General features: G+C 44.8%; 1 protein-coding gene across 1 annotated transcript; it reads right to left on the bottom strand.

Moving 5' to 3' along the window:
- Positions 1-32756: 32756 nt before the first annotated feature.
- Positions 32757-61502, bottom strand: LMOD1 (leiomodin 1). The gene is made up of 3 exons (XM_063444389.1): positions 60900-61502; positions 36694-38100; positions 32757-33883 (listed from the first exon to the last, which is right to left on the bottom strand). The coding sequence occupies exons 1-3, from the start codon at positions 61122-61124 to the stop codon at positions 33857-33859; spliced, it is 1659 nt and encodes a 552-aa protein (XP_063300459.1). The 5' UTR covers positions 61125-61502; the 3' UTR covers positions 32757-33856.
- Positions 61503-72089: the final 10587 nt, after the last annotated feature.

The raw sequence follows: 72089 nt of genomic DNA, 5'->3' as shown, positions 1-72089 counted from the left end.
GCTTGTGTATGCGTGCGGAACGGGGGAAAGGGGAGGGTGGAGAGATTGAAGTGGGTAGGTAGAAAGAGGAGGTTGTAGTGAAAATACAACCTACGAAGAAGCAAATGAATAATTAATTAAAACAGTACAATATGCAGTGTGAACCAACCAAGTTCACAATGAGCGTAATATAGTGAAACAATAAATTAAATGTAACTTATCCGGGTCTTACCAGTCGCCAGGAGCTATAGGGGGTGGGCATCCACCGCGCTGAGGGTATCTCCTCTAACGGGGGGGAAACTCAGCCGATAAGCACCCTGCCGAGGCTCGGCCAAAGAATAAACAACCTGTGTCTGCTGAGTATCTCGGGGGGGGGGGGGGGGATGGGTCGTCCACTCGTATATTCCTTGCCTGAGCAAGCCCTTTGCGCTCTGCGTTACCACGCCTTATTTCGGTTTTCTGGTCTGGGGGGGGGGGATACCTCAGTCGAAGCTTGGAGTAAACCGCTTATGTATTATGGTGGAGGGGTGGCGTCAGGGAGTGTGCTGCCTTGTGTGGGTTCAGAAGTCCCCCGGGTTCTGGCTATGTACACCACCCATGTTTTGTCTGCTAAGTTGCGGCTAACAGGGATCCTGATTTCTGCCCTCCGGGAGAGTGCGGTTATGCAGTATGGGGGTGGGGAAGAGGCACCCTTGTAGTGTTTGGTAACGTCTATTCCTTTCTCTTATCCTTACGTTCCGGTCTCCGATTTAGGCGGGAGCACCAGGTCACCTGACCCGAAATTCCCGCTCTTCGGACAGCGGTCTATTGTAGTTACTGGACACTGTCCTGCCTTCCCGCCCCATTCTTCCCTGTAAGCTTGCATTTCCCTCCATCCCATAAATGCAGTTTATTTTTATTTCAGTTATTATTATTGTTTTTCAATTTTTTGTCTTTTTATGCTTTTTTCATTATTATCATTGGTTTTTTTTTTTTTTTTTTTTTTTTTCTCCTGTTGCTTCTTACCCCCCTTTCTTGTCCCAGTTATGGCCTATCACAATGTGTGGTAACGTATTGCCTGGGGCCCCGTTGGTCGCCCCCTCCCACCCATGTTTCTTTAGTTAGTGGACCCCACTTGTCACCCTCCCATACACCCCCTGCCTCAGCCTCAACCCCCGAGGCCGAAATGTGACCTCAAAACCCCTTTAACTTGCTCTAACCGTGAGCGATTAAATTGCATTTAATAAAATGGTTGCTATGATGCGTGTGCAAGTCCAGAGTCAGTTAATACATTACTGGTTTGCTACAGTCCGATCACTCAGTCCACTTGGGAGTCGCGATCTTCCCAGCTAGCTGGCAATGATGGCAGGTCCGTGGTGCCCGTCACCGGGAGTTGCAGATCCTCTGGGAGCAGTATATCCAGATCTTTTAGAAAGTCTCGGACATTTGTTGAAGGTAGCAGTATGGATGGTGAGGGCCCATGAAAGACGATGATCTTGAAGGGGTACCCCCAGGCGAATCTGATTCCCTTCTGGCGCAGCAGATCTGTAACTGGTTTCCATGCCCGCCTTCTGAGGAGGGTTGCAGGCGCGATGTCTTGGTACAGTTGCAGTTCGGCGTCTTCATGCTGGAACGGTTTTGTTCTGCTCTGTTAAAGTATGGCTTCCTTTGTCTGGAAATAGTGCCATCTTACAATGACGTCCCTTGGCGGACTGGACTTCGGGCCTTTGGCCCTGAGGGCTCTATGTGCTCTGTCAATCAGCCAGAGATAATCCGGTATGTTAGGCAGGTGCTGTTGGAAAGTTTGTAGTAGTACCTGTTCCAGGTCTTCGTCCCTCACAGCTTCTGGTAGGCCTCTAACACGTAAATTATTGCGTCTTGACCGGTTAGATATATCCTCCAGTTCGATCTCTAGGTCAGTAATTTTTTGTTTGAGGGTGTTGGTGGCCTTAGCGGTGTCGTTCTGCGCAGTGACCATCTGGGCTACTCTGCGCTCCGTTTCGGTTGTTCGGGCCCCAATGGCGGCAATCTCTGCCTTCACTTCCGCCGCTGTGCGGCTGATTTCAGCTGCGAGATATCCTTTTACCTCCGCCAGCGATTTAAGGATGGCGCGGGAAGAGGCCTCTGGGGCTGTTAGTGCGGCAGTGGAGGCTGCTTCAGGCTGGTGTGTTTCACTGGGGCCCGTGTCGGTAGCAGTGCCACGAGGCGACGGTCTCTGGGCCGTGAACATCTCCGCCACTGATGGCGCTTCCTTTTGGCCCTTTTTGGCGGGTTTGCGGCTGGACATCCGCGATCGGTGCGGGCTGGCAGCTTAGGGTTCGCTGGGGCTGAGTCTGGGCGAGTTTGGATCAGGTTGGTGCTGATTATAGTGCTAGTTTACGAGCCTCTGGTGCGGAGCTCCGGCTTTAGGCGGCCATCTCTGTCGGCAGTCAGACCACGCCTTTCCATTTCAGCCTTTTTATACTATATTTTTAACTTTCAATAGGAGAAAATAATAGGAATTAGTTCATACTGCTAATTAAAGGTCTATGCACCATAAACACTACAACATGCTATAGTGGTTATGGTTCAAGGAGTGCCCTGGTGCTCCCCCAGTGCAATTAATAAACCCATATGCTAACCATTTGCTTGTCTAAATATAGTCCATGTTTTTCCTTTTGTAGTTTTGTATTAATAAAAAGTGGGCAGTAATACGAGTAATTTCAAGATGAAAAAAGGGTATTTAAAAAAAATAAAATAAGGAAAAAGTCAGCAGGCAATTGACAGCCCACTCACCCCTTAAAGAACAAAGGTTTCCCACACATCCAGTCTGCAGCATGAGTAAGTGTACTTCAGATTTAAAAAACAAAACAAAAACAGTGCCCTATCAGCCCATATAAATTGGTTTGCATGACTCAACCAAGCAGGATAGAACTGCCACAATGAAAAGGGGAGCATCAGAAGCAGGAGTCATTTAATTAGATTTTTTTAAGTTCCGCGCAGGATTTTGGAATACTATTAAAAATGTAGAATCAACTTTGAAGGGAGACTTGAGTGACTGGTTAGATCTCAGCTGGCAGATGAAGACACCTCAAACAACATTTGTGATCACTAGGTATTCAGAATGTTCCCTGTAGCAGAAAACAGTTGCTCACTTTGGCAGTGGTCACTAGACATGACAATATCTGTTGCTCACAGGTCACCTATAATGGAGTGGTGGGATGAAAGACTATAGATTGCCGTGTTCAGTCTAATGCAGATTTTCTGTCAAAGGTGGTTTATGGGAAGCCCTTTCTCTTTCTTGAGCCTCATGACTTGGCTAGCACTTCACACTACGGTGGAAATTCCTGGCAATCCTCCTGCAGCAATCATGTATGGTTTGCACCTTTGTGCTGCATTTTGGAATTGAACCCTTCACTACAAAGTTTAGTATGTGTGCAAACACAAACACGTACAAAGGAACCATTTCAAAGAGCTATGGCCATGTTAGCAGCTCCACTAGTTACCACTAAGCCAATGTGCACATTGGTGCCTGTCAGCTCCCAACCGATTTGTTGTTATTTATCAGATTGCCTGTGAAATGTTTGCTGAACTGTACTTTTCATTCATTACTTCAGCATGTAGTAGCAGACTTTGATAGCCATGATGCCCTACAAATCCTTACTTGCTGGTAAGGTTGGAACTCCTCCTCTACTACCAATATTCCCAGGCACCCTGGTAAATCTGTGGTGAAGTACCGGACTGACTTACAGCCTTAGTCAGTTGCTTGTTCAATACTACCACACAGGAACAGTACAGTGATGGAACTATAAAAGTGAATGGTAACATATGTGGGTCAACGGCCTGTATTAGTTGATTAAAGAGCTCCTCTTTTGTCATGCAAATGGAAGCCCCCCTACAGCGATCAGCTGAGCAATCAGGCAGATGATTTTCAAAGGCCTCATGAATAAAATCCAACTAAATGATCCAGAGAGGGCTGGTGGGCATGTCCCTGGAATGTTGATGAATTGGAATCTGACTTTCTATGTCGCCTAAAGACCCTAAAAGCTCAATCTTCCCCCTCTGCTGCCTAAGGGTGGTAGAGGTGTCTCTAGTGATAGGTGGTTGTGGAGAAGTAAATACTGTACCAGTGGACTTGCTGGCTACCCTACTACTTTCTTTTTCTGTTTTTTCACTCAGTAGTACAGACTTGAGGTGACTTTGCATATGTTGTTTCCTACTGGCACTAGTGAAATTACTCATCACTCTCCCACTACTCACTTCGTTGTCGCACAAGTTTAATTTTGCAAATCGGCCTTTTTAAATTGACTCAAAGTGATTCCAAACTTTGTTTCTGCGTAATACATTAGCCTCAACACTTCACCTTGTTGCTGCTCAGGATGCAGGTGCTTTATCATCAAAAGCAGTGGAAGTCACTAGCCTGTACATTAGCACTTGGTAGACAAATGCTTATGGAAGGGGAGGTGTTGATGGTGCTGGTGATGTTAATAATAACGCTGTGTGAGTTACTTGTGTCACTGGTAGCAGATGATGCTTCAACTGTTTCCATTAATAGCAGATAGAGATAGACTTGAAAAAAATGTAGGAGGTGACTGTGTGCTTTCCACTCTGGACTCTCATTTTGCAATTCCTCTGACTCATAGTCAGGTTCCTCTGATGCTTAAATCCTCTCAGACTTAAGCAAATACCTGCAGATTCATCACAACCACCAAGAAGAGATACAGGGGATATAACTTTGGTACTCTGCTCTACCTCTTCTATAAAGGTTGTCTCTGATGGCACCGACAAAGTATCTGCTGAGCTCTCTCTCGATTGCACTTGGTGAGGTGGGGCTAGAAGAATCAATAGGCAACACATTTCACCAATACCTTGCTTCAACCACAATAAAACACATAAGCAATGATTGAACTAGCTGTGGTAGAAGGAGCTGTCATGCAGGTGGCAGCAGAAGTTATTGTGGAACTGGTGGTCTACAGCATGGGTCCAGCTGACTGTTCAACTACAGATTCTACTGCTACTTTAGACTTTGAGTCACCAATGGCAGCATTAAAGCATGGAAGTTCCAGAGAGGATTGATTGTCAGCTGTGGACCCAAAGTAACTGGACAGGTTACTTTGGGCCCACAGGAAATGGGGTTGCAAGACAACAAAGTTACAGACAGAAAGGAATTTCAAGGCAACTCAATAATTGAGCAATGTGGCAATATAGGGGCAATGGGTAAATAGGCAATATTTGATTACAAGAACATTGCTCAGTGATGACATGGAATCAAGTCATCACTGAGCAAGACTCATAGGTCTGTCACCGAGACTAGACTGGTGAGATCTTTAGGTTACTGCTGTGCAAAGCCATTGCCAGGGCCGCTTACACCAACTTTAAGTGGGAGATAAAATGGGTCATTGATCCTAGTGTGAGACTGGTTAGGTTACTGCTGTGTCTAATCATTGCAAGTGACAATTAGCCATACTTGGATTCACCAACTGAGTGTGATAGGTTATTTTTTAACTGTTTGTAAAAATAAAAAATAAAAATTTTTAGTGTGTTCAGTAAAAAATAATTAAACAAAAGTTGCCTAGCCACTACCAGCAGGGCCGGATTAAGAGCCCAGTGGGCCTGGTGCTGACATTTATGATGGGGCCTAATTACAGAATCTTATTGATGAAAAAAACTAAAACAGTCATACCTCCCAAGCGTCATGTATCTGATGGAGTTGGTGTTGGGGGAAACTCAAAGGATGCAGCAATAAGAAAACACATACTCTATGCTAATCTCTTTATCTAATTTATGCTTTCATCTTTCAAGTAAATCCATACCAACAGCAGTGTCCAGTGAAGCAGGAAGCCAATGGGCGGGGTAAAAGAGTAGACCACTGATGCAAATCACATGACCAGAACTGCCAGAAGGGGCGAACATGCCCAAAAAGGGGGTATGTCTGTCCAAAGATTGGAAGGCCAGCCTGGCATCAGTGTCCCTATGCATCACTGTGTCAGTGTCCCCATGTCGCCCAGTCCCCTAGTCTCCCAGTATCTGTGTCCCCATTTCTCCAAGTGTCCCCATGTCTCAGTGTGTCCCGTGTCACTAGGATTCATGGGGACACAGAGAAACCGGGACACTGAGACACTTGGAGACATGGGGGCTCTGAGACACTTGGGTACACTAGGAGACATGGGGGCACTTGTGGATACAGACATGGGGACACTGAGAGACATGGAGACATGGGGACACTGAGAGACATGGAGACATGGGGACACAGACATTTGGGGACACTGGGAGAAATGGGGTCACAGACACTAGGAACACAGAGACATGGGGATGCAGACACTGGGATACATGGGACACAGACACTGGGAGACATGGGGACACTGAGACACTAGGGACACTGGCTGGAAGACATAGGGACACTGGGAGACATGGGGACACAGACACTGGCTGGGAGACATGTGGACACTGGGAGACATGGGGACACAGACTTATGGGGACACTGGCTGGGAGGCATGGGGATACTGGGAGCCATGGGGACACTGAGATAATAGGGACACTGGCTGGGAGGCATGGGGACACTGGGAGACATGTGTCCCAATGTGTCTACCTATGTCTCACAGCGTCCCCATGTGTCTGTGTCCCCATGTCTCACAGTGTCCCCTAGTGTCTCAGTGTCCCCATGTGTCTCAGTGTCCCCATGTGTCTCAGTGTCCCCAGGTCTCCCAGTGTCCCCTAGTGTCTCAGTGCCCCCGTGTCTCCCTGATGCCTTCCCCCTCATTCCTCACTTCCCTGAGCTGTAGTCTGTCTCTGCAGGCTGGGAGCTGCTGTCTGAACTCTCTGTACTGTGTAGCTGCTCCCCTGTGTATCAGTGAGTAGAGAAAGGCAGGGAGGGATATGCTGTAACTTCCTATCACTGCCTCTCTCCATACACAGTGACCCCTACTGGCCGGTGCTGGTATTGCAGAGTAATCTCCGTTTATACTGAGAAAAATATTTGCATTTGTATTGCCGGTAATACTGCAATACCAGCACGGCCAGGCAGCCTCAAATACAGGCTGTGCCTTAAAATACCAGTCAGGAGGAAAACCTAAGACTAGTGTGTAAAATAAAAAAAATAAAAAAATAAAAAAATATTTTTTTTATTTTTTTGAATGGGCCTATTCCATGGGCCTGGGCCTGGAGCTGCAGCTCCATCAGCCCCTATGTTAATCCGGCCCTGACTACCAGCATCACTTCCACCAACTTTTATTCACTGATTTAGAATTATTTTACTAATCGTGTTTTAGTTTTTATTTCTTGTGAGAGATAGAAACATTGAGTGAGACGGCAGATAAGAAACATTTGGCCCATCTAATCTGCCCAATTTTCTAAATACTCTCATTAGTCCCTGGCCTTATCTTATAGCTAGGATAGACTTATTTTTTGATTAATTTAAATATTATTTGATAAGCAGTGTGCTTCAATACTACTTCTGCTTTACAAGCTCCTATAGAGTTTGTGGTAATTTACCACCCCAGTGAACACTACACTGAGTGTGTCATGGCAGATATTCCTTTTCCCTTTTTAAAAAGTATTTGAAGAACATAAAAAAATCTCCTAATTGCGTTCAGTCCAGTATGTGCTATGCAAGTGTGTGGGTACTGTGCATTGCATTGTGCGGTATGTGCAGTCTAATATACCTTAACAGAACTATATAGGCACCCAGACCACTTAATCTTATTGAAATGGTCTGGCTGAAGCGCCCCTGTACTCTTAACCCTGCTATGTAAAACATTCAGAGAAACGGCATTATATACAATGCGTGGTTAAGGCAGCACCTAGATGCCCTGCCTGGATTTAAACAGAGTTTCTCTCTGTGAAACCATGTTGGAAGTCCTCACGATTTGCATGAGGACATCCAGCATCTTCAAAAATGCCGCAAATCAAGTTACCTGCACTGCCCAAAGGGGCAGACATGCCTGGGAAGGGATGGGTCTTCCCGAAGAATTGGAAGGTCAGCCTGGAGTGAACAAATGTCCGGCTGCCTACCAATCATATAGAAAACAGAATATTGAGTGAAAAATACTTCAATAAAGCATCTACACATTCACCTCAGACTTTTTATTCTGTAAAAGTCCATATAATACACACATAAAAAATAATCAATCAGTGGTTGGATAGAAGAAATATAGCTGAGGTAGATATGTTGATATATGTAATAACTACAAACACATACTTTTGTGGAGCACAGAATCTCCCAAAAGTAGGAGTAACTTGGATGTACAATAATCTTCGTAAACTGTAATAAGCTATAAAAGAAAAAAAAAACATCTAAAAAGATATAGAGTATGTAAAATAATTTAAGATCTACAGCTGTTAATCTCAGAAATATTTCCTCAACCTGCCATACTACAATACTAGCATTTAAACAGCCACCTAACCTGAGACAAAGATTGGTCCGCAGCAAACTGATCCCAGAGCTCACACAGAATGGCAATGATCGATGCAACAAATAACTTTGCAAACTGTGCCAAGCAGAGCCGGCCTTTGGGGTGTGCGAGCTGTGCGGCCGCACAGGGTGCCATGACAACAGGAGTGCCGGCTGGCTGACACGGCTCGCAGTCGGTAACTCACAGACCGGCCCGTGTTCACTGTTAAAAGTGCAGAACAAGTCGGGAGGTGGGGCCTGACTGCCGAGACAAGCAGACGCACAATCCTCAAGCTCCAAGCGACTTACGAAAAATCGAGCCTAACTACAACATATATCACCCCCAAAGACAACGATTCAAACGTGGGAATACCCCTAGCATCATGGGTCGGAAGAATAAAAAAACAACGACGGACAAACCAGCTCCGGGGCTGACAATTGGAGACATGTGGCGGCAAGCACGCGGCACCTGCGAATCCAACATGGCGGCGCTCCACGGAGGCTGCTCTGACTTCTATTCGGATGACTGCTCTGGGGATGCAGAGGATGATTACCCCCCAGCTCCAGCACCTAAGCAGAAGGTGAACCCTACCAAACCAAGGGCTGACATGGATACCGACCTGGTAACCACCGGGGTATTAAAAACACTACTAGCGGACCTGCAGAAAAACATCCTCGCGGACGTCACCGCTTTGAGAGGTGAGCTGCAGGGCCTGACAGGCCGCATATCGACACTGGAGGTCTCCTCCCAGGATAACCAACAGCACATATCCTCACTACAGACGGCTGTACAGGATCTGCAACGGCAGAACCTACTACATGAACGGCGCTTTGCTGCCCAAGAGGACTCCAGAAGGAGACATAACTTGAAGGTCAGAGGAATCCGGAGATGGAGTTGCCGCAGACACTAAAACGTATGCTGACGGCCATACTACCCTCTAGCCAAGTCCATCACACCAACTGACTTTTTCCGGGTCCCCAAACCTCCCAGGGCCCCAGCCGCGGCCACAAGGGACACCATAATCACCTTCAGGAATGGGAGGGACAAATCGGCGATCCTCGCTGCCCTCCGCGATAAAACCCCACTGCTGTTTGAGAACATGCAAATAGGACAAAATATAAGTGGAGCTCTGGTTTACCTGTAAAAACAGTAGTATAGTATAAGTGGACACAATGCTTTTACAATATTCTGTAAAATAATGGACAAACAAATCTAAGTGCAGATGGTTTGTTACAAACTGTGAATAAGTGAAAACAAGTTGTAGATGGGTAACTCACAAGAGTAGAGCCAATAACGCACTTGGCTCTAGTTTTAAGCGCCTCAGGATCTTCTAGGGGAGATCCACCACCCTCTTTGTCTCCTCCTGATCTCCTCCACCTTGCACCAATTGGGTAGAAATAGGAAACTCCAATGAAGGTTAAAACAAAATTTATTCAATTAAAAATGATCAATTTGAAATAAAATATTAAAAATCAATTATGAAATGACGTCCAATAAATCCAAAACGCGTTTCGCCAGTAGCTGGCTTCCTCAGTTGGTACCACAAGGGACACCATAATCACCTTCAGGAATGGGAGGGACAAATCGGCGATCCTCGCTGCCCTCCACGATAAAACCCCACTGCTGTTTGAGAACATGCAAATAGGACAAAATATAAGTGGAGCTCTAGTTTACCTGTAAAAACAGTAGTATAGTATAAGTGGACACAATGCTTTTACAATATTCTGTAAAATAATGGACAAACAAATCTAAGTGCAGATGGTTTGTTACAAACTGTGAATAAGTGAAAACAAGTTGTAGATGGGTAACTCACAAGAGTAGAGCCAATAACGCACTTGGCTCTAGTGTTAAGCGCCTCAGGATCTTCTAGGGGAGATCCACCACCCTCTTTGTCTCCTCCTGATCTCCTCCACCTTGCACCAATTGGGTAGAAATAGGAAACTCCAATGAAGGTTAAAACAAAATTTATTCAATTAAAAATGATCAATTTGAAATAAAATATTAAAAATCAATTATGAAATGACGTCCAATAAATCCAAAACGCGTTTCGCCAGTAGCTGGCTTCCTCAGTTGGTACCAACGGGTACATACTGTTGAGGCAGGGCATACACATAAGCTTTTGTTTATAGATACCCAGGAAGACTTACCTGGCAGAAGACAGACGGTAAAGCACACCTTAACGAGTTATGTTTCAGAACACGAACGGAGCACTAATAGCCCTGAGCGTGCCCTCTGTTATCACAAGTTTGTTCCAGTCTCGGCTGTTATTAAGTAGTATTATTATTTGTTTTTAAAAAAAAAAGTGCAGAACAAGTCAAGTGCATAGTGCTGCTGTGCACTTGACTTGCAAATTATAAGGAGAGAGTTGTGGCCGGTCATCCGGAATCCACTTAGGGAAAAAGAGGTGTGAAGCATGGAGGAGGCACGTGGGTGCGCAACATCTCGTACGTGCGTGAAGTCGACGTGCTCCGCCTTAACAGTAAGCTGCGGAAGGAGTGTGAGGACAGCAGCTGGTGCTCTTCAGTTGGCGGTGTGGTAAACTGACAGCTGGTTCAGGGAGCAGCAGCCTTTAATGTAAGTGCTTGTTATTCTTTTTTTTTTTTTTTTTATGAAATTTGTTTGTGAGATTGCATTTGTTGAAGGGGTGCAGGGGTGTTGGTGAGAGGGTGCAGTGGTTTGATGGAGGGGAGCAGGGGGCTGATGGAGGGGAGCACAGGATTAATGGAGGGGAGTAGGGGATTGATGGAGGGGAGCAGGGGATTGATGGAAGGTAGCAGGGGGATGATGGAAGGGAGCAGGGGATTGATGGAGGGGAGCAGGGGGATAATGGAGGGGAGCACGGGATTGATGGAGGGGAGCAGAAGGCTGATGAAGGGGAGAAGGGGGCTATGGAAGGGTGCAGGGGGGCTGATGGTAGGGAGCAGGGACTGATGGAGGGAGCAGGCGGCTGATGAAAAGGAGCAGGGGGCTGATGGAAGGGAGAAGGGGGCATACATAGAAAATTATAATGAAAATAAAGGATAGAACGTAAACCGGTCCTTAGAATGGCCGGACTAATACGTTAAAGACAGAGAATGGACAAAGGGAAAGCTGAGGTCAAGGAAGCCAGAAATACACAAATACCGTTTAAACAAGCCAAGTCAGGGAAACCAGAAATCGGAATAACAAGGAATAGCCAAGGTCAAAATACCAGAATATCAGAATCACAAGGAAAAACGCACTCTCGGGAACCAGGAACAGGAAACCATGACAGGGCAAGGTACTGGGGCAAATCAGGGATTTAAATATCCCTCTCTGGGCTCTGATCGGTCAGAGGGTGACCTCACGCGCACGTCCGTTTAACTTTTTGGGGCGGAGCCTTTGATGGACGCGACCGCATGGTCGGCCCATCTTTGGTTTGGGCACACTGCCCAGAAGACACAGAGGAGCGGTTCCTGACTTGCCGACGAGCAGGTAAGCTCGCTTTATTGGCGCAGTCGTGCCGGTCGGGCACAGACGCGCCGTGCGGCGGGCTGGGAGCCGAAACAAGGGGGTTGATGGAGGAGAGCAGTGGGCTGATGGAGGAGAGCAGTGGGCTGATGGAGAAGAGCAGTGGGCTGATGGAAGGGAGCAGGAAGCTGATAATAGGGAGCAGGGGGATGATGTAAGGGAGCAGGGGATTGATGAAGGGGAGCAGGGGGCTGATGGAAGGGAGCAGGGGCTGATGGACGGGGAGAAGGGGGCTGAAGGAGGGGAGAAGGGGGCTGATGGAGGGGAGCAGGAGGCTGATAGAAGGGAGCAAGAGGCTGATGAAGGGGAGCAGGGGGCTAAAGGAAGGGGAGCAGAAGGCTGATGAAGGGGAGCAGGGGGCTAAAGGAAGGGGAGCAGGGGGCTGATGGAGAGGAGCAGGGTTCTGATGCAGGGGGCTGATGAAGGGGAGCAGGGGGCTGATGGAAGGGAGCTGGGGGCTGATGGAGGGGAGCAGGGGGCTGTTGGAAGGGAGCAGGGGGCTGATGAAGGGGAGCATAGGGATGATGGAGAGGAGCAGGGGGCTGATGGAGCAGAGCAGGGGGCTAATGAAGGGGAGCAGGGGGCTGATGGATGGGAGCAGGGGGCTCTCTCCCTCTGATACTGCTAGCCCTGCATCACTATCCTTTGGTGGTCTTCACTTTACCCACAAGCCAAGACAGACTGAGAGTAAAAGTGGCGGTGTAGGATTTTTGCTTTCACCCAACTGCTCCTTTAAAACTCTGCCCACCCCCTTCCCTCTCTTTCCCATCATTTGAAATGTATTTGATTTGCCTTTTCAAACCCTTCTCTGCTAACATTGTCATTATTTATCGCTCCCCCTGGTTCCCCTCTCCTCTTCCTTGACCACTTTGCTGCCTGGCTACCTTACTTCCTCTCTTCTAATATTCCATCCCTAACTCGGGCTAATTCTTCCACCCATGTAGCTCGCAATACCCTCGACCTCATTTTCTCTTATGCATGTACAGTATCTAATATCTGCAACACTTCATTTCCTCTCTCTGATCACCACCTCTTATAGTTTGCTCCCGAGTACACCCAATAAACTCAGCCTAATCCCTCCTCAACTCAGGAGAAACCTTAATTTTATTGACCTTCAGCAGCTGTCAGCTGATATTGATTCACAACTGCTATCCATCCCTTCCCTCTCCTGTCCTTCACTGGCCATCTCCACATATAACACTACCCTCTCCTCTGCCTTAAACGCTGCAGCCCCGCTCCAAACATGCACTTCGTGGAGGACACGTCCCCCAACCGTGGCATACTAAATCAAGACACTACCTGCAAAGTTGCTCCCGTTGTGCTGAACACTCCTGGAGGAAGTCTTGCACCCAGTCAGACTTTCTCCATTATAGATTCATATTGTGTTCATACAGCGCAGCCCTTGACCTCACCAAACAGTCATACTTTTCCTCTCTTATTAGTTCATGCTCTCGCATCCCAGGTGTCTTTTTGACACCTTTAACTCTCTTCTTCACCCTGCTGTGGCCACCCCCGAAACTAACCTTACAGCCGATAGCTTTGCATGCTACTTTACTGACAAGATTGAACAGCTTAGGAAAGAATTCTCCTCACCTTGGCTGTGCTTCTTCTTTCCTCTCGCCCCACCACTTGCCCGCTCAATCTTGTCCCATCTCACCTTATCAGATCTCTCACCCTTGTCTTGTGCCTTCCTTAACACACATCTTCAGTTGTCTCTGCTGACCTTAAACATGCCACTGTAGTACCTATCCTGAAAAAAACATCTCTTGAGCCATCCTATCACTCTAACTACTGTCCTATATCCCTGCTCTGTTTTTCCTCAAAGCTTCTGGAAAGACTTGTCTTACTTCCTCAATTCCAGCTCTATCCCTGACCCTCTTCAATCTGACTTCCGCCCTTTCCACTCTACTGAGACTTATCTTATCAAAGTTACTAAAGACCTAATCACAGCTAAATCCAAAGGCCACTACGCCATACTAATTCTTCTTGACCTCTCTGCTGTCATTGACACTGTTGATCATGCTCTTCTTCTTCAAACTCTTCAAACACTTGGTCTCTGTGACCCTGTCCACTGGTGGTTTTTCTCTTATCTTTCCCATTGCTCATTTAGTGTCTCCTTTTCTAATGATACCTCCTCCCCTCGTCCTGTCTCGGTTGGAGTTCCCAAGGCTCTGTCCTTGGTCCCCTTCTATTATCTCTTTATACTGCCTCTCTTGGCAAACTTATTACCTCTTTTGGATTCCACTACTACCTGTACGCTGATGACACCCAGATATATCTCTCCTCCCCGGACCTCTCCCCTGCAGTCCTGCAACGTGTCACTGGATATCCTCCCGCTTTCTGAAACTCAATCTCTCTAAAACTGAGTTCCTTGTCTTTCCTCCTCCTGATACTGATCCTCCTCTTTCGCTCTCCTTTCAAGTTAGTGGTATCCACATAAGTCCATCCTTGCAAGCGCGCTGTCATCATTCTTGACCCTGACCTCACCTTTGAGCCTCACATCCAGTATGTTGCCAAATCCTGTAGATTCCATCTTGAAAACATAGCCCGCATCTGCCAAGGAGCTTGTCCATGCTCTAGTAATTTCCTGCATGGATTATTGTAACCCTCTCCTAATTGGTCTTCCCAAAAGCTGTATTGCCCCTCTACAGTCTGTAATGAATGCTGCCACAAGACTGATTTTGCTCTCTAATCGGTCCTCTCACACCTCACCCCTCTGTCAGTCCTTACATTGGCTCCCTGTATCCTATAGGAGTCAATTCAAAGTGCTAACCCATACCTATGAAGCACTGAACAATTCTAGCCACTCTTATATCTCTTCACAGATCCATATGTTTGCCCCTTCTTGGTCTCGCCGCTCTACCCGTGACCTTCTCCTGTCCGTTGCTCGCACCCGTACGGCCAACTCACACTTGCATGACTTCTCGCGGGTGGCTCACTATGGCATAGCCTGCCTACCGCCATCAGACTCTCCCCTAGTCTTCAATTGTTTAAGTAGTGCTTTAAAACCCATCTCTTTAAGAAAGCTTATGGCCTCCCAGAGTAACCTCTACTTTACATACCTGTCTCTATCCTCTCATCCAGCTCTGCTTCACTCCCACCTTAATTGATTGCTATTTCCTGTTGTGTTTTTTACCCTACCTCCTATAGATTGTAAGCTTGTTTGAGCAGAGTCCTCTTCAATCTATCGTTCCTGTAAGTTTTCTTGTCCTATTTTTAGTTAAATCCCCCCTCTCATAATATTGTAAAGCGCTACAGAATCTGTTGGTGCTATATAAATGCCAATAATAATAATAATGATAATAATAATATATATTGCACTTACAAACAAAAAGCACTAGAGGGCAGTGCTAGTCATGCACAATAGTCACTAGCACTCTCCTCCAGTCAGCCAGCAGATGGAGATCTTCCCGAATCGTTAAAGGAACACTATAGTCACCTAAATTACTTTAGCTAAATAAAGCAGTTTTAGTGTATAGATCATTCCCCTGCAATTTCACTGCTAAATTCACTGTCATTTAGGAGTTAAATCACTTTGTTTCTGTTTATGCAGCCCTAGCCACACCTCCCCTGGCTATGATTGACAGAGCCTGCATGAAAAAAAAAACTGGTTTCACTTTCAAACAGATGTAATTTACCTTAAACAATTGTATCTCAATCTCTAAATTGAACTTTATTCCCATACAGGAGGCTCTTGCAGGGTCTAGCAAGCTATTAACATAGCAGGGGATAAGAACATCTTAATTAAACAGAACTTGCAATAAAGAAAGCCTAAATAGGGCTCTCTTTACAGGAAGTGTTTATGGAAGGCTGTGCAAGTCACATGCAGGGAGCTGTGACTAGGGTTCATAAACAAAGGGATTTAACTCCTAAATGGGCATGTTCTATACACCAAAACTGCTTCATTAAGCTAAAGTTGTTCAGGTGACTATAGTGTCCCTTTAATTTGGTCTGATTAGATAATGGATTTGCAAAGGGATGTTGTGAGGCTCAAATGTTCAATTCCTCATGTTGAAAAACAGTCAGAGCAGAAATTGTTCTCTCTTGCAAACCATCATATGATATTTGGCCTGAGGAACTGAACATTCAATTCCCACTTCCCAACATCAGCCTTTCACCCTTGTGCAAGTCAACTATTTATTCAAACCAAACTCAGCATTGGGGAAGTTCACCATCTACTGACTGACTGGGAAGGAGTACTAGTGGCTATTGTGCCTGACTAGTGCTGCCATCTAGCGCTTTTTGTTTGTAAGTGCAATGAATGAATATATGGTCAATTTTGAATATCCAATCTACACTATATGTTTTCATCTGTTTTTTATAGCTTACCAAATTTTACGATGATTATTGAACATCCAAGATACTCCTAATTTTGGGTTATTGTGTACTCCACAACATATGTGTTTTAGTTATTATATCAACATATCTACCTAAGCTATTTCTATCCTACCCCACCCTTGATTTAAAAAAAAAAAAAAATGAAATGTGTGCCAGCTAATCATGAGGGCTGAATACAAAACAAAGGAAACAGTACTGGAAAAACCAATACTATAAAATAGTATTGTATGAGGCAGCAAACCTATAGTAGGGTTCCCTTTAAGCCCTACTAGCAAGAGTAATGCAGAAGGTAAAAAGGGGAAGGTTGCGCCCAAAAAAAAAATGCTAAATACTAAAATTATATATTTATAAAGAGTCCAATAACAATGTCAAATTCACACCACAAAAATGCCAAAAAGAGAGAAAGGTCCTAATATAAATCTTGCTGGAGGCATAATCAACAATCTTTTTGGAGGAATGTTCTCTGTGGGAGCTGGATGGGAACAACTTGTCTGATCCGTATGTGGAAACAAAGAAAGGCGTGAATGAATCAGGCGTGAGTGGTATTAAGTCCACCTAGAATTTGTTGGAGTAATACTCAACTGGAATCATAAAATCTGGATACCTACCAGCGACAGTAAAATATAAAAATAGTAGCAAAAGGCGATAAAAAAAAGTAAAATGGCACAATCAATGTAGCTAAAAGTAGCCAAAGTACCTTTATTAAACACAATATTAAAAAGGTGGGGATTATACCACTCACGCCTGAGTCATTGAGCAGTCTGCCTGCTCAACCAAATGTTAGTACACACTTTTATATTTATACTTCTATCTGAAAATTTTACACAGTAAGCACTATTAGTTGTCTCCCTTTTTTTTACCCTTTTATGGTCTACAAACTACTGCCATATTAACATCTGATCACGTATCCTATAAGTAGGGATTGTACCGCTGTATGCCATTCACACTAGAGCTGGTTTATAGCTCTACCAAACGTGAGTAGGATTGCATTAGGTCCTGTTGCCTCTATAATTAAATTTTTATTGGATGTATTGCACCATCATCCTTTCTTTGTTTCCACATACGGATCCCACAAGTTGTTCCCATCTGGCTCCCACAGAGAACATTCCTCCCAAAGACTGCTGATTATCCCTCCGGCAAGATTTGTATTAGGACCTTTCTCTCTTTTTGGCATTTTTGTGGTGTGAATTTGACATTGTTATTCGACTCTTTTTAAATATATAATTTTAGTATTTAGCTTTTTTCTTTGGCGCAATCTTCCTCTTTTTACCATCAATCGTGAGGGCTGGCCAACCAAGGGTGTACTATGCAGACAGTGCATATGCATATAATAATGCACTTGTTCCATGCTTTCTGGGGACTGTCCCCTAGCACTCATTTGCCCATTCCTCTCCTTACCTTCTTACTAGCAGGCAGAAGCTGCTAGTCTCGGACAGAGAAGAGATGAATGTATTGAGTAGAAGAAAGGAGAAATGCCACAGTATTAGAGAGACTGAAGTAGCAAGAGCATTTGCATAGTGCGCAAAGTCAGCTTTACCTTAACTAATTTAATTGTCAGCCAGTCCATAAAGGTTTTGTTCCCCTACAGCCCTCTTAGGTTTGCATACTTAATTCCTCTGCACAAAGCAAGAGCATGTAAAGAGTAGTAAATAATATATATATATATATATATTTTTTTTTTTGTTTTTTTTTTAGCAGTGGGCCTATTTCATGGGCATGGGCTTGAAGCCACACCTCCACGAGCCTCTGTGTTTATCTGGCCAGAGAACTGGGAATTTTAATACCAATTAACCCATTTTTTGATCACAGCAAAGTTTGTTCTGTGGGGATTAGTGTTAATTTTATCGGCAGATTTCAATTTAGTTTTAGTCAAAGTCTTTTGACTAAAAGCCATTTTAGTTTTTGTTGTATTTTAGCCATCTGAATTATTTTAGTTTTAGTCAACTATATCTCCAGTAGGTTTTAGTCGACTAAATCTCCAGTAGATTTTAGTTGACACGACTAAAATCTAATGGATTTAGTTAAAGCCTTTATCTGTCTTTTTTGCCCCTTCCCCAGTTCCTCTCTGTCTCTTTGTGTCCTCCCAGCCCTTCTATGTGTCTCTCTCCAAAGCCCTGGTCTGTTTGCCCCTCCGACAGCCCCTCTGTGCAGCGGAAATTTTGGCGGTAAATTTCATTTTAGTTTTAAACATAGTCTTTTGACTAAAAAGCCATTTTAGTTTTAGTCGTATTTTAGTCATCTGAACTGTTTTAGTTTTAGTTTAGTTTTAGTCGGCTAAATCTTAAAAATCTGACTAAAATTGTTAGTCAACAAAATTAACACTGGTGGGGATAAAAGGACAATAACATTAACTGGCTTGTAGGATCTGTGGGACCCCTACATTAACCCTGAGGCAACCAATGATTTTATGTATGCTCCTCTGGATTCTAATTACTGGGGGAAAATGAATAATTTTTCCAGCACTGAGCCGGTTAAAACAGCTCCTATTAGCTTGATGGACAACCATCATTAGCATAATGATCACCTGATGTTCGGGAGTCGGAATGCGCATGACAGCAACCTTCTGATTGGACAGAGTCAGAGACACTGGGACCTAAATCCTTGTAAAAGGAGACTGAGACGCAGTCTCCAGTCAGCCCCTGACGAAGGTGCATCCCAGCACCGAAACGCGCGTCGGGCTTATTTGGGCTCATTTTTTTCACTGTGTGCTTTCTTCACTAGGTTATCTATCACTATGTGCAGGCAACCAACATTCTAAGTATGGTTCTGCACATAGAGGCACCCTAATCTTTATCTTTCACCTCTATCTCTCCCCTGACGGTCACAACGTGTATGCCGATTTTGAATAACTATGTATGTCTATTAGCTGTCGATTTGCGGTTTTAATCTCTACATATTAGAGTTACAACTATCTGGCTTTAGCTTTGAGAGGTATCTAACAGCCCTCCACAGCGGTCAAGATAGTTTCACTACGGATACTATTCATATGCTGTCCCCCACCTATTAGTCAGGGGGAATCCAGTATAATACAGTCTGTATGCATATCTATTAGCTTTTGATTGACGTTTGTAACCTCTACATATTAGAGTTACTACTATCTGGCTTTAGCTTTGAGAGGTATATAACAGTCCTCCACAGCGGTTAAGATAGTTTCACTTCAGCTATTATGCATATGCTGTCCCCCACTTAGTTGTCAGGGGGAATCCAGTATGACACAGTCTGCATATCTACAAGTTACTTAACACGCAAAGACTAGCAGTAGCCACAGGTTATTCCCCAAGGGACCGACTGTGACCACGTCTTGGACACCCACGTCAGTTGCATGACGATTGACCTACAGAACAGATTCATAAGCCACTGGTCTTGACCCTGCACATAGCCCTAATAAAGTCACTAGACAGTCGCCTGTGTTGTATATAGTAGGATAAGGGTATCCTTTAGAGAGACATATATAGAGGTGAGCCATTAAGGCAAGATTGCACTTAGAATTAGATGTGATTCTATTTATTCTATCTATCTACGACTACTACTATTTCTTCAGTTTGCACAGCTATTATAGTATATGTATAATGATTTCCAGCAATATATTCAACTAGTCTGGTTCCTTCCAGCTCTTTGTATATTTCATTGGGAAAATTAATATCCCTTCCTGTGTGTGGGGAGGTGGAGGTAATAATAAACTTTTTTAAGGCATTGAGGTTCCATCAAATATTAAGCCCAAAGCCACCAACACGCAGAAGAGAGTCAACTTAAGTGACACAAGCCTTTGTATATTTTTTGTACATTTGGTGTCCTGTTCATTATACTGCGCATGTGTCAAGGTTTAGTGCACTTTCGTGGTTCCTGAGAAGTATGCTATTTTGTATGCTTTTGTGTATTTTATTATTATTTTTTTCCCCCAATTTGCTAATGATCCTGTTTTGTGTTTTGTGTTTTCTGTTATCCTTGGCTGGTCTAGTCCTGACTCTGATATTGCTATTTTACTGGTATTTTGGGCCAGCTTGTCCTGACTTTGATGTTTGTAGATCTTTCCTTCTGAATTTGGTTACTCTGGATATTCAGGCCTAGTTATAGTTAACCTACTTCTTCTCAGGGGAATACCTAGAGCTTTTGGCAGCCACGGCAGATCCTATATTTGCCCCCCCCCCCCAGTGTGGGGGAGTGGGTAGTGTGTTGGGGGGCAGGGTGTACATAGGTGACAGTGTGAGTTTGGGGGTGACAGTGTGGGGAGGCAGTGTGTGTGTGGGGCAGGGTGTAGGTAGGGGTCTGTTTTGGGGTGACATTATGGGGGCAGTGTGCGGGGTGGCAGGGTGTAGGTAGGTGACAGTGTGGAGGGCAGGGTTTGGGGTGACAGTGTGTGGGGGCCGGGTGTAGATAGGGGACTGTTTTGGGGGGGACATTATGGGGGCAGTGTGTGGGGTGCCAGGGTGTAGGTAGGTGACAGTGCGGGGAGCAGGGTTTGGGGTGACAGTGTGGGGGGCAGGGTGTGGAGGGAGCTGGGTGTAGGAAGGTGACAGGGGGGTGTGGGGTGTGAGGGATTAATGGGGCTTATACCACCCACCCTGCCTCTTACCTAAGGGTCAGGACATTTCCCTGGTGGCACAGCAGCCTGGGTTTTTAAGAAGGGCCCATGAGTCTCCATGGGGAACGTAAATCAGCAGCAGCTCCTCTCGTGACCTCTTGTGACCCAGCGTGGAGCATTACCATAGCAACCTGCTGCAACGCTCTTGCGGGTCGCGAGAGGAGAGATGCTGCTGCTGATTTACGTTCCTTATGGAGACTCATGGATCCCGCAAACTACTGAATGGCACCCAGGGCGGATAGACCCCACCCTTAGTATGCACCTGGTTCTTCTACTTCAAATTTCCATTCTAATCATTAAAGGAACATTATAGTGTTAGCAATACAAACCTGGTCATGCTAATACAGCTTTTAATAACGTAATACAGCTTTTCTATACCTCCGACTGTGGTTGGCCTATATCTTGCTGAGGATCCAGTCCATTCCTGACAGCTCAAAATTTCCATGCAGATCCTGAAAAGACAGTGTTTACAGCAAAAAGCCTGCAGGGACTGACTTTACCCACCAAAACATTAACCTGTAGTTGTTCTTGTGACTATAGTGTTTAAACCTGGTCACGCTAATGTCCGGTAATACATCTTTTCTATTCCTCCTACTGTACCTTTGTTAGGAGTTGGCTCAAATCTTGCTGAGAACCCAATCTGTTCCTGACAGCTCAAGATGTGTTCATTAATCTTTTTTTTTTTTTTTTCAAATACCACGAACAGCTTTGTAAAAATAACAAAACAAAAGCTCTGACTCCCATTAGCATTAAGCAGCCACTGGACCCCTGGGTGACAAAAAAAGTTTGTGTGTGTGTGAATGTCTGTATCTGAGTATGTGTGGGTCTGTGTGTGTGTGTGAATGTCTGTATCTGTGTGTCTGTATGTGTGTGTATGTGTGTGAATGTCTGTATGTGTATCTCTTTGTCTGTATGTATATCTCTTTGTCTGTATGTGTATCTGTTTGTCTGCATGTGGGTCTGTATGTGTATCTGTTTGTCTGTATGGATATCTGTATGTTTGTATGTGTATCTGTTTGCATGTGTTTCAGTGCGTGCCCCTATGTGTCTGTATGTGTGTCACAGTTTATTTCTGTATGCGTGTCATTCTGTGTATCTGAATGTTTGCCATTAAGTGTGTCTGTGTATCTGTATGAGTGTCTATATGTTTATCTGTCTGTGTGTGTATGTGTATCCACATGTGCATATGTGTGTCTGCATATGTGTCTATATGTGTATCTGCATATGTGTCTGTATTTGTATCTGTTAAAATGCAAAGTGTATTGTCTGTTTGTGGAATTTGAAAGAAAGTTTCTTGTGAATAGATGCTTTTTCTACATACATTTATACATTAGTATTTGCTTTATCTTATATTAGGGATTTCACTTGCGCTCTCATGTTTTGATATCTATGTGTATCTGTATGTCTGTATGTGTATCTGTGTTTGCATGTGTATCTGTTTGTCTGTATGTGTATCTGTCTGCATGTGTGTCAGTGTGTGCCCCTATGTATCAGTATGTGTGTCACTGTTTGTATCTGTATGCGTGTCATTCTGTGTATGTGTATCTGCATGTGTCTATATGTGTGTCTGTTTGAATATGTCTCTGTGTATCTGTATGTTTGTTAGTGTGTGTCTGTGTATCTGTATGTGTGTCAGTGTTTGTTTCTGTAGAAGTGTCATTCTGTGTATTATTATTATTATTATTGCCATTTATATAGCGCCAACAGATTCCGTAGTGCTTTACAATATTATGAGAGGGGATTTAACTATAAATAGGACAATTACAAATAAACTTACAGGAACAATAGGTTGAAGAGGAACCTGCTCAAACGAGCTCACATTCTATAGGAGGTGGGGTGTAAAACACATTAGGACAGGAATTTGCAATCAAATAAGGTGGGCTGCCCTTTAGGAGAGGGCAAGAGACAGGTATGTGAGGTAGGGGTTAGTCTTGGAGGCCATAAGCTTTCCTAAAGAGATGGGTTTTAAGGCACTTCTTAAAAGATGCAAGACTAGGGGAGAGTCTGATGGCGGTAGGCAGGCTATTCCATAGGAAGGGAGCCGCCCCCGCGAGAAGTCCTGCAAGCGCGAGTTGGCCGTACGAGTGCGGACAACGGACAGGAGGTGGTCACGGGCAGAGCGGAGAGACCGAGAAGGGACATACCTATGGATCTGTGAGGAGATATAAGATGGGCTAGAGTTGTTCAGTGCTTTATAGGTGTGAGTTAGTACCTTGAATTGACTCCTATAGCATACAGGAAGCCAATGTAAGGACTGGCAGAGGGGTGAGGTGTGAGAGAAACGACTAGAGAGGAAAATCAATCTAGCAGCAGCATTCATTACGGACTGTAGGGGTGCAGTACGGCTATTGGGAAGACCAATCAGGAGAGGGTTACAATAATCCATGCGGGAAATTACTAGAGCATGGACAAGCTCCTTGGTAGTATCTGGTGCAAGAAAGGGGCGGATGCGGGCTATGTTTTTAAGATGGAATCTACAGGATTTGGCAACATGCTGGATGTGAGGCTCAAAGGTGAGACCAGAGTCAAGTATGACGCCAAGACAGCGCGCTTGCAAGGATGGACTGATGTTGGTACCACAAACTTGGAGGGAGAGCGAAAGAGGAGGATCAGTATTAGGAGGAGGAAAGACAAGGAGCTCAGTTTTTGAGAGATTGAGTTTCAGAAAGCGGGAGGACATCCAGTCAGAGATGGAAGAAAGGCAAGCAGTGACACGTTGCAGGACGGCAGGGGAGAGGTCCGGGGAGGAGAGATATAGCTGGGTGTCATCAGCGTACAGGTGGTAGTGGAATCCATAGAGGAAATAAGTTTGCCAAGAGAGGCAGTATAAAGAGAAAATAGAAGGGGACCAAGGACGGAGCCTTGGGGAACTCCAACTGAGACAGGGCAAGGGGAGGAGGTATCATTAGAAAAGGAGACACTGAATGAGCGTTGGGAGAGATAAGAGGAAAACCATGAGAGGACAGAGTCACGGAGACCAAGCGATTGAAGAGTTTGAAGAAGGAGAGCATGATCAACGGTGTCAAAGGCCGCTGAGAGGTCAAGAAGAATTAGTATGGAGTAGTGGCCTTTGGATTTAGCTGCGATTAGGTCGTTAGTAACTTTGATAAGGGCAGTCTCTGTAGAGTGGAGAGGGCGGAAGCCAGATTGAAGGGGGTCAAGGAGAGAGTTGGAATTGAGGAAATGAGACACACGGGTAAAGACAAGTCTTTCCAGAAGCTTTGAGGAAAAAGGGAGCAAGGATATGGGACGGTAGTTAGAGAGGGTGGATGGGTCGATGGATGTTTTTTTTAGTATAGGTACTACAGTGGCATGTTTAAGGTCAGCAGGGACGATGCCAGAAGAGAGCGAGCAGTTGAAGATGTGTGTTAGAGAAGGCACGAGACAAGTGGAGAGAGATCTGATAAGGTGAGATGGGACAGGATCGAGCGGGCAAGTGGTGGGGTGAGAGGAGCAAAGAAGAGCAGCCACCTCTTGGTCAGTAGCTGGGGAGAATGTCTGAAGGGTAGGAAAGGCATGATCTATGTGTGATTGAGAAACAGAAAGGCAAGGAGGGGAGAATTCTTTCCTTAGCTGTTCAATCTTGTCAGTGAAGTAACATGCAAAGTTATCAGCAGTAAGGTTAGTTTTGGGGGTGGCCACAGCAGGGCGAAGAAGAGAATTAAAGGTGTCAAAGAGACGCCTGGGGTTGCGGGAACATGAACTAATGAGAGAGGAAAAATAGGACTGTTTGAACACAATATGAATTTATAATGGAGAAAGTCTGATTGGGTACGAGACTTCCTCCAGGAGCGTTCAGCACAACGGGAGCATCTTTGCAGGTAGCGCGTTGATTTAGTATGCCATGGTTGGGGGCGGGTCCTCCTTGAGGTGCTTGTTTGGAGTGGCGCTGCAGTGTTCAAGGCAGATGTAAGAGTAGAGTTATATATGGAGATGGCCTGTGAAGGACAGGAGAGGGAAGGGATGGACAGCAGTTGTGAATCAATGTCAGCTGACAACTGTTGGAGATCAAGAGAATTAAGGTCCCTCCTGAGTTGAGGGGGGTTAGGCTGAGGTTTTTGGGTGAGGGGGTATGTGAGAGCAAATGATAAGAGGTGGTGATCAGAGAATGGATATGGAGTGTTGCAGATATTCGATACTGTACATGCATAAGTGAAGATTAGGTCAAGGGTATTGCCAGCTACATGGGTGGGAGAATTTGCCCACTGCGATAGCCCGAGGGAGGAAGTAATTGAATCTGAATGTGTATTATTCTGTGTGTTTGTGTATTAGCATGTGTGTCCATGTATGCGTCTGTATGTGATATAGTATACAAATGAGGGGGAGGGAAGATGTATGGGGGTGGGAGTGGGGGCGCAGGGCAATTTTCGCACCAGGACCATGTGGTTTTTAGTTACGCCTCTGAATGGAGGGGTGTGTTTGTATGTAATGTTTGTGTTAGATTGCAGTAGTGTGTTTGCATGTTGTGTTGGTGTCTGATTGCTTGGATGTATGCACATACATATATACACTGTCACATACATACATTTTTACACAGATATACATACACATTAACACACAGATACACACATTTAAACACACTGACAAATACACACAAATTCCTATACATACTGACACATGCACACAACTTGACACATACACACACCTTGACACATGCACAGACACATAGATACACACTGACATATACACACACACCCAGACACACAGATGCACATCCTCACACGCAGATGCACACACACATGCACAGATGCCCACCTTGACACACACTGACATACAAACACACCTAGACACACAGATACACACACACTGACATGTATACACACGCATGGATGCACAACCAGACACACAGACAGACTCACACTGAAACACACATGCACACTGACACACAGATGCACATCCTCACACACAGATGCACACACATACACAGATGCCCACCATTACACACATACGCTGACCTACATACTTACTCAGATATACATATAAACATACAGACACACATACACTGTGACACAGATACACACACACACTCAGACACACACACATACTGTGACACCAATACACACGCAGACTCACACACACACACACAGAGATACACACACTCAGACACTCACACACACTCTTACACACACACTGTGGCACAGATACACACACACTCAGACAGACATGCTGTGAAAGAGGTACAAACACACTCAGGCACACATACTGTGACACGATGCACACGCTCAGACACACACACATTCAGATACACACATTGTGACACAGATAAACACAGACACTCAGACACACACACACACACACACACACACTGTGACACAGATACACACAGACACTCAGACACACACACTGTGACACAGATAGATACACACATACACACACACACACACACACACAATCTTATATAAACACATACATATTCATTTTTAAATTTGCAGTCACCCTCCTGTTAATATGCCTTTTTGTTTTCAGGAGGGTGGCTTGCTTGGAATTCTGCTGCAGCTGCTGGCTGAGGGGAGCGGGTGTAGTTGTTTGCTGCAGCTCTTGTCTCTCTCCCCATTCTGCCTATGCCTCCTTCACTGCCCCCTCCTCCTGTAGCTGGGAGGAAGTGATCTGCAGTCCTTCCCTCCCAGCCAGCAGATTTCACAGGGACCAGGTCACGGTCTTAAAGGGTAGTGGCACCCGACTGGGCCCCTGTTTTGCAATAAAGGAAGAATACCCATCGTACCAAGTGAGCCCCTTGCACACAAAAGGTATGTTAACATGGGGGGGGCTTAATTATAAACATTATGACATATACGGGTGCATGTATCTATATATCAGTGTGCATATATGTCAGTGTGTGTATCTATGTGTGCATCAGGGTGTGCGTATCTGTCAGTATGTGTATCTGAGTGTGTGTCAGTGTGTGTATGTGTCAGTATGTACCTCAATTTGTGTGTATGTGTCAGTGAGCTTATATGTGTGTATCTGTATGAGTTCTAATGTGTATGTAAATCTGTATATGTATGGATTTGCGATCTTTGTGTGTCTCTTTCTTCTCCCAGCCCTTTTGTGTGTCTTCTTCCCCAGCAGCCTAGTGGGTGTCTTTTTCCCCCTCAACCCCTCTTTGTGTTTCTTCCCCCAGTCCCTTTGTGTTTCTCTTTTTCTTTCCAGCCCCTCTGTGTGTCTCTTTGTCCTCCCTAGCCCCTCTGTGTAACTTTGTCCCGTCCTGCCTCTCTTTTTTCCCTCTCTTTGTCCTTCCCAGCCCTTTTGTGTGTCTCTTTGTCCCCCAGACCTCTGTGTCTCTTTTCCCCAACCCATCTGTGTCTCTTTGTCCTCCTCAGCCCTCTCTGTGTCTCTTTGTCCTCACAGAGACCCTTTCTGTGTCTCTTTGTCCCCCTAGCACCTCTGTGTGACTCTTTGTCCCTTAACCCCTTTGTGTGTCTCTTTTTTGCCTTCCTCAGACCCTCTATCTGTGTTTTCACCCCAGCCCTTTGTGTATCTTGCTGTCCTCCCAGCTCTTCTGTGCACCTATTCCCTTACCTGTCTGTGTGCCTCCCCTTAAGCCCTTTCTGTGTTTACCCCCCTGCCCTCTGTGTGCCTCTATCCCCCAGCCCTCTGTGTGCCTCTCACCCCCCCCCCACACACACACACCCTTTGTGTGCCTCTCCATTAGACATGTGCAATTAGATTTGTTCTGAATGTCAATTCGGATGACTTTCAGACAATTCGGACAATCAGAAAACTTCCAAATGTCCGAATTGCTAAATTGCAGAATTGCCGAAGTTCCGAATTGCAGAAGTTCTGAAGTTCCGAAATTGCTGAATTTCCGAAGTGTCGAAGTTCCTAAGTGTTGAAGTGCCGAAGTTCTGAAGCACAGTATTGCTGAAGTACTAATATATCTACCCAGTGGAAGAATGAAGAATGTTACACTGTATACAAGTTAAAATAAAAAGTAGCCAGAATTCAGCTGTAAGCATTTGCAACATTTACAACAATCAAGTAACACACATTCATATAAAATGTAAGTTACTTTGCCAGTCAATGGAATGACAGGAATGAATAAGTAGATAACTTGACTCATAACTCTAATAATAATTTGACTCATAACTATGATTGGTTACTTTCAAACCACCAATCAGAGTGTTGTTATGAGTCAAATTACACAGCGTGGGAAAATTCCAAAGAACTTTCCCACGCTGTGTAAAATAACAGAGAGCTCTCATTGGCTGGATTTCAAGCTAACCAATCAGAGTGCTGTGACAGGTAAATGTCCCCACCTTATACTAAATTAGGGCCCCCACCTACCGGGGACCGGGGGGGAGGACAATAGGTCCCCCCCCTATTATGTTACTTTAGGGCCCCCACCCGCCACTCAGGGGTGAGGGTCAGGGAGGAGGACAATATGTCCCCCCCTTATTCTGCTTTAGGGCCCTCACCCGCCACTCGGGGTGGGGGCCGGGGGGAGGATAATAGGTCCCCCCCTTGAAGTAATTTAGGGCCCCCATCCACCGCTCAGGGGTGGGGCCCGGGGGGAGGACAATAAGTCCCCCCGCTCATTTTTCTGATATAGGGCCCCCACCCGCCACTCAGGGGTGGGGGCTGGAAGGGGGCAATAGGCCACTTTTTTTTAGTTTTTTTAACGCGGTATAGCAAATAGGGGCAGATTATCTACTAATATTAAGTAATTTTTACTTAGTATTAGTAAATTTGGCTGAAAGGCCAATTTAGGTATTTCCGCCTTTGGTAGATAACTCCCTAATACCGTGGGAATTAGGGAGTTATCTACTAAGCGGCTGCAAGAGAAGTCCTGAAGTCGCGAAGTTCCGAAATTCCGAAGTGCCAAAGTTCCAAAGTTGCCAAAGTTCCTAAGTGTCAAAGTGCCGAAGTCCCGAAGTTCCGAATGCCGAACCAAATATTTTCACCATGCACATCCCTACTCTCCATGTGTCTCCTTAACACCCCATGTGTCTCATTAAGTCCCCCAATCCCTCCATATGTCTACTTAACCCGCAGCCCCCCATGTGTCTTATTAAACCCCCGAGTCCCTCCATAGGTCTCCTTAACATCCTCAGCCCCTTCTAGCTGTGCTATGCGCTCCCCTCCTGCCGGTCACCCAGGAATTACGCCCCCCGGGCCAGTGCCCCCTAGGCAGCTGACTAATCTGCCTAGTGGTCGTGTCGGCCCTGTATGTATGTGGCAGTGTATGTGTTTATATGCATACATCCCAGCAATCAAATGCCAACACTAAATGTAAACACACCCCTGCAATCAAACGCAAATATTACACACAAAGACACCCCCATATTAAAACAACAAAATTGTATGCAAACAAACCTTCTTTCAGATACCAACACTACACACGAATATACATCTGCATTTAAACAACACTACATACAAACACACCTCTGCTTTCAAACGAAAACACTAAACACAAGCACACCACTGCTTTCCAATGGCAACAGTACGTACAAATACACCCCTACATGCACACACATACTCCAGACAAAACCGTGCTTACATTCAAACGTATTAACACTGCTCACAAATACAACCCTGCAAATATGGGCAAATGGTAGATCCCAAGCAGGCATAGCATTGTGGAAGTTGGGCAACAGATAGGGATCTAACTTTTGATGACTCTTGCGCTGTAGGGGGGACAAGGGCTCTCTCAACATTAGTTCCGCCACTGCTCATGTGCATAGAGAGGTCCATGAAGACATGGTTTGATGAGTTTAGTGTGTGTAGTGTAGCTGGAATAGTGGAACTGTGTGTGTTATTATAATATTGCATTTGAAATGTTTTAAAATTTTATGTCAACATTGAGGATAAAAGTGAATTTAGAGTCAGAATGAGGCATACAGTTAGTGTTAGTGGAGTATTTGTGGCTTCTTTACAATGTGTTAAAGGTTAGGGTAGCATATAGCAATAGGGTTTGGAATGTGGAGATATCGGCTGGCTTATTCACTAAAGTGAGAATTGTCAGGAATTCTAAATTAATTTCAAATCGAAGGCCATAATAGACAAAGTAAAGAAAAGGTTTAGGACTGTTCACCAGCTCTGCTTTGAAACAGTCTTATTTCTCTACATCCTGCCTGCACATGGGGTGATGGAAGAGGTAGTCCATTTTCAGGTTCATATTGGGGTCTGGGGAACCCTACGTCATTTTTTAAAAACAACATGCCTGCCATGAGTGGTGTTGAGAGAGAGATTATTGTCTCTCTCATATTTAATATTGTGTCTCATGACTTCACACAGGTTGAGAGGTCATTTATTGAATTGCTATTGTTTTTGTCCACTTCAATATTTGACTACTTTCAGCTGCAATTTGCCACTTCAGCATGCTTTTTTTTAGTGCCATCAGGCTAAGCCTCCACTTATCCAGGAAAACCCATACACTGGGCAAGGAGAGATACCTTCAGACACTATACTTTTTTCACTTCTTAGTAGATTGGCTCTTTACAGAATAGGATATTGTATCAGGCTCAGGTTTACAGAATTTTCTCATTATACTCGTTCTTTATTCCTTGGACTTTGCAATATTGTGAAATTAAGTATTTTTTGTATTGTTAGGTTAGTTATCGTCACCTTAAATTATGAATGCAACAGTTTATTTACTTAATTAGCTGCAATTGTGTACAACACCACTAGATGTCACTGCTTCCATAGTTTTAGTCTTTTCTGTGGATCTACATCAGGCATCTGCTCCCCGTAATATTTTGGATGAACGACTCGCCTGATTCTCTCTATTGCATTCAAAGATTTCTAGAAGTTTTAGTCCATCAACATGTAGTAGAAACTGAGTTTGCGATTCCTGATCCTGCAGCGGAGCACCCACCATTGCTAAACAGTCATACTTCTCCTCTATCATTAGTTTATACTTCCACAAGCCCAGACATCTCTTTGATACATTCAACTCTCTTCTTCCTGCGCTGTGGACACACCCCAAACTAACCTTTCAGCTGATAGCTTTGCATGCTATTTTATGACAAGATGAACCAGTTAGGAAAATAACTCCCCCACCACCCCCTCCTTTGCTCCTCTCTCTCTCAACAGCATTTGGACCGTACCTTTCCTACTCTTCAGGCCTTCTACTCGGCTACAAAACAGCAAGTGGCTGCACTTCTCCTTTCCTCCCTCCTTTTATAATATTGTAAAGTGCTGTGGAACCATTTTGTGCTACATAAATGCCAATAATAATTCATGTGATCATGCATCCCTCAAGTACATTCAAGCTGAACAAATATTTAGCATTATATATTACACACTTGAGATAAAAGCACGCAGTATTATTAAAGTCAATAGTGTTACACTTTATTGCAAATTATTTCATTTTACATTACAATTTTACGTATGTTCTATAGAACTTCTAGATAGAGACTATCTTTAAAAGTGAACCTATTAAACTAATTCTACTTAAGAAAAATTAGCATTTGTTATTCTTGGGTTAATGACTAGCGTAAATCCTGTTGATCTGTTAAACATTTATTAATTTAGTTTTATATTGTGGATTTTAAGTGCGTATCCCTTAAAGGAACACTGGTTACCATAACAACTTCACCGAAATGACATTGTCATGATGCCAGGAACATGAAGTTGTTATGATGCCAGCTTCTTGAACAACTCAACCACAAAGTCTGCCTCCAGCGCCAGGTATCCAGGTCCTCCAGGAGCATTCGGCATATAAAACTGAGTTATAGGAAGCGATGAGTGCAACCAATGGGAGCAACGTTTCAGCCTGCACAGAGGCCTGTGTGCAGGCTGAAATGTTGCTCTTTTGTTCCAACAAATATGCTTTTTGTAATATCCTGAGTTCCTGACTTTCTTCATATCTGCTAAATTGGGTTTGCCAACCTTGGGCCTGGAGCACGTGGATTGTATGCGAGAGTGCAGGATATTTTTGTGTATACTACTATAGCTGTGGGGCAGGGAGAGAAGTGATATCAGCTGGGGGAATGTAGTGAAGTAGTAAATGAAAAGGGGGGCAACTAAAGTTGAATGTCCATAGTGGTGTTATGGACATGGACAGATAGAGGTTTTCCATTTGTTGTATAGGGCATGGGAGGTGTTTTTTTATGACCATGGTTTCAGGCGCTAAGGTTTTAGTGGTCAGGTTGGACGCAGCATTCTTTCCTTGAATTGTGGCAGCACTATATCCTGGGTCAGCCCTGGCTTTAGTCTGTTTTCACTGACATGTCGTTGGTTATCTATTTACCAACATTCACTGTTTTATAAATAGACCCCTTAATGAGTGACTGAATCAGTGGACCACGGGTTAAATATCACTGGCAAGTAGCACCATGCTTACTAAGTATGGAACATCTGAAAAAATCTAAATCAATATTTGTTTTCTTCTTAATATTTCTCCTCTTATGTACATTTATTTTCCCTTTAACGTTCTGTTTCTCTCTTTGCTCCAAAAAGCTGTCCCGACAACCAACCAGCCACAGCCCCTCTCTCCTCCTGTGATTAAGGAACAAGCAGATGAAATAACCTTATATGGAAAGCTGGTTAAATTTCAGCATATCTTTCCAGTGTGGAACATCCAGTGCCAGAAAAACACCTCAAATACTCCTGCAAACATTGCAACATCCACACATTATGTTTAAGAATATATATATCCAAACATTATGTTTATTAAATATATATATGGTGTGCGTATGTGTTTTAAATGTTTTTATACCTAAAAATATTACCAAATGGGTCCCTGCTATTATTTAGATTAATTTAATTTGTTGGAAAATTGTTCAGTTAAATTACAAATTAAATGTATTTGAACAGCAGATGAATTACCCTGCTCTAAGGAACAAATTGCGGCTACAATAATGGTTTAATGTGAAAGGGAAGGTAATGATTTAGGTATTATTATATGGTAAGGTGGGTTGGTGGTATCATTAGTGTAGTTGCCATTTAGGGAAAGTGGATTAAACAAATGAAGGCAAATTGCTTGCAAGTCAACTGCAAATAGTCAATAAAATCGTATACAGAGATTCAGCTTTTTAAACCAAACAACAACCTGAGAATAAAATGAACAGATTTTCCGTGTGAACTGCTGAAAAGTTAACAGCCAATTTTTGATAACCAAATGGAATATAAGTGCCTGTAACTATTATTATTCCAGTGATGCAGGTTTTAAATAATACAATATTGCAGTATATGTAATACTTTCTTTATTGCACTTAAACATATTTTAAAACAAACTTTTGAAAGTTGCTCCTCTAAGAAGTCTAAGGTAGCCACATGCATGTATAAAAATATGTACATATATATTGCTTAAAAGTTCAAGTCCAAAGCTACTAGCCAAACCTTAAAAGTTACTCACCACTGGAGTTTATGGTAAACTCGCAAGGGCTACATTTTCACTTGCCAAAGGCTAGTGACGAGTGTAATTTTGAGTCCTACATATATAGATATATATATACACATGTGTGTGCAAATATAGCTTTCTTTTTTTTTCCATTTAAAAACAGTGATACAAGTATGTACCTCAATGAACCTAAACATAAGTTTAGTGATGAGCGAGTTTAACCAAGCAATGCGCTTTATACAATAAAAAATTTTCTTACATATTGCACTCTTAAATGGCTTAGAATTTTTTAAATTGAAAAACAGAATTATGCTGTCTTGTGTCCCACGCTATTCAGATAAGATATAATTTGTAGATATTTTTTTGTCTCTGAAGAATAATGGATTACCTGGAATATAAATTCACAGAAAATGGAACCTATATTCCCTGCTTGACCCCCGTCATTTCCCATGTTCATTTCCCATGAGTCAAGAAGCCGTAATCCCTTTAAATTCTCAATAAGCGAAAGACAAGTTTGTTTTATTGTCTGCTATCCAGCAAAATACATCATCTTATGCATCACAATCAATTATCACTGTCATAAAACATTTGGGCCGACATGGCATGATGTGTAAACAGTTGAATACCAGTCACGTTATAAAACACAGCTAATTTGGGAAATATTGCCTAATTAGGGCAGCAGTTGGAGTGAAGCTACATGATTAAATGCTAACACAATAACTGCAAGAATCGCTGTTAAATAAATATTGCATGGTGTGGATAAATGGACCCAAGTGGATTATTTATGATGTCAATTACTTGCTGAGTCAGAACTGAAGAGACCTCCTGAAAGACAATTTACTTCAGCCACTTAGGTACCTCTACCTAGAAAAGAAAACAAATACAGAAATATATTAAGGTTCTGTGTCATATTCCAAAGCTGGGACAAATGCCATAGGCCAGATTCCTTCTGAATATATATGACAATGGGCTTTAACTCTTGGGTCGGTGTACATAACTAGATTATATCAGGCACATCATAAGTCTAACTGGCTTCCCTGGTGCAACAAAGACCCCTTTTACACTGAATGTTTCTTAAAAAAAAAAAATTTTTTGTTGAATATATTTTCAGCTTGTACTCCCAGAACTATGTGTCGTCTTAATACTGGGAGGGGAAAGGGCTATTCTTTAATCACTGTTCCAGTGTGGAGGATTCAACTGGGAAAGTCCTTGTAAGGACTAGAGCAACCAGGCCCGAGTGTCGTCCAGTGCCTGGGGGTGCTAAAGTGAATTCCCCATTCGGTTCCAGGGCCCCAGTCAAGCCACGGCGGCTGAGGGCAGAGGTTCTGCGGTTTGTCCCCTGTTCCAGCTAGGAAGCGGTCTTTTGGCGGAGGTACTCAGTCGGGGTACAGGGAGCTCCGCTACAAGTCTATTGCATTTTAACAACCTTTGTCTTTAAAGGACAATACTCCAAAATGTAATGTCCAACCCATGTAACTTCAGTCATCTTATTGATGACTAATAAGCAGGAAATTCAATAGGGCCATTTGGTCATCAGAGACAAGACTATATATGTGGTTCCTGCTTGATCAGAAGTGAGAGACAGAGGGAGAGTAAAGCTGAAGGGAGCAGAGAAGGAAGCGTGGGTAGGTGCTTTAATTAATAAACCAGGAGGACCTGTTTCCCTCACACCCCAACCATGGGCTGCAGATGAGGGCGTTAATATAAAAGACCAGGGGTAACCTAGTATCCCCCCCCAGGCCCCACCTAAAATATTGAGCAGACTAGATGGTCCGAATGGTTCTTATCTGCTGTCACATTCTATGTTTCTATGGGCGATGATTCGGTAGTGAATTATATATATAGGGAGTGGGCATGGCATTGTTCACTACACTAAAAATTATGTCCGATCCAATGGATGGCACAGAGTCTTTAAGCCCCTAGCCCTCCCCAATAGAATAGAATTTTCCTAATAATGGTGAGGAGGGGGGGGGGGGGGCGGGCAAATAATCTGATAATAATAATAGGGCTTTTCCCATACTATACAAACACAGTCTCCATGGAGCTCTTGATAAGACAACAGGAATTAATTTTTTGGGCATTTTTTTTTCCAGTGTGGTTTTTTCGCAACATGATTTTTCTATATTTATTTTAATAGGAGCCATTGGAACATTATGGATTCTTATAGGCCCTTTTTGTTGCCTGAAGAAAAGAAGATTGGAGATTTGATAAATATAATAACATTTATTATTTTACTTACTTTTTCCAACACCAAGCCTCCTTTGACACTGCTTACCTCCAGGTCTTTTTGCAACATCATGGAGGATGCATGGCCTCCTCAACGATGGTCCAATCCAATGGGACCATATATACATCCATGCTGCGTGCACATCCAAACTTCCCCATAAATTGAAATCAAATCAGTTCTTTCCTATGGGCACTTGCCCTTCATGTGACCGCCACAAGAGGTGGATTTAAGCCTGAAATGTAAACATTGCAGTTTCTAAAGAAAAGCAATGTTTACATTGCATAGTTAAACCTATGGGACCACTGCACACATGCCACTTCATTGAGATGAAGTGGCCTGGCTGACCTTAGTTGTCCTTTAAAAAAGACCCATTTAGAACCACTACTTCCATTTTTAACTCCTCACTGAGTCAATGAGTGAGAGGTTAGAATCAAAACCAGTTTGGGCAAATTTAGTTTGAAACGCAATTATGCAATCAAAGTTTTGGAAAACTGGAACAGAGCATGGCTGTATTTGGTGACTTAATTAGAGCATGGCTGTACTTTGACTCGCCTAAAAGGTTTTTTCATTTCATAAAAAAAAAAATGATTAGGCATAAACAAATTTTTCCGCCATGTAAAGTCTAACTTTTACTAAATGTAACATATAAGCACTGATGTCCTTAAATGTCCTCATGGAAATCAGTTTCTTGTCCTGAGCAAAAGATAAAATACACATATGGGCACCAACATGTATTCTGTTTATATATCTATTCTGGGACATGCAAAGCTGTTCAGTTCTCATCAGGTTTTTCCTTCTACAACCAACAATAAGCATCCAATGTATGCACTTTTTAAAGTGCTAGTAGATTTGATACCAAAACTTTATATTGAAAGAAAAACCCTATTTAAAAATAGGTCTTTCTCCCACCTGCCAGTCAGTTCTTCAGCATAAACTCTATGCTGATGAAAGGCTTGGCTGACAAGGGAGAGCAAAAGAGACCTCCCACAGGTGAATGTTCTGCTCTTCACACAATAGCAACATAACTGAGCCAGCATGTCAAGGTCAAACAGAAGGTCTGTTTGGGCGAACTGAAGGTGGGCATTTCAGAAGAGTAACAACCACGAAACTTAGGAAAAGGGGGCCGTGGATTGGAGGTAAGATGTGTATATCTCAGCTTTTTACAGTGACTACATCATGTATCTCTGTGATATATGATGTATTTAATGTATTTGGGGAGATTTAGGATATCCTTAAAATTAAGTGACAGGTTCAACCTTAACTTCCAAGAAAAAAAAAAATTAGCTCTGATACATCTTGACTTAAAGAATCGGTTATAGACTCTTCCTTGTAACCTATTATGTCTATCCATCCATCTATTCATCCATCCACACATTTGAGATGCTTGTCCAATATTAAACTCCAATCGACCCACTGTAATTTACACATTTTTAATTTGATTGCTCACCTTTTTCAGTTTTTTGATGTTACTAGTTCTGATGGATTCCAGGAGTTGATCCCTGCTGTTCTTTTCTGAAGGTCCTGTCTTTTCCACTATTCTCCTTTGTGATGCAGGAGAGAGGGAATTCCTGATGTTTTCATTAATAAGGGGTGGTGCAAGAGGGGCAAATGGTGGAGGAGGTGGAGGAGGGGCAGGAACATCTCCTTTTTTTAAAGTATTTCTCTGTGAGATTTTAGGAGATGGCAGAGGTGATGACTTGGGAGTAACTTTCTTAGGAGGAACAATCTTGGGAACTTCCAAGGTGTCTTTTTTATTGTTGTCTGAACCTTGTAACAATTTCTGCTCTGCTAACCTGCGCTGCCGTTGTTTGTCCATGTTACGGCTGAGCAAGTTTGTTACTGTCATGCGTGGCCCTGCTAATTCAAAGTGGTAGCCAAGTTTTAGTAAAGTGGTGTTCTCTTTAAGCATTTTAGCTATCTCCATCTCCGTTTTGCCTCCACAGATATGGCGCTGGTTGTGGAAGCGTAACTCAGTCAGTGTATTGTTGTGCTGAAGAGCTCTGAAGATAGCCAAGATTCCCTTTCCTGTGACATGGTTGGAATCCAGGTTGATACTGGTGATAGTTTTGTTCGATTTCAGCATTGCAGCAATGACCAAAGCGATGTGGTCATCTGCACGAGTGTTGGCCAAAGAGAAAATCTTGACTACTGTATTGAATTCAAGTGCCTCAGTAAAACTCATTAGAGTTTCTATTGTGATGCAGTCTGAGTTGTTAAGGTTGAGTTCTATTATTTCACTATCATTGTTTTTCACTTTCTCCAAGAGTTCATCAAACATACTGGATGACTCATCATCTTTGCCACCTTCTGCCTGATTCTGAGTTCCATTTTCTGGAGCTCCAGACTCTGGCTCAACAGTTTTTGGCAACATCTTTTTTCCCTCCTCCACTGATGTATTCTTTTTAGATGGTGGTATTTCTTTTTTTACTTCTGTCTCAGACTTTTTATTGGATATAGGCTTTTTTTCTGGCTGTTTTTCATTTTTCACCTCTTTCTTTTCTGGCGTTTCTTTTGCATTTGCCTTTTCTTTGACCTCTTTAGTGCTTTCTTTCTCATTTTCTGCTTGTTTTGTACTTACTTCTCCAACTGTTTTTTTAGACTCAGTTCTTTCTATCTTTTCCTTAACCATACTCTTGCTGGTCCTATCTTCTCCCTGTTTCTCCTTTGTCTTGGTAACTTGGGGAACCTGAATATCCTTTTTTTTTTCCTCCTCTTTTTTATTAACACTTCCCAATGATTTTGATTCCTTTACATCTTTAGACACTTTGTTACTACGGTTATTCTGTTGGAGAGGTTCGGTGCTCTTTTCTTCACTTTTTTGTTTCTCCTTTAACTTCTCTTGAGCTTTTGCAGCCTGTCAAAATAATAAAATAATCAAAGATATTAGTTTAGTGAACAACTACTCTTAAATGGCATTTATATTTATAATGCAGACAATTTGTACTATATTAATAATGCAGATGCAAAAAAATAATTAGTCTTTATCAGTAGAACTGGTATTGTCTTTTGTTAAAATTTAAAACCAGTCCTAAAGGCTCGCTTACCAGACCAGGATTTAGGGATTATCCAGTTGTGTCTAAGGTCTAGAAAGAAAATAAATAAATAAATAAAACACACCTTGACACAACTGGGAAATCCTTAAATCCTGGACGGGTTTGCGTGCCTTGAGGACAGTTTGGAAACCACTGCCTTAGAGTATACAGAACACTCTGGTACCTCCACCATCCCTACATGACATCTGTCTGGTCGTAAGGTAAATTTAGCCGAACAGATCCAGTCAAGTACCATTGAAATGTGTACGAGGTGGGCTTCCCCTGTGTGACTGAAAATGGCAATATCATCCAGGTACACAAATGCATAGTCCTGAAATCCCTCCAGAAGCTGGTCAGTCATCCTTTGAAAAATATTTGCCAATAACCTTTGCACAGGTTGATGGTAGTCAGGTAATTTCCTCCGGTCATTCGGTCCAGTAATTCATCTACCCGGGGAATGGGGTAGGTGTCGGTTACTGTTCAGTCGTTAATTTGTGGTAGTCAATACAGAAGTGGTTCATACCATCCTGCTTCGGTACTAGGACTACCAGAGAGGTAGGGCAGGTTCTATCACTCCTAACTCTAGCATGTTCTGAATCTTACTTTCTCTGACTGCCTGGGGGATCTGATATGGTTGCTGCCATGAGGGCGCATGTCCTTGGGTCTCAACCTGATGAACTGCCAGGGTAGTGTATCCCGGCACTGCTGAAAACATATCTTGGTGTCCCCACTGCAGTCGGGAAGCATGCTCTCTCTTAGTAGGGCTAAGTTTGGTCTCCAGACTGACTTGTTCTATGGTCCCTGGAGACCTGGTTAGTAAGTCGGGTAAGGGGAGGTAGCCACTGTCCTTGAAAGCTGGGGCACATACCGCCGCCAATTCCGCCAGTCTTTCTAGGTAAAACTTGAAAGGGCTTCTGTACCCTTACATCCTGACAGTAGGCACTATATATGTAGTGTTGCTGATGCACTCCACTATTTGATACAGTCCCTGCCATTCGGCCTGCAATATGTCTTGCTTAATGGGTCTAAGGGCTAGGACTTTTTTATCTATTTCTATCCCTGGCACCTTGTTCATACCCGTATTTCTGGTGCTGTTGGGTCAATCGCAAGTTCTTCCGAATGGATTCAATTAGTGATTGCAATCGGTCCCTCATATCTGGGATGATGGCGGTCCTTCCTTTTACCATGTCCCCATCCCAGAGCTCCCATATAAGGTCTAGTGGCCTCCTCAACCTCAATCCATGCAGTAGTTCGAAGGGTGAGAAGCCTGTGGACTTTTGAGGTACTTCCCTGTAGGCAAATAGGAGGTGGGGTAGAAATTTTCCCCAGTTTTTACACAAGGCTGTGAAAGTCCGAAGCATTTGTTTAAAGGTGCCTTTAAAATGTTCACATAGCCCATTCGTTTGGGGGTGGTAAAGGGAATTTAGGATGGGTTTAACCCTGCAGCGCTAACAGAGTTGGGTTATTGCAGCTGTGAATTGGGTTCCCTGATTGGACATGATCTCTCTGGGAAACCCAATCGGGTGAATACTATAACTAGTGCCTCTACGGTTTCTGTAAGGGCTATGGCCTCAGGGTACCGGTTGGCATAGTTTACCACGGTTAGGATGTATCTCTTCACTGAGGGGCTGGGATTACTCAGGGCCCCACTATGTCCACCGCTACCCAGTAGAATGGTTCCTCGACTATAGGTAGGGGATTCAACTTTCCCATAGGGTGGTCCCCTCTTTTTCCCACCCTCTGTCAAGTGTTGCAGGTCCTGCAATATTCCTGAAAAATGCCTACCTCATGTAGTACCGTCCGGTACTCTTCGGAGGAGCCGGGATGTGTTCAGGGTATGCAAGTGGGGTTCCCCCATAGTGGCTTGCCATGGATACAATGTGCAGCGGCTCGTGTATAATGAGTTTGGGGGTGATCCCATCCTCCTCGGTTCCAGAGCGGGCAGTTTATTTTGATGTGCCCCAGTTGATTGCACCTGTGGCATAGCGGTCTCATTTTTCAGAGGGGGGCTGCTTCCGGTGTCTGGGTAGTCGGGTAGGTGCAGGCCGGTAGTCAAGTCATCAGTGCATGCTGGCGGGGGCCAGAACGGTTGGCACTCGGGCTTTCAGTACCTCAATCGCTTGAACCATCACTTGCAAGATCATGTCCTTCAAGGGGTTTGAGCCCAAGTTGCTAGCCACCATCGTACATCCCTCTGGAATTCATATTCTTCTGTGATCCTTGTGAGGAGGTACTAGATCTGTCACTCTCCATAAGTTCGGCGATGAGTGAGGTTTTTTACTTATTGCTCGCTCTCGAACTTCCAGTAGATTCTTCAACATGGTTCACTTTAGTAGTTGGTACTGCTGGTCCATTTGTTTTCTTGCTCGGGACATTCATTCAGTCGGGAGAGAATCCTGCCACTGCCACCAGATGTAACAGAGCTCCTGTAGCTAGAGTGGTACCTCTGTTGTAAGTCTCTCTGTCAATGTCAATATACCTACCATGCAAACTAAGGGGTTCTTAACAATACACAAATAAAGACGTATTACCAGGCCTTAAATGGCCGGACTTAACATGAATATAAGTACAGCAAGAAGTGTAGAATAGTCAGACAGACCAAGATCAGGATTGAAGGCAGAAGGATGAATGTAGAAGAATGCCAAGGGCCAAGGATACCAGAAGAATGGATAAACGAGAAACAAGCCAAAGTCAAATATCAGAAAAGTCTACACTAAATAAAGGCACTCTTGGGCTACAAAGACCAGGGCAGGGCAAGGAAGTGATGTCAAAGGGAGGTATACATAGGGCTAAGTGTGAGCTGATAGGCTAGGGAACAGATATAAATTGAGTGTTAGTCCAGATGTGAAATAGGTTACTTCCCCTTTAAGGGGCCAAAGACAACGAAGGCGCATGCCCCCAATAACACTCTCCCAGATCCCGCAAGACGAATATTGAATATAGCACCTGCTTACCCAAACATCAGTACACAGTAAACTCACCCAGGCGCCTCTGTCTGGGAAATAATTGTGTCTGCTATCACAAAGATCGCAAAAAGATAAATAATGATGGCAAAAATATAAATAAAAAAACATTGTATTATATATTCCTAAAAGGTCTGATCCAAGCACCTATTCAGTGAAAATAGCTCTCGGATCTCTTGGGTATTGCCCAAACGACACGGGGTTAAAGTTCTGGCCTGTTGCTAAGAGAGTTCAGGCTGAAAATAGTTCTATGCGGAGGGCACATGGTCTTAACAAGAGCTCTGGCTGTTGGAGACAGGGGGGGCTCCCTCCCACTCATAGGGAGCAATTGGTCTCCCGGACAAGATGTATATCTCCTCCAAAAAGCACCTTCCTAGCCAATTGGTAAGGGGGTGAAAACCAGGGGACAATATGACCGGGACAAGGCACTGAACGTGGCCGAGATTCCATAATGCTTTTCTTTGTCATTCAAAAGGCATATAAAGCATCATGGTTGAGTTGTAGTTCTACAAGATCTGGGGATCTACCTTTTGGGCACTCCTGCTGTAGAGTGCTGTTGTGATAGTGCTGCAATTATAAGAGTCATTACAGCTGTTTTAAATGTCACCTCCATTGTTAGGGGCAAATAGGGGCAAGATAACCCAACATGTTGTAAATTATGACTCCTTTTTCAGGCTTATTGTTGTTATTGGTAGTCTAAAAGATGTATGCACAGATTACTTGTTTTATTGTTCTTAGCAGTTTTTACAATGGGGTAGAAGCCTGTGAAGATGTAAAGTTATTACCCCTTTTTCTGACCATGGGTGTACTAAGCAGTAAGGCATTTCAGGATGCAACATTTTCTCACACAGCAGACCTAAACAGAAATGAACTAAAGGACAGATGATTGTAAGGAAAAATATGCATTTGAATGAATCTAAGCAATGTAGCCACATCTGTTTGCATATCAAAAAGAATAACAAATCCATTGATGTTGATTCAGTCTATGGGCTATATAAACATCACATGAATTGTAGTTTATAAACATCTGCAGTTCCTGTTAGCAAAAAAGTAATTCTGATGTTTGTGAACTACAATTACCATGATGTGATGCTAAACTAATTCTTATCCTCAGAAATGTGTTCTCTATGTTCAGAAGCATCTGTGTTCACATTAGTAGGTTGTGAATTTTGCTAATGTCTGTGAGCTTCCCATAATGAAAATGAGAAATTTGCATATTGTCTAGGTTAGACAATAGCTATTCTTGGCCTCGTCACTGTCTCTCCATCACCCAGACTCCTTTATTCTAAAGCAAAAATTCTGCCAACTGGGATGTCTGCTGAGGTGCCAGCATGCCACAGTTGCCAGCTATCTGTACATTCACTTACTTACCTTCCCAAGCACATTAGCTGCTTTTCTAGGACATATTAAAAAAACAAATAGGGAGGGGTGTATTAAAAAGTATGAGTCAAACTACATGCATTGAGCAAAGATGGAACATCTTAACTTCTGTGGCTGGGAAAGTATTTGAAAAGTTATTAAGGGATAATATTCAAGAATTCTTGAGAAGAACGTTATGAAGCACAGGTCATGTCCAACTAACTTGATTGCATTCTACGAAGAAGTAATTAGAAGTATAGATCAGCATGTTGCAGTGGATGTGATTTACTTGGATTTTGCCAAGGCATTTGATACGGTTCCACACAATAGATTAGTGTTCAAACTCAAAGAAATCAGTCTACATGAAAATGCTTGTTCTTGGGTAGAAGATTGGCTTAAAAATAGAGTACAGAGAGTTGTCATTAATGGTACATTTTCAAGCTGGACAGAGGTGGCAAGTGGTGTCCCTCAGGGGTCTGTTCTGGGACCCCTTCTATTTAACATATTTATTAATTATCTTGAAAAAAGTATTAGTCATGTTTCAGTGTTTGCAGATGACACAAAACTCTGTAAAGTAATACAATGTGAGCAAGATATTACTTTGCTGCAGAGGGATTTAGATAGACTTGGGAACTAGGCACTCAAATGGCAGATGAAATTTAATGTAGAAAAATGCAAAGTTATGCACTTCGGCGTAAATAATGCACAAGCAAGTTATACCCTAAATGGAAGCGAATAAGGGATAACAACACACGAGAAGGACTTGGGAATTGTTGTACACAACAAACTCTGCAACAATGTGCAATGTAAATCAGCAGTGGCTAAGGCCAGTAAGGTATTGCCATGCATGAAAAAGGGCATTAATTCTTGGGATGAGAATATAATTTTGCCTATTTATAAATCACTGGTAAGACCACATCTTGAATATGCTGTGCAATTTTGGGCACCTGTTCTAAAGAAGGATATTATGGCACTAGAAAAAGTGCAGAGGTGGACTACAAAATTAATAAAAGGAATGGAACATTTTAGCTATGAAGAAAGGTTGACAAATTTAAACCTACATTTTAGCTATGAAGAAAGATTAACAGGGGGCGGAGCCTAACCATCGAGAGGAGCAGACGTGTGTGTCCCAGGCTGCCGCTGGAATAAGCAATTTATATGGTATTAAACCCGGTTAACCAGCAATTTAACCCATTGAGGGGCGATATAGAGCTTCAAGGGGACCCAATGACACGACTTATGCACTTATGAACTTCGGCGTAAAGAATACACAAGCAATGTATACCCTTAATGGAAGCGAATTAGGGATAAGAACACACAAAAAGGACTTGGGAATTGTTATAGACAACAAACTATGCAACAATGTGCAATGTCAATCAGCAGTGGCCAAGGCCAGTAGGGTATTGTCATGCATGAAAAAGGGCATTCATTCTCGGGACGAGAATATCATTTTGCCTCTTTATAAATCACTGGTAAGACCACACATTGAATATGCTGTGCAATTTTGGGCACCTGTTCTAAAGAAGGATATTATGGCACTAGAAAAAGTGCAGAGGCGGGCTACAAAATTAATAAAAGGAATGGAACATATCAGCTATGAAGAAAGGTTAACAAATGTAAACCTATTTAGTTTAGAAAAGCGTCGCCTGAGAGGGGATATGATAACATTATACAAATATATTAGAGGCCAATACAAACCATTGTGTGGAAATCTATTCACAAACCAGACTTTACATAGGACACGAGGTCATGCGTTTAGAATAGAAGAAAGAAGATTTCGTCTAAGGCAAAGGAAAGGTTTTTTTACTATAAGAACAATCAGGAGGTGGAATTCCATGCCTGAAGAAGGGGTTTTATCAGAGTCCATACAGATGTTCAAACAGCTACTAGATGCATACTTGCAAAAACAGAATATTCAAGGATATAATCTTTCAATGTAGGGTAATAACTGCTTGATCCAAGGATAAATCTGACTGCCATTCTGGGGTCAAGAATGAATTTTTTTCCTAGCTTGTTGCAAAATTGGAAGTGCTTCAAACTGTTTTTTCTTTTGGATCAACAGCAAAAAACATATGTGAGGAAGGCTGAACTTGATGGACGCAAGTCTCTTTTCAGCTATGTAACTATGTAACTATGTAACTATGACTTACGACCTAGACGAGCCGTTTAATCAAGGGAGACCAGAGTACCGCCGCTGCGGCCTGCTACACCGGAGCTAGGGAGAAGCGGCCGATCTTCCCGCTCATCGATAGCTCACTAGTCTGGGCACTCTCCTACCCCCTCCCCCGGACTGGCGGGTGTCATCCTGGTCCCTACGCGACTATCTGAACACAACAACAAGGCACCTACCTCCATACCTGAAACGGGGCCTAGTCAAGCTCGGAGTGCCGAACTAAGATGGCGTCTGAGATCCAGCCTGGAGAGAGCCCTTAGCTCTGTGGACCGCATACTGCAGCGGCTGAACGAACACTTCTGAAGGTTCTGGAAAGCTCTGGAGAACTGCCAACCCATAATGCCGCTCCAACACCAAGTGGAAGAGCGGAGAGGCATGAGCCGGAGAGCGAGGAGGACCCCCTCGGGCCTAGCTACATTTGACAAGCCTGCAACTCATATTAATGGCCTACCTGGGCCGTGGGCCACCAGGGGCTTGCCCCGGAGACAACGCCCACATGGAAGGAGGGATGGCCACCACAGGCGACAACTAACCATCATGTCCCCCTGCCACTCCTGTCCTGGGAGGGACTCGGACCACAGAGGAGACCGGGTCCGTGGTCTAAATTTGTCGGTTCTCATACAGGCCTGGGACTGGAGAGTGGACTTACCTTGCCCCCAACGAGCCGCTATCTCTGCAATCTGCCCGGCACAGGGCCCAGGTTGAAGATGCATACACCACCGCAAAGTACACGCACGGGCGCGGAATACAGGGACCCAGCAGAGAAACATCATAGACGTCCATCCCAGGGCTACAGTCAAGGCCTCCAGACTGGGCATCGGCTAGGTACAGGTGGACTGGCATGCCAGGCTCCTTACATTCTTTACCCACGTACATGCCATGAGAACTATACATTTGTTCACCCGTAGGTTTGCTTAGTAGCTAACTTCTCATCTTTATGTTTAACTCCTGAATCTACCTAATCTATGTGCACTAGGCAGACATACTCTTGAATATTATACCATCATGTGGAAACCTGTTAGTCTTTTTAATACAGTTAAGCATGTTTGTTTTACCCTCCTCCACACACAGAGGCATCACACCTTACATCAGAGTACACACTTTAGGCTAGCCCCACTGAAGCATTATGTTTATTACAGCACTGTCATACAAATGCCTATCAAGTGAAGTCTATACTATATTAGTAGTATCAAGCTTGCATATATTTCCACTCATATGCCTCCTAGCTAGACAAGTATTATAATACATTTTAAAAATGTGCTTGATCCCTCTGTTGCTCCTAATGTTATGCATACGCTTGAGGATTGCTGTTGGGGCACCCCGAGCTTGTCTGTATTGATGCTATGCACAACAAAAATACAAAATACAAAAAAAAAACAAAAAAACATTAACAAATGTAAACCTCTTTAGTTTAGAAAAACTTTGCCTCAGAGGTGATATGATAACATTATACATATATATCCGAGGCCAACACAAACCATTGTGTGGAACTCTATTCACAGACAGGACTATACACAGGACACGAGGTCATGCGTTTAGACTGGAAGAAAGAAGATTTAGTCTAAGGCAAAGGAAGGCTTTTTTTTTTTTACTGTAAGAACAATAAGGATGTGGAATTCTCTGCCTGAAGAAGTGGTTTTATCAGCGTCCATACAGAAGTTTAAACAGCAACTAGATGCATACTTGCAAAAACAGAATATTCAATTATATAATCTTTCAACTGTAGGGTAATACCTTCTTGATCCAAGGATAAATCTGACTGAATGATTCTGGGGTCAACAGGGAATTTTTTTCCCTAGTTTGTTGCAAAATTGGAAATGCTTCAAATTAGTTTTTTTTGCCTTCTTTTGGATCAACAGCAAAAAACAAACGTGAGGAAGGCTGAACTTGATGGACAAATGTCTCTTTTCAGCCTATGTAACATTTGCAGTGACTTTGTGGATTACATCTCCGCTGATGCTTTCCAGTATAATGGCTGCAAGAGCATTATAGGAGATGTAGTCCACAGCATCTGGAGTGCCAAAGGTTGCCTACCATTGTCCTAGATAAATGATCAAGACATGCATGTTTATCCCCACATTAAGTTCCAAAATTGACTGCAATTATACAAATTAAAGTTCTACCTTACTGAACAGCCTCTGTAAACTTTCCCAAGACCTATGCACTTTAGGACTTATTATAGAGCATAGATAAAAGTATGCCGGGAAGCAACGCTTTCAAATAAAGTCATCAGTTCCAGATCCCAGTGGAGCAATATGGGAATAAAAGAGGACAAGAATCCAAATATAGTGTAGTATTTAGGGTGTAGTGATATTAGAATAAAATAATATGCACTTAAAATTTTCTGGAGCTTCAGATCAGCTCCAGATATATGCGTCTGGACGGCGCAATCCCCATTTGAAGATATGCTGAAAGTCAAAAGCATATCCTCACATAGGGATTGTACCATCCAGGCTCATATATCTGGAACTGATCTCAAACTCCAGAAAATTGTAAGTGCATATTATTTTATTCTAATATCACTACACCCTATATACTACACCATATTTGAATTCTTGTCCTCTTTTTTCCCCATATTGCTCCACTGGGATCTGGAACTGAGGACTTTATTTGACAGCACTGCTTCCCGGCATTATTTTATGTATCAGGAGTCTCACTCCTCTTACATTATTATAGAGTATAATAGGTTAGGAGTATATGTGGTAAATTTCTATGTGGACCCCTCCTCTAAATGCTGCAACCAAATATAGGGTAATAACAATACTTGCTTTACTATAATTTTGCCATGTTCGGAATAGATTCAAGAGGAGGGTAGTTCGATTTGTGATCCAGTTTTGCTCTAGGGCCCAGTTTGCTGCCCACTCCTGTGTATGGCAGCCTAAATATTAACCAGTGGCCCTTAATGTCTTAACTGCCTAATGAGTCAAGGGGCAGAGGTGTGGTAATAAGGACAGATGGGAGACAGAGAGGAGGTAGATTAGGGATCGGGATAAAGGATAAAAACAGCAGTGGGAATTGAGGAGACAGAGAGGCATAAACTGTATTCAAAGGGAGCGAAAATGCAATGTAGACGAGATAAAACAGATACCATCATAAAAGAAAAAAATGGTTAATCAACTAGGAGGACAGAAAAACAGACACAAGAAAGGTAAGAAGAGAGTTAAAAGAACTAGACTGGATAAAATTAGAAGTGAATTATGAGCAGGTGAAGTGACATTTGTAAAAGAGAAACTGCGTGAGAGAGAGAAGCTGGCAAAGAAAAACAGATTAACAAACTGAAATAAAGAAATAGTAGATCTTGGAGGTCAGGGGTAAATAGGTGGTGAAAAATGAGCCGGAATGTGGAATACTGGCAGAAGGAGAAGCTAGGGAAGAGATGAAAGAGAAAAAAAAGGGGGGATAGAAAATAATTTTAAATAGAGGTGGTACATGCAGTGGCGTCGCTAGGGGGGTGCCAGAGGGGGCCTTGGCCCCCCCCCTACATCATGCTGTGCCCCCCCCTTGTGTCCCACCAAATGCCAGCAACCTGCTGGCCATGTGTTAAAATTATATTCCCTCGGGCTGTAACAGCCTGTTACAGCCCGAGGGAATGCAGGGCAGAGCAGCTAGAACTGTGCAGGGGGCTGTCTGGGGCTGGAGGGAGCACTGACAGGCTCCCCGGCAAGGCCCCGCCCCCACACGAAGCCCCGCCTCCCGCACACAAGCCCCGCCCCCGCCGTTAAGCAGCAGCCCATGCTGCTGCTGGAAAGCATGGAAGATGGCTGCCTCCAGGGACAGGTAGGGGGGGGGGGGGGGTGTCTGCTAGTGAGGAAGTTTGTATGGACTCAGCCTCACTACCACCCTCCTCATCACCCTCCCTACCACCCTCAGCCAGCCTCACCACCCTCCTCCCCACCCTCAGCACCCCACACCACCCTCAGCCTCAGCACCCCCACCACCCTCAGCCTCCCCACCCTCCCCAATAACCTCAGCCTCCCCAATAACCTCAGCCTCCCCACCCTCCCCACCCTCCCCACCACCCCCACCACCCTCAGCACCCCACAACCCTCAGCCTCAGCACCCCACACCACCCTCAGCCTCCCCACCCTCCCCAATAACCTCAGCCTCCCCACCCTCCCCAATAGCCTCAGCCCCACCACCCTCCCCACCACCTTCAGCCTCAGCACCCCCCACCACCCTCCGTCTCAGCACCCCACACCACCCTCACCCTCCCCAATAACCTCAGCCTCCCCACCCTCCTCAATACCCTCAGCCTCACCACCCTCCCCACCACCCTCAGCCTCACCCCCTCAGCCTCAGCACCCCCCACCACCCTCAGCACCCCCCACCACCCTCAGCCTCAGCACCCCCCCACCACCCTCAGCCTCACCACCCCCACCACCCTCAGCATAACCCCCCTCACCATCACCCCCCCACCCCAACCACCTGCAGCATCACCCCCTCACCATCACCCCCCACCCCCCTCAGCCTCACTCCTCACCACCCTCAGCCTCACCCCCCACCCCCCTCAGCCTCACCCTCTCACCACCCTCACCATCAATCCCCCTCCACTCTCACATCACCCCCCCTCCACTCTCACATCACCCCCCCTCCACTCTCACATCACCCCCTCCTTCTCACATCACCTCCTTCCTTCTCACATCACCCCCGCTCACTCTCACCATCACCCCGCTCTCCCTCTCACCATCACCCCCCTTTCCCTCTCACCATCACCCCCTCACACCATCACCCGCCATACACACAACACACTTCAGTCTCAGACAAAAACGCAAACATGCTCACAGAGACATACATTCTCACACACAAGGATACTCTCTGTCAGACACACTCTCAGGCACATACACAGGTAAACTGTGCATCAATGTGTATATGTGACACATTTTTGTTAGTGGGGCCTCATGTTTGAGTTACGCCTAAGGCCTCATAAAGTCTAGAGCCGCCTCTGCTCAGCAGTCTGTGTCTGTGTGTGTGTATGGACTCAGCAGTCTGTGTCTCTGTGTGTGTATGGACTCAGCAGTCTGTGTGTGTATGGACTCAGCAGTCTGTGTGTGTATGGACTCAGCAGTCTGTGTGTGTATGGACTCAGCAGTCTGTGTGTGTATGGACTCAGCAGTTTGTGTGTGTATGGACTCAGCAGTCTGTGTGTGTATGGACTCAGCAGTCTGTGTGTGTATGGACTCAGCAGTCTGTGTGTGTATGGACTCAGCAGTCTGTGTCTGTGTGTGTGTATGGACTCAGCAGTCTGTGTCTGTGTGTGTGTATGGACTCAGCAGTCTGTGTGTGTATGGACTCAGCAGTCTGTGTCTCTGTGTGTGTATGGACTCAGCAGTCTGTGTGTGTATGGACTCAGCAGTCTGTGTGTGTATGGACTCAGCAGTCTGTGTGTGTATGGACTCAGCAGTCTGTGTGTGTATGGACTCAGCAGTCTGTGTGTGTATGGACTCAGCAGTCTGTGTGTGTATGGACTCAGCAGTCTGTGTGTGTATGGACTCAGCGGTCTGTGTGTGTATGGACTCAGCAGTCTGTGTGTGTATGGACTCAGCAGTCTGTGTGTCTGTGTGTGTGTATGGACTCAGCAGTCTGTGTGTGTATGGACTCAGCAGTCTGTGTGTCTGTGTGTATGGACTCAGCAGTCTGTGTGTGTGTATGGACTCAGCAGTCTGTGTGTGTGTATGGACTCAGCAGTCTGTGTCTCTGTGTGTGTATGGACTCAGCAGTCTGTGTGTGTATGGACTCAGCAGTCTGTGTGTGTATGGACTCAGCAGTCTGTGTGTGTATGGACTCAGCAGTCTGTGTGTGTATGGACTCAGCAGTTTGTGTGTGTATGGACTCAGCAGTCTGTGTGTGTATGGACTCAGCAGTCTGTGTGTGTATGGACTCAGCAGTCTGTGTCTGTGTGTGTGTATGGACTCAGCAGTCTGTGTCTGTGTGTGTGTATGGACTCAGCAGTCTGTGTGTGTATGGACTCAGCAGTCTGTGTCTCTGTGTGTGTATGGACTCAGCAGTCTGTGTGTGTATGGACTCAGCAGTCTGTGTGTGTATGGACTCAGCAGTCTGTGTGTGTATGGACTCAGCAGTCTGTGTGTGTATGGACTCAGCAGTCTGTGTGTGTATGGACTCAGCAGTCTGTGTGTGTATGGACTCAGCAGTCTGTGTGTGTATGGACTCAGCGGTCTGTGTGTGTATGGACTCAGCAGTCTGTGTGTGTATGGACTCAGCAGTCTGTGTGTCTGTGTGTGTGTATGGACTCAGCAGTCTGTGTGTGTATGGACTCAGCAGTCTGTGTGTCTGTGTGTATGGACTCAGCAGTCTGTGTGTGTGTATGGACTCAGCAGTCTGTGTGTGTGTATGGACTCAGCAGTCTGTGTGTGTGTATGGACTCAGCAGTATGTGTGTGTGTATGGACTCAGCAGTCTGTGTGCGTGTGTATGGACTCAGCAGTCTGTGTGCGTGTGTATGGACTCAGCAGTCTGTGTGTGTGTATGGACTCAGCAGTCTGTGTGTGTGTGTATCTAGGACTCAGCAGCAGTGGCGTCTCCAGGGTTCATACTTAGTGGGGCACATAAGGGGCCAGAGACAAAATAAGGGGGGCACATACATGCACACACAGAGGGCTCGTCAAATTCCAGGTGCCAGGTCGCCATGACGACTAGACATTTCACCCTGGCACCTTGCATTTGTCAGCCCTTTGCTAAGCCGCGCAGGAAACATTAGAGCCGTCCGCCGCAGGGAGCATGGAGATGGTGCGAGAGGGAGCAGTAACCTTCCTGAAGTTCCTCTCTGCTCCTTGTGCGCTGTTTAGTAACATGACGTCACTCCACCCCCAGCATCACTTCAGAGAGCGCGCAGAGGAGCAGAGAGAAACTGCAGGCAGACTGGGAGTAGACACACTGGACGCCAGGGAAAAATCCACTCATCTCTCCCAAAGGCTGGGTGGATTTAAAGCGGCACTGTCATGCCGAATTCCGTTTTGTTTTTTTAACCCCCCTCCCGCCTCAACTACATCCAATCGACCCCCTAGTCATCCCCAAATGCCCCTATGCCCCCCACATTACCTATTTTTTATTCTTTATTTTCTGCCCCGATCTATATTCAGGGCGCCGCCATCTTTGTGTGGGTAGGTGAAGTCCCTGTGGGACACGTCATCTGCCCACACTAGATAGCCCTGAGATTCCCGCACATGCCCAGTGAAACATCTGGACATGCGAACGGGAATTTCACCTATTCATTCATCAGACAGACGAATGAATGAATAGAAAAAATCAGACGAACAAACTAACACTGTGTATCAGTGTTCGTTTGTTTGTTCGGTTTATTACAAGGAGGGAGCTACCGGCGTGCAGCTCCCTCCTTGCAATATGTAAAGACAGAAGCGGCAGGGAGCAGTGCTCCCCACCACTTCATAAGCCCCCCAGGTCCCCTCCTCACTCTATGGGGGTCAATATGACCCCCATAATAGCACAAGGGAGATTAAAATCTCCCCAATGTCCCTACTCGCTATATCGCGAGTAGGGGCATGTCCACTAAACAGTGAGCAGCCTGTGGCTGCTCACTGTAAAAAAAAAAAAAAAAAGGGTAATAAGGGGGGGACGGGGGACCTACTGTCCTCCCCCGCCGGCCCCCACCCCTGGACGGCGGGTGGGGGCCATAATGGGAATGAGGGGGGACCTACTGTCCTCCCCTCAGGCCCCCACCCCTGGGCGGCGGGTGGGGGCCATAATAGTAATAAGGGGGGGGGGGGGACCTACTGTCCTCCCCCCCCTGGCCCCCACCCCTGGGCGGCGGGTGGGGGCCATCATAGTAATAAGGGGGGGGGGACCATAATAGTAATAAGGGGGGGGGGACCTACTGTCCTCCACCCCCCGGCCCCCACCCCTGGGCGGCGGGTGGGGGCCATAATAGTAATAAGGGGTGGGGGACCTACTGTCCTCCAGCCCCCGGACCCCACCCCTGGGCGGCGGGTGGGGGCCCTAATGGAAAAAAGGGGGGGGGGACCTACTGTCCTCCAGCCCCCGGACCCCACCCCTGGGCGGCGGGTGGGGGCCATAACGATAATGGGGGGGGGACCTACTGTCCTCCCCCCGCCCCCACCCCTGGGCGGCGGGTGGGGGCACTAAGTAAATTCCCCCCCCCCCCATCAAGGTGACTAGGGGTGCCCAAGCCCCTAGTCACCCACCCCCCACCCAAATAAAAAATGCCCCTACCTACCCCCCTCACCCTAAAAAATAGTGAGGGGGGAATAAAATAGCTAACCTGTAAAGTAAAATTAAACTTACCATTCGACGTCTTCTTTTTTCTAAAATCTTCATTTTTCAGCCCCAAAAAAGGCCAAATAAAAAACCATCATAGCCGTCGAACTAAAAATAAAATAAAAAACCCGAGCGCAAAAAAAAAACCTGACGAAAAAGAAAAAACCCGAGCGCACAAAAAAATTTGTTCGTTTGTTTGTTCGGTTGTTCTTTGGAACTTTCCCACGCTTGTAAAATGACACAGAGCACTGTGATTGGATGGCTTGAAATCCATCCAATCACAGTGCTCTGTGTCATTTTACAAGCGTGGGAAAGTTCTTTGGAACTTTCCCACGCTTGTAAAATGACACAGAGCACTGTGATTGGATGGCTTGAAATCCATCCAATCACAGTGCTGTCATTTTACAAGTGTGGGAAAATTCCAAAGAACTTTCCCACGCTTGTAAAATGACACAGAGCACTGTGATTGGATGGATTTCAAGCCATCCAATCACAGTGCTCTGTGTCATTTTACAAGCGTGGGAAAATTCCAAAGAACTTTCCCACGCTTGTAAAATGACACAGAGCACTGTGATTGGATGGATTTCAAGCCATCCAATCACAGTGCTCTGTGACATTTTACAAGCGTGGGAAAATTCCAAAGAACTTTCCCACGCTTGTAAAATGACAAAGAGCACTCTGATTGGCTTAAACCCACCAATCAGAGTGTTCTTAGGCTAATTGCAGGGCGGGGCAAGGCTTTATAAGCCTTGCCCCGCCCTGCGGAGCTCAGTCTGCGCGGAGCCCTCCATGGGTGAAGATGGATTATTTTTTTGTGCGCTCGGGTTTTTTCTTTTTCGTCAGGTTTTTTTTTTTGCGCTCGGGTTTTTTATTTTATTTTTAGTTCGACGGCTATGATGGTTTTTTATTTGGCCTTTTTTGGGGCTGAAAAATGAAGATTTTAGAAAAAAGAAGACGTCGAATGGTAAGTTTAATTTTACTTTACAGGTTAGCAATTTTATTCCCCCCTCACTATTTTTTAGGGTGAGGGGGGTAGGTAGGGGCATTTTTTATTTGGGTGGGGGGTGGGTGACTAGGGGCGTGGGCACCCCTAGCCACCTTGATGGGGGGGGGGGGGGGGGGAATTTACTTAGTGCCCCCACCCGCCGCCCAGGGGTGGGGGCGGGGGGGGGCAGTAGGTCTCCCCCCCCCCTTATTACTATGATGGCCCCCACCCGCCGCCCAGGGGTGGGGGCCGGGGGGGAGGACAGTAGGTCCCCCCCCTCTTATTACCATTATGGTCCCCACCCGCCGGCCAGGGGTGGGGGCCGGGGGGGGGGAGGACAGTAGGTCCCCCCCCTCTTATTACCATTATGGCCCCCACCCGCCGCCCAGGGGTGGGGGCCGGGGGGGAGGACAGTAGGTCCCCCCCCCCCTTATTACTATTATGGCCCCCACCCGCCGGCCAGGGGTGGGGGCCGGGGGGGAGGACAGTAGGTCGTCCCCCCCTACTACTATTATGGCCCCCACCCGCCGCCCAGGGGTGGGGGCCTGGGGGGGGAGGACAGTAGGTCCCCCCCCCCTATTACTATTATGGCCCCCACCCGCCGGCCAGGGGTGGGGGCCGGGGGGGAGGACAGTAGGTCCCCCCCCCCCTACTACTATTATGGCCCCCACCCGCCGCCCAGGGGTGGGGGCCGGGGGGGGGAGGACAGTAGGTCCCCCCCCCTCTTATTACCATTATGGCCCCCACCCGCCGTCCAGGGGTGGGGGCCGGGGGGGAGGACAGTAGGTCCCCCCCCCCTTTATTACTATTATGGCCCCCACCCGCCGGCCAGGGGTGGGGGCCGGGGGGGAGGACAGTAGGTCCCCCCCCCTACTACTATTATGGCCCCCACCCGCCGCCCAGGGGTGGGGGCCGGGGGGGAGGACAGTAGCCCGCTGGGCTGAAGGGGTTAGAAACACTTACCTTTCTCCAGCGCCGGGCTCCCTCGGCGCTGGGAACTCTCCTCCTTCTGCCCATGTCAGCGCCAAATGCGCATGCGGGGCAAGACCCGCGTGCACATTCAAACCGCCCATAGGAAAGCATTTCTCAATTTTCACAGTGAGAAGTGCGGAAGTGCCTCTAGCGACTGTCTGTAAGACAGCCACTAGAGGCTGGATTAACCCTAGTGTAAACATAGCAGTTTCTCTGAAACTGCTATGTTTACAGCTGCAGGGTTAACACTGGAGTGGCCTGGCACTCAGACCACTTCATTGAGATGAAGTGGTGAAGTTGTCTGGGTGCCTATAGTGGTCCTTTAATTAATATATATATATATATGAGATATGGTGTGTAATGGGGTAAAGCATGTATGTATGTATGTATGCATGTGTTTGTGGGGATAAAGGTATGTAGGTGAAGAGATGATGTGTGAGGTGTGCACTGTGTGTGTATGCAAAGGTGTACTCTGTGTTGGTGGGAGTGTACTGTATGTGGGGGGGGGTCACTGTCTGAGAGGGTGTACTGTGTTTGGGGGGGTAGAGAGTGGGACAGTGAACAGCTTTACAATTTTTACTTTAATAGTTGTTAAAAAAACAACTTACCTTGCAGGGAGGGGTGTCACAATCAGATCCATGGTGGTTGAGAAGTCTGCCTGTCCCTGGGGGGGGGGGGGGGGGGTCACGAGATGAGAGTTCTGTCTCATGGAGCTCAAGCACTTACAGAGAATGACCCATACACATACACAGACATACCCATACACACACACTCTGCCCCCCACACACAGACTCTTCCCTTACACAGACAAACCCATACATACACAGACTGACGCCCCACACCCATACACAGACGGACCCATACACTCACAGACTGACCCATACATACACAGACTGACCCCCCCTACACACAGACTGACCCATACATACACAGACTGATCCATACACACACAGACTGATCCATACACACGGACTGATCCATACATACACAGACTGACCCCCCTACACACAGACTGGCCTATACACACACAGACTGACCCCCCCTACACACAGACTGACCCATACATACACAGACTGATCCATACACACACAGACTGACCCATACATACACAAACTGATCCATACATACACAGACTGACCCCCCTACACACAGACTGACCCATACACACAGAGACTGATCCATACATACACAGACTGATCCATACACACACAGACTGATCATCCATACACACACAGACTGATCATCCATACACACACAGACTGATCCATACACACACATACTGATCCATACATACACAGACTGATCTATACACACACAGACTGATCATCCATACACACACAGACTGACCCCCCTACACACAGACTGATCCATACACACGGACTGATCCATACATACACAGACTGACCCCCCTACACACAGACTCTTCCCTTACACAGACAAACCCATACATACACAGACTGACGCCCCACACCCATACACAGACGGACCCATACACTCACAGACTGACCCATACATACACAGACTGACCCCCCCTACACACAGACTGACCCATACATACACAGACTGATCCATACACACACAGACTGATCCATACACACGGACTGATCCATACATACACAGACTGACCCCCCTACACACAGACTGGCCTATACACACACAGACTGACCCCCCCTACACACAGACTGACCCATACATACACAGACTGATCCATACACACACAGACTGACCCATACATACACAAACTGATCCATACATACACAGACTGACCCCCCTACACACAGACTGACCCATACACACAGAGACTGATCCATACATACACAGACTGATCCATACACACACAGACTGATCATCCATACACACACAGACTGATCATCCATACACACACAGACTGATCCATACACACACATACTGATCCATACATACACAGACTGATCTATACACACACAGACTGATCATCCATACACACACAGACTGACCCCCCTACACACAGACTGATCCATACACACGGACTGATCCATACATACACAGACTGACCCCCCTACACACAGACTGACCTATACACACACAGACTGACCCCCCTACACACAGACTGACCCATACATACACAGACTGATCCATACACACACAGACTGACCCATACATACACAAACTGATCCATACATACACAGACTGACCCATACACACAGAGACTGACCCATACACACAGAGACTGACCCATACACACAGAGACTGACCCATACACACAGAGACTGATCCATACATACACAGACTGATCCATACACACACAGACTGATCCATACACACACAGACTGATCCATACACACACAGACTGATCATCCATACACACACAGACTGATCATCCATACACACACAGACTGATCCATACACACACAGACTGATCCATACACACACAGACTGATCCATACATACACAGACTGATCTATACACACACAGACTGATCATCCATACACACACAGACTGACCCCCCTACACACAGACTGATCCATACACACGGACTGATCCATACATACACAGACTGACCCCCCTACACACAGACTGACCTATACACACACAGACTGACCCCCCTACACACAGACTGACCCATACATACACAGACTGACCCATACATACACAGACTGACCCATACATACACAGACTGATCCATACACACACAGACTGACCCATACATACACAAACTGATCCATACATACACAGACTGACCCATACACACAGAGACTGACCCATACACACAGAGACTGACCCATACACACAGAGACTGATCCATACATACACAGACTGATCCATACACACACAGACTGATCCATACACACACAGACTGATCCATACACACACAGACTGATCATCCATACACACACAGACTGATCATCCATACACACACAGACTGATCCATACACACACAGACTGATCCATACATACACAGACTGATCTATACACACACAGACTGATCATCCATACACACACAGACTGACCCCCCTACACACAGACTGATCCATACACACGGACTGATCCATACATATACAGACTGACCCCCCTACACACAGACTGACCTATACACACACAGACTGACCCCCCTACACACAGACTGACCCATACATACACAGACTGACCCATACATACACAGACTGACCCATACATACACAGACTGATCCATACACACACAGACTGACCCATACATACACAAACTGATCCATACATACACAGACTGACCCATACACACAGAGACTGACCCATACACACAGAGACTGACCCATACACACAGAGACTGATCCATACATACACAGACTGATCCATACACACACAGACTGATCCATACACACACAGACTGATCCATACACACACAGACTGATCCATACACACACAGACTGATCATCCATACACACACAGACTGATCTATACACACACAGACTGATCCATACACACACACAGACTGATCCATACACACACAGACTGATCCATACACACACAGACTGATCCATACATACACAGACTGATCCATACACACACAGACTGATCATCCATACACACACAGACTGATCATCCATACACACAGACTGATCCATACACACAGACTGATCCATACACATTCAGCAACGTCTGTGTGCATTCAGCAACGTCTGTGTGCATTCAGCAACGTCTGTGTGCATTCAGCAACGTCTGTGTGTGTGTATTTAGAAGTTTCTCGGTGTTCGTATTTGTGTACTGTGTGTATGTACTCAGCAGTCTATCAATAATTACAATTTTTATTCCTGTGAGTTGTTGTGTAGGAAGGGCCCCAGTGCACTGCTTTGCCCGGGGGCCCTTAACACTGTTAAGATGGTACTGCTTGTGTGTGTCAGTGAGCTTCTATTTATTGAGCATGTGTGTGTCCCTGAACTTCTTTGTAGTGAGCCTTGTGTTTATACAAGTGAGTTTGTCTGTAGTAAGCCTGTGTGCGAGTCAGAGAGTTTTTTGTCTGTCAGTATATTGACCTGTAGGAATGGCATACAATTTTTTTCCAGGGCTGCTTTCCAGTTTGGCTCTGCCAGCGAGTGCGCTTTACCGCTGAATCATCTGTGTGAGCTGCCGCACACTTTAGCCCTGTTACACGCATCTGGGAGCTGCTGTTGACAGGTACTTGTAGTCTAGAGATTGGGACATGGGGTATATGCTCAGCTATCTGTATAATACTATAGTGCTGTTCTCTGTATAATACAGGTCTGTGTCTGTATAATATCCTGGGACAATCAGTGTTCCCTGTATAGTGCTGCTCTCTGTCTTGGGATATTATACACAAACAGATCTGTATTTACAGAGAGCAGCACTATACAGGGAGCACTGACTGTCCCAGGATATTATACACACAGCCATGTATTATACAGAGAGCAACACTATACAGGGAGCACTGACTGTCCCAGGATATTATACACACAGCCATGTATTATACAGAGAGCAACACTATACAGGGAGCACTGACTGTCCCAGGATATTATACACACAGCCATGTATTATACAGAGAGCAACACTATACAGGGAGCACTGACTGTCCCAGGATATTATACACACAGCCATGTATTATACAGAGAGCAGCACTGTACAGGGAGCGCTGAATGTCCCAATTTCTCAAATGTTGGCAACTATGGCACTATATCAAGGGAAATGTTTTTTTTTTTTAATAATCCCTGGTGGAAAATAATGAATCCTCCACCAGGGATTATAAAAAAAACACACAAAAAAAAACACATTGTGTCGGGGGCGGGGCTTAACATGCGGCAGGGGCGGGGTCAAACTGCGGCGAGGGCGGGGTTAAATGTGCCCCCCTACTTTTGTCCCTGGCCCACCATGTGCCCCCCCTAAAAATGAATCCTAGAGACGCCACTGGGTACATGAGATGGGAATTAAAGCGGATCTTTAATAGCAAGGCTCCTTTAACCACCCAAACTATTATAACATAATTTATCATTATCAAATATCACATTTTGTAACCTTGCATGGAATATTCCTATACAATATACCTCCTTAAAGCTTTGAAAGCAAACTAATTCAAATAACACAGAACACTGTGGTGCCAGGAACTGTACTGTCAGGCTGTACCTATATCTTGTGTATGCTTTGTTTCCAGTCTCATCAGTAATTTTTTCAGCATATTTTGGAATAATATTAACTATAGAATTTATCATGTTTTTGCACCTCGTTATCTTACATGGGCATTGTTATCTTCAATTATTCTATCATTAGGTAATGGTAAGAATGTAGGGAAATCTCTAAAGAATTTGCATGTATCTAGATTGTAGGTTTCCACAGGAACATTTTGACAGAAAACGTTGGGTGCGTTAAAAATGCCTCCAAATGACTGATGAGCTGTGAATTTGATCTCCAGTTTACATATTACTGTGGAATGACTCTTTTAGATATAATCAGGAGGATTGGCGGAGAATCTCACTTTAGACTTTCTAACTGTTCCCTGCACCAGAACTATTCAACTACAAATTACTGTGCCAAGATTGTTTTAGGGTCCCTAGTGGTTTTAACTCTATAACTGTCCATAAGAATTAGGCCACCACTATAACATTTCGGGCAATCCTGGCAAGTCATCTGTCATGAAGAGGTTAAAAAGTCAAGTTTTTCTCGGGTTTAATGGAACTATGTTTGGACATCATCCTCTATTTACCACAATGCAGAGACCTCCTCCTCCCTCATATCATGCCAACGCATTAACTATGCCCCTCGCTCTCTGTTTTCTTGCTATCATAACATATATGTCAGGATTTTTTTTACATTATGCCAGCATGGAAAGTCTTCCTTATTTAGTTTTGTCATCGAATGAGTAGGACATTATATTTTGGAATATGATATTTAAATATCAGATTGTTGTGAAGTCATTGGTATTTAAGGGTTAAAGCCATAAAATATCAGCACTTACATCAATTGATGCCTGTTTTTGAGCGAGCCTCTTGCTCTCTTCTCTCTGTGAGGATGCTCTCTCAGTCTGGCCTTTGTTGAATCCTGCTGATACACCAGCATCTGGGTCCCCTGCATCCAACTCTTTCTCCAGTTGTTCCATCTCCTCAGGAGACAAGGTGGACAAAAGGTTATCAATGTCCGGGTCTTCGCTCACCTGGCGTCTATACTTTGCCACCCGAGACATCTTGGATATATTAAGCAACGAAGAGAGCAGTGAATTGCTGTATGTAGAAATGTATAGCGAGTGACTGTAATAAGATACAAAATAGCAGAAAGAAAAAAAAAAATGTATTTTTCCAAGACAGGATTTAGCAGATTCTGGCACTGTACGGATTTTATCTAGAAAAATAAATTATCCAAAAACTTCAGAAGAAAAAGTGGGAAAAAAACTTTACAAACAGAAAATTAGCTTAACGATGAAAGTGTGCGGATTCCTTTCAGCACTGGAAGTTGCAACACAGACAAATATCCAAAAATAAAACAAAATGTTCTTTAAACAAGTGATATTTACAGATGTACGCAGAAACTTCAACAAAAGGATTTTGTGGTTTTTACAATCACCAAGCTATGAATTTGTCCACCCCCTTTTTCTCTCAGAGGGAGGAACACCCTGCACTCCCTCCCAAAGACTGGGGGCATTCCAGTGAATCTTTTGCTCATGCCCAAATTTAGATAGAGAAATCATAGCTTTTTATGGAAATCAGTGGGCAAATCAGAAAAACAGAGGATGTAACCAAGTCAAGGGAATAAAATGCGGCTCTAAATATTGATGCACGCAGATGTAAACAACTGGACTGAAGAGGGACACCTGCATTAAAGCAGGCAGTGTAGCACATACAAGTAAAACCGAAATCATGAAAGAACAGCATGTCATTATTAAAACAACAATTTTTTATTAAAATTGAAAAACAAGCACATTTCATAAATTCTGTCCACAAACAATGGTCAAAAGAAAGAACCAGAAACAGTGCTAAAAACAGAAAGCCTCTCCTGGGATATGGGCGGCAAATAGGGGGTATGTAGTTTGATTAATTTAATCCTTAACCCATTGTGTGCCAGAAAGGGTGGCAATGTATAGCTCTGCAATGTGCTAACCTCCCTTTGGCAATCCATGGGTTAAGGAAGCTTAGATAATTTCCATAGTCATGATTAACCAAATGACAGGGAATTTACTGAGGGAAGAACTCTGTAATACCTCTACACCCCCTCCTGCCTCCCAGGGGGCCTAATTCCATAATGGGTAAAAGAGTAGAGATCATGTTTGCCTGTTACTAGTGAAGCCAGAAGCTGCACCCACGGTTCATAAAATTAATTCTATTTTACTTCACTTTACTAGCAACATGGAAAGAGCATAGGTGGGGGGAGATAGTGTTTCCCTATGCTGCTTGATGTGCCTGAGCAGGCCAGACCCACTATATTTTCTTCCCACTGTGTTTTAGTTCCCATCAAAAGCAGAATCTCAGCTATTAACTCAGTAAGTGCCAGTTAGAGTTAGAACTAGACTTGCTGGTGCATGGGACTGTGGACCATCTTGTAAGAAGATTAATCAGAAGAAGCCCTTCGGTGGGTCCCCGCTCAGATCTCAAGCTGGTTTTAGCTCATCTTGTGCCATTACAGAGAGAACATCTCTGAACCATATCAGACTGGTCCAATCTATATGGGCAGTCCAGATCCAAAATGGCAGCAAGCTCCTTCTGCAGGAGAGACACAGCAACCGCAGACAATCGTTTCAGCCTTGTTAGTCATCATCAGTGAGGCATAGCTGATATCTCTCTAGGCACCGTGAGCATTCTTTAATGATACATAATATAATAAAAACAACTTCTTAATTCAATATGTTTATTTTGATAAAACTGAAACATTTGGAGAATGGCCTTGAACATTTATTATGGATTTCACAATTTCAATTTAAACATCATCATCCTTAATAATAATAACAATAAAACCATAACTTTTAACCAAAACCAAAATAAACCATTAACCATTTCCAGGCTCTGGCCCCTAAAGCCAGGAGCAATAAATATATATTAAAACCAAATAAACCAATCCACCCTCCTGTGATACCCAGGAGGGTGACTTACATCGCATAATAAGGTCACAACAAATTTCATAACTAAAGGGAATGTGCTGCCTCTGCAAAGCCTACCCAACATTTACTCACCGGTCTCTGCACCATCAAACCCTATGAGAGTGCTCCTCATTTGTCCCCCTGCCTGACATTAGATGCGCACGCGCTGTGTGGCGGGCACTCGGACCATTCAGGAAAAGCATCAGCAGCGGTTATATGAGGCAGGCTTAGCTGCCTGTCAGCTGGTGGGCCTGCTTCTTTTTCCAGCTGACCTACTTTTTAAACAGGACCACCCCTTGTCCAGGTGATTTACCAATTGTGGACATCGCTTGTGACGTGACTCGTGTCACTAGCGACGCCCCCTGTCCGGAATTGTGGAAGAAGCATGTTGGGAGGGATGCAGTAATGTGTCTTTGAAGTACACTAAATTAGTTAAGAAATCAGTCTGAGTAAATGATATACATTCTTCTTGTTCTGTATGGCATGCTAGCTGCATAAATTGTTATCAGTAAGTCACCTGATATTGCTCAGAACATCCTCACTCACACCCAAAAAAAATTTCAGTTTAAAATGTTGGATGGCAATGGGAGCACGGAAAGCTTTGGGGATGGAAGTTTTACATTAGTATGTCACTGACAGGATTATTCACTAAAGTGAGAATTGACAGGAATTCAAAGTGAATTTCAACATTCAGGCCAAAATGGCTGATTTAGAAAAAATATCCACATTAGTTCTGTGTTCAGATTGACCTTTTTAGCCTTATATTTGAATTTTACTTGCAATTCTCACTTTAATGAATTACCGTGAGGCCGGGTTATTGCTGTGAATTCAGTTTAAAACTAGTTGTAGATTTAAGGGATTACTCCAACCTCCTTGAAACATTGCACATACAGAGAGAACTGCACTTTTATGCTAGGCCTAGTTGCACCCCGGCCACACGTAACTTAGGGCTGCGTAAAGTGTCCCCCTGGACAAATTGGGAAGGGGGAGCGTGACTGCTGCCCAGGATAGTGGGATGGAATAATGGGAGCAACAATGTTGCAAAGGTGGAAGGACTTATAATGGGGGAGCAGGGGAGGAGACTTACCAGTCAGAAGGAGATTGTCATACACCCTGACTGAATTTTTCCTGACTGAAATTTTCTCCCTGAATGACATTTCTCCTTGGCTGTTGTGGAGTACCTGGGCCAGCAAAACCAACAAAATAAATATATCAATATACCGATTGAGAGCCCCTGTGGAGTTAAGGACAAGGCTTCAATATGGCCACCCCATCTCTGGAGGAACTGGTAAAAATGATGGCAGCTTACCAGGAGTTGCATGGATCCTTGGACCAGGTGCTGTCTTATGTTCAGCAGGCTGCAGGAGGACGGCTAGATCGGCGCGAGGGAGCTGAGACATCGCTGAGCGGACGGAGGGCCAGGAGATCGAGGCCTCCGTCGTGTCTGTCCCCGAGTCCTGTGCGGCGGAGCGGAGGTAGGAGTGCCCAGCGGTCCGAAGTCGGGAGCGGTGATGCCGGGCGCTTACCAGCGCGAAGAGCGGCCAGGCGGAGGAGGGCCTGACAGGTGATGGCTGAGTCCGGGTCCCAGGATGGCGGTAACCCGGCCGGAAGGTCGCGCAGCCCGCGCGCTTCTCTTCCGGCACGGGCAGGTGAGACGTCATCACGCACGCAATCCTGCGTGCGTGCAACGCCGGACATCAGGACGCACAGCACGCCGCGGCGCTCGAGCGCGCGGACAGCTCAGGCTGGTGCCAGAAGAACCAATACGGTGCAGGAGAACCACGAGATGGGCCGAAAAGGACCGCTGATGAGGTATTCAGCCTGCACTCCGTATCTGAGGAGGAGAGTGCAGTGTTCCCCAGCGGGTCCGGTTTGCCTCCAGCAGCATCAGCACGTGAGTATTGCGCTAGCGCTTGGGATGTGCTGGCTGAGGATGAGAGGGGGGTAGTGGCGCAGGGCAGGGTTCCCAGGGGCAAGGTGATTTAGGTTATTGAGGTCAGTGTTAGAGAGGTTGTCTGGATGTCACCAAGGCATTCTGCATTTCCCGCATTGTAAAAGGGTGGAAAAAGCGCCGCCTCCCCGAAAAAAACGGCGACCTATCTCGGGGGCCATGCTACTGCAGCTGTTGGAAGTTCTTCCAGAGGTGTGTAGCTCTACTTACGAGGTACTTTTATTTTGAGTGGCATTCTCACTGTGTTTCTTGGGGCGCTGCGGATCGGAGAGCTGGTGGCCTCTAGGGCGAGTTCAGTGGCAGCGTTGAGGCTTTCCGACGTCTCAGTGGCACCGGAGGGCGTGATACTGATGATTCGGCGGTCCAAGACAGCTCAAGAGGGTACGGGAGCGCGGGTACGTATCGGCTTTACCGGGGGTGTGTTTTGTCCGGGGACCTAGTTGCAGGCATATCTAGGCACCAGGGGTGGAGCCGATGGCTCGCTGCTGGTCCATCGGAATGGGTCATCACTGAGCCGTTTTCAATTTGCTAGCATACTGCAGAGGTGCATTAGCAGGTCGGGGGGGGGGGGCCCAGGCTATATTCCACTCATTCATTTCGAATTGGGGTGGCAACGCAGGCCAGCGAAATGGGTCTCCCGGCGGAGGCACTCATGCGCCTGGGGCGCTGGGAATCGGGGCAGTTCCAGCTTTACGTGCGTCCTCATTTGCTGTGAAGGTATGTCTCTGGATAAGTGCACGGTTAACTTTTGTTCTTTGTTTCGTAGGCCACGTTCCTCAATATGTGTGGATCATGGGGCATTTATATATGTACTGGGCTGCTAGGAGGGCGGAAGAAAGAGCACATGGCCGTAATTTGGGGTCTCCATTCCAGGAAGTTAGGGTACGTTGGCAGGGATTGAGGGGGTTACGTTGGGATCAAGTGTACAGGGAGTGTGAGCAGCTGAGTCGCTGCATCTCTGGGCCAGTGACGTTAATACTGCATGCGGGCGGCAATGATGTTGGCCAACGGAGGTCGGTGGATCTTATTTACGCCATGCGTCATGATATAGTGCGCTGTTTTGCGCTCTTTCGTGACTTGACACTGATCTGGTCGGAGATAGTGCCCCGCCCAGTGAGGAAGGAAGGAGACTATGGGAAGGCGCTTGAACGCTGTAGGCGAAAGATTAATGTGGCTATTTCGCGCTTTGTGCGTAGTCTGGGCGGAATAGTAGTACGGCACTTTGAGTTGGAAGGGGATAATTCGAACGTGATGCGTAAGGATGGGGTCCACTTGACCCTGATTGGGCTGGACATATTTAATGTGGGGTTGCAATCGGGCATTGAATTGGCGCTGTCTGCGGGGGGGCGCGAAGCCGGCGCAGATCAGGCTGCGGCAGGACGGCTTCGCGGTGGCGACAGTCGGTGCAAGGATGATGGCTAGTGACGGCTGTGTTGGGCTCTTGGAGAATAAGGATGGAGAATTGTCTGTTGGGTCCTCACCAAACAGCTGACAGGAATTAAGAATTAAGAGTTTTACTGTTTAATAAAGCTGTGGCCGTTGCCCTTATCCACTTTAAAAGGTGTCCAGTGTATTATTGGGGCAACGGTGGGATAGTATATATGGGTCAGCAGTCATGCTAATTCTGTGCATAAATAGCACCTGTTGTGTGCGTGCAGTGCTGTTGCTGTTTTTAAATGGGATTTTTTTTTTATCTAGATGGCTTCTACTTACACATCAGGGCACACATAGTAAAGAATTACAGAGACAAAAAAGGGTTAACAAGTCAGTTATGTGAAATGCTCAGGAGAGAAACCAGGTACATATTGCATATTACAAGGGATTGTATAAAAGCTAGAACCCGAGCTTCATAAATTGAGACCGGTTTATCGATTCTAGACCATTATAAAGGGGAGTCTTTGAGACAAAATTGGTGAGACTTGTACCTGCCTGTTCTTATGATTTCTTTTGCCATTTAGATTTTTCAGTGTAATAAATAGTTACATTTATTTCATCGAGAGTGACGGTTCATCTTTTTTCCACCTCACGAAATACTTATCTTAGGTGCACCGCCCCATTGTAGGGGACACTTTACTGCCCCATGATATTACAGATGCATTCATTCATGCTCGCTCAGGCATCAACACAGAAAAGCCCTACAAGCGTATGTACCCTCAGCCATGTGTGTAGATGTCAATTCCAATGCCATGCCCAGCGTGCCAAGAGCAGCATTTTAAGAGTTTAAATAAAAAATATTAATCGCACAACCATTTGGAAACTATTTGGAAAAAATCACACACATGACATTTCCTATTTAAACCCAATCCAGGCGTGCTAATAGCCTTTCTTTTTAGTGTTCATAAATTGTTGGCTCTGTATAAAAATCGCATTTTGTTCAATTACAAAAGCAATTTTTATACAGGGCCAACACATTCAATAAGTAAAACAAGACAATCAATTCCAACAATGACAGTTTCAGGAGAGGAATCAGGGTGCAGGAAGGGAAAGCTGTTCACAGTTTAGTTGATATGCTTTCCTGAAGAAGTAAGTTTCCAAATATTTTTTGGAACGGTGCAGCCCTAGAGAAGTATTAACGGTGAGCATCAGAGGTAGGAGTATGAGCAGAGGTTAGACGTAGTTCTTCAGCAGGGCGTAGGGCTCTAGACAGGACATATTTGTGTATTAGTGAGGATACACAAAAAAAAAAAATCAGAGCACACATAGTAAAGAAGTACAGAGACAAAATAGGCTTAACAAGTCAGTTATGTGAAATGTTTAGGAGAGAAACCAGGTACATACTGTATATATTGTATAAAAGCAAGAACTCGAGCTTCATAAATTGAGAATATATTATCTATTCTAGAACATTATAAAGGGGAGTATTTGAGACTAAATTGGTGAGATTTGTGCCTGCCTGTTGAGGATAAGTAGGTTGAAGCAGCATTTTGTGGAGATTTGTAAGCAAGTACCAGGATCTTTAATTGAGCCCTATATATTATGGGTGAAGAGACTGACAGAGAGGGGAGGCGTGGGAGGTGCGGGCGGACAGGAAGATGAGCCTCGCTGCCGCATTCAATATAGACTGTAGCGGGGCAAGTTGGGAACACGTAAGACCACTGAGAAGTGGATTACAGTAGTCAAGGCGAGAGAAGACAGCAGCATGGACAAGCATCTTAGCTGTATCAGGTTTTAAATAGGGGCAGATTAAGTGTCAGGATTTGGTGAGTGATTGGACATGAGAGGTGAAGGAGAGGTCAAAGAGAAAACCTGCAAGGTAGAGCTGATGGTAGCGCCATTGACTTGGACGGTAACAGACAGAGGGTAACACTTGAGGTAGGGAAGACCAGAAGTTTTGTTTTAGACAGTTTAAGGAAAAGAGCAGCCATCCAGTTGGAAATTGCAGAGAGGCAGTCAGAGATACGAGTCAAGAGGAGTGGTGAGAAATCAGGGGAGGACAGCTAAATTTGCGTGTCATCCGCATAGACATGATACTGGAAACTGATGAGTTTACCAAGGGAGGCAGTATAGATTAAGAACAATAGGGGACCAAGGACAGACCCTTAGGGAACACCAACAGAGAGGGATTGGGGATAAGAGGCAGAGCCAGAGAAAGAAACACTGAAAGAGCCCTGGGAGAGGTAGGAAGAGCACTAGGAGAGAGCTGTATCTCGTAGGCCGAACAAGCTGTTGATGATCAATAGTGTCAAAAGCAGCAGAAAGGTCAAGGAGAATTAGGATAGAGTAGTGGGCACAGGATTTTGCAGTTATAAGATCATTGGATACTTTGGTCACAGCCATTTCAACAGAGTGACGAGCAAGGAATCCAGATTGAACCGAGTCAAGCATAGAGTTGAACTTGAGGAAATCTCGCATACACAACTGTCTCGAGGATCTTGGAGGAAAACGGCAATAGTGAGATAGGGTGGTAGTTGGACAGGGAAGTAGGGTCAAGGTTGGGCTTTTTCAGAATCGGGGTTACTGTTGCATGTTTGAAGGGCAGAGGAAATATGCCAGAGGAGAGGGAGAGATTGAAAATTTTAGTGAGAGGCTGTCAGGGCTTACCTGGGTTGGGAGTCAGGCAGAGATATATGCTCACCCTTGCAAGAAAACACAGGCCGAGGTGGTCAGGTGAGAATTCTCCTGGCCTGTGTGTCGGTGCACGTGGGCTGTGCAGGGTAAACTCCAAGTTGCGGTACAGGAACGGATGAAGCAGGAGAATAGTCGTGGGAAGCCAAAGGTCAGAGGATGTCAGAAGTCAGAATAAACGAAATAACAAGCCGGAGTCAAGAGATACACTGAAGAACAGGAGACAGCAAACTGATAACCAGAGTCAAGGAACTGACACTGCCTTCTGGAAGATGCAGTGTTTTATACCTGGCTAACGAGACTATCCACCACAGATGGACCAGGAGTGATTCCAATTCATGTCCAGCCCCCAGTGCTGGATACTAATGAGCATAGGACAGCTGAGGGAGTGTAGTTGGGGGCGTGGGGGGGTAATTGGTAGGGGATGGAGAGAGATGAGATATCTCTTCCCTGATTATAGAAATCTTCTAAGTAAAGTGAGTTGCAAAGTTTGTGGTGGTCAAGTTGGTAGGAGGTGGAGGCAAAACAGGGTGGAGAAGAGAGTTAAAGGCACGAAATAGGCGTTTGGGTTCACGGGAGAATGTAGTTATGAGTGTATTGAAGTAGTTTACTTTTGAAGAGGAAAAAGCCATACCATAGAAGCGCAGCTTCTTTATACAGCAGCGTTCAGCAGTTCTGAAACATTTTTGGAGGTATTGGGTCAGCTTGGTGTGCCAGGGTTGTATTTGGGGGTGCTTGGTGCATTTAAGTGTAGGAGGTCCCACGATGTCTAGTTGAGAGGAGAGAGTGGAGTTGTAGAGAGAGGTTGTAGTGTTATGGCAGGTGAGGTCTGAGAGGGGTGAAAAGAGACTTTGGAGGTTGATGGAGATTTGCTGTAGGTCAAGACAATGGAGGTTATTTATTTGTAATTTTTTGTGTGTGTTTGAGCTTAAAGGGCACTCTAAGTACAAAACGAACAACATCTCAATATGTGGTTTTGGTGCATATATACTGTCCCCCAATATTTCCATTTGTCCAAAAACCCACAGTAACTAGAGCTACTCTCTCCTTAAGACCTTCTAATTTTAGAAGACCTACACAGCTTGATGACACTGGACGCTGTTAATGCAAGCAAACAGTCTGGAGCTGGGTTATAGGTAAGCACTGCTTTTTTTTTTTTAACTTTCTTTTTTTATATAAAAATGAAGGCCCCAGTAATCTAAAAGAAGAAACAAAAAGAAACCTCAAAATAAATATATTTAGTTTTATGGTAGGTGTGCTTCTTTCATGCATTATAAAAGAGGGGTGTCTTGAAATTCCAGCAAAATTAGGAAAATACTATAGGAAAGTTGGGCATATTTGACACTAGCATCAGTAATATGAGATTCCTATCTGGAAGTAAAAACCTTCTGTAGGAAAACAAAGGTTATTAACTTATTCTGCAGTGGAAGTTACAGCAAGTTCTGATATAAAGCCATATAAAAAATGTTTGCAATATGGTTTTCCCCAGAAAAGAATGACAAAGCACTTTAATTATGAATGAGCTCATTTGTCAATAGATGGTCTCGTGTCTAAATGTACTGTTTCTTTAAGTAAAGAGGGGATGGAGAGAGAGAGAGAGAGAGAGAAGAGAGTGGAGAATCCTGATTAATTAACAAACCCATATTTGGTAAAGAAAAAAATCTTGTGTTTAGTGACTGCTTGGCTCTGGAACAATCCCAAGCCCTTTGAGTTATTAGTATTACTGCACATTCCAGGAATCTCAGAGCAAGGCTCACCATCTGATGCAAAATGCAGTTCAGTTCTCTGACATGGGTTGCTAAAGGATATAAGCCAGAATTACAATTATGTTTTCTGAATATCCATGTAAAACCATCTGCTGTTGAAAGAGAGAAGGTATATTCTAACATACAGTAGTTCATACTTCAATAAAGGCACAGTAAATCCCTATTTGCTAATGTTAAAAAGACATTGTAACCACCATAATAGCCACTACAGCTCAGTGTATTAGGGAACATTATTTGCTGCTGCATAGAGACTAGCCTTATCTGCCAAGAAAGACTATTTTTGCTACACTATTTAAAAAATGTTGACAAAAAATGGGACAATTGCTCCCAAACAGCTGTAGTGGAGACTGTGCTTGTTTTGCATGATTCCAGATGATGATTCCAAGAAAAGAACCTAAGAATAACAGAAACTCTGTTGGTACCAATGTTCCTAAATTGTAATGGAGGTAAATGTTTATTTTTTTTTTGTTTGTTTTTTGTTCCACTGTTTCCCTGTCTTTTTTTTTTTTTTATTCTTTTTTTTGTTGTTGTGCAGGTGAGTACAAAGCATACTCATGCGCCACAACAGCGTACAATAATATGGAAACATAGATAGATTGAACAGTGGCTCTGAAAACGTGCACATTTTTGTTTAAAGGTAATGTTAGTTATGTAGGTATGTCTAAGCGATAGCCAATTATTTAAAAGTAAATATGCCTGTAGCATCCTGACAGCTTTGGTAAACAGGGTTACACATATGTGTGAAAGCAGTGATCTAGCATAAACCTTCATGCCCTCCTGTAACGTCTTATCATGCTGGCTGCTGTGCTGAAAAGGGTCTATTAACTCACAGTTTATTAACTCACAGTTTATTAACTCACAGTTTAGTAGCTCACGGTCTGCCCTAGCGCTGTCTAATGTTCATAATATGGGCTAACATACATGCAGCTGATTTGCCTCTGACGTAGTATTGATTAAAACTAAACAATTATGCAATATGCGTGGAGCTGAAAAAACTCTGCTAATCTTAAGTAGGATCGATAACATATTTTTTTTTTATGTATAATAAACATGCTGGTCAGGTTAAGTGTAGCTGGCTGTGTTGTACTACGATGTGTGACAGTGTAAAGTAAACATGTTAGTCTAGTGAGTGACAATCATCTATATCATATAGTGCAGTATAGCATTCAATAGGTAAGTCAGTATAAGTGATAACTAGTAACGACCGGTTGATAGTTACCATAGCCTTCAGTTAGGAAAATTAAGAAAATTAAAAGATCTGCAAGGAAGGCAAACAAAAGAGAGAAGCAGGACTGCCTC

The sequence above is a fragment of the Pelobates fuscus genome, chromosome 1 (assembly GCF_036172605.1).
Source record: "Pelobates fuscus isolate aPelFus1 chromosome 1, aPelFus1.pri, whole genome shotgun sequence".
Taxonomy (NCBI): domain Eukaryota; kingdom Metazoa; phylum Chordata; class Amphibia; order Anura; family Pelobatidae; genus Pelobates; species Pelobates fuscus.
This window is presented reverse-complemented; position numbering and strand designations above follow the sequence as displayed.

Excerpts from the sequence above, each read along its gene's own strand:
- LMOD1 (XM_063444389.1), bottom strand. The coding sequence starts at position 61,124 with ATGTCTCGGGTGGCAAAGTATAGACGCCAGGTGAGCGAAGACCCGGAC. Across the intron at positions 38,101-60,899 it reads AAAAACAGGCATCAATTGAT|GCTGCAAAAGCTCAAGAGAA; the intron begins GTAAGTGCTGAT and ends TTATTTTGACAG. Across the intron at positions 33,884-36,693 it reads ACATCAAAAAACTGAAAAAG|GTAGAGGTACCTAAGTGGCT; the intron begins GTGAGCAATCAA and ends TTTCTTTTCTAG.